The sequence below is a fragment of the Cynara cardunculus genome, assembly GCF_001531365.2.
Source record: "Cynara cardunculus var. scolymus isolate 2C chromosome LG 14, CcrdV1, whole genome shotgun sequence".
Lineage (NCBI taxonomy): Eukaryota > Viridiplantae > Streptophyta > Magnoliopsida > Asterales > Asteraceae > Cynara > Cynara cardunculus.
The window spans coordinates 3,089,749-3,152,686 of record NC_037541.1 but is presented as its reverse complement, the minus strand read 5'-3'; the positions used below and the strand labels follow the sequence as shown (position 1 = coordinate 3,152,686).

Here is a 62,938-nt window from a genome sequence, read left to right as displayed (position 1 = left end):
CACATATATGATGCATTGTGATACCATTGTAGTATCACCGGAGGACGGTGGCCGGCGGACGGCGGACGGTGGCCGGAGAGAGAAGAGATGAGGGAGGAAAGTTTTAAAATACCAAAAATATCCTTGCATTAATATTTTAATTCAAAATTGCCAAAATTATAAATTTCCTAATTTATCTATTGATTTGTGGTTAATATTGGTTCTCACAGTTACCACAAACTAATTAGTTCTCATTTGATTAGGCCCCTATATATATATATATATATATATATATATATATATAATTTTCAATATTAAAATTGAGTTAAGTTTGGTAACATTGAAAAAGTTGAATGACTTTTGCAAAAGCCATAAAATTAAATATTTCACACGACATTATCTTTCCGTTCATATGTTTGTGGGGTCCTAAAATCGAATCTTCACCATGCACAAGTTATTCATTTGATTGGACTTTTTTCACATTTTCACCCCTATATTTGTATGAATTGATCAAAAAAGCCCTTCAAAGTTTATTACCCCAAAACAAATACAATAAAGTTACAATGTAGTTTCCTTAGTTTTCCATTTTGTCCTTAAATTCTAAAAACATTGCTAAAACAGTGCAACTTTCTACTGTTTATGACCGTTAAGAAAACTATTCAACCTTCTAAAATCCACATTATATGATGTTTGGACAAAAAATTGATTACCGACAATCCCAACCAGTCCCACACAAAACCCGCCTTCAATGACACCAATATAAAAGGACATGTTTTGGTTCACTCAACGGCTAAGGCTAGCGGGGGCATGAGATCGAACCTATGACCGATCTTGTAATTTGGAAAAAATCACCATACCCCTTTGCCAACTGAGTTATACATGCCAGATGCCTCATGATATGATATCATATTAATTTGTTTTGTTTTGCTATAAGAATAGATGATATTATAATTCGTTGATTGAAATTGGGACCGAGTAAATCTATTATGGATTAAATTATGTTTATAGATTAAGTTAAACTGTTGCTCATTTGATGTGTTAAATAAACCGTCTGAATGATATAAATAGTCATTTTATAGTTCTACCTTTTATTTTTTTCATTAACCTCATGTGTTTTTGTGTTATGTGATTCAACAACAAAGGGAGAACTACAACAATTCAATTTTGCCCGTTCATAAATACGCATTTGACTTGGGATCAATGTCTTCAAACCTCTTATGATTTGTACCAGTTTTAATATCTTCAAAGTAGGTCAAGGGTCTCAATGAAATAGCATCACGTGTTTTAATATCTTTAAACTTGTTTGATTTGTATCGATACAAACCAAAGCAGTCCCCTTCTTATTAACATAATTATCAACACCAGAACAATTAACAGTACTCAATTGACACTATTAGAAAACAAGGTATCAGTAACGAAAGAAATCCTCGTTGATCAAGGCTAAAAACCAGTTCCCTCGCTGAAAGTTTCTTCGCTAATCCGTCATTGAATTGTTCCCTCGCTGATTCGTCGCTGAATTTGTTTCCTTGCTGATCTTATCACTGAAAGGTTCTCTCGCAAATCCGTTGCTGAATTCTGTCGTTGATCCGTCGCTGATAGCATTACCTACGAGCTTTTGACCGACGGAGTATCAACGATGGATCACCGATGGAAGACCCCTTTAGCGACGGATCAAGAAGGAAAATTTCCCTCGCTGATATTCTTCATTTTTTGTAGTGTGAATATCATCCTTGTTCATCATTCCTTCCCTTTTATTCCTCATGCCCAACTCATTACAAAAAAAAATTTAGTTTCTTGTCACACTTCGAACCTTTAGTAACGTTCAAAACATCTTCTCCAGTCTTATGGAATCTTTTTTTTTTGAATTCGATTTTGCCTGAACCTATATGACGATAAAATCCTCACTGAAATAGGTATAATAAACATATGAGATAAAATTGATAAATTACGAAAATGCTCATGCAAAATTAAAACGTATAATCTTCCACAATTTTTTCAGCCATCCACCTCTCTCGCCAATACTGTTTTATCCAATCCAGTTCAAGTCTATCCACATAAGGGGAAAAGACCTTGCTATATGTCAAACAATTTTATTAAATAAAATATATAAGCCTCTGGTATGTGTAGTTTAGTTAGCAAATGAGTGGAGTGACAGTGACTTTGCCTATATATAAGACAACTCATGAGTTCGATCCCATGTCACTCGCTAGCCTCAGCCCCTGAGTGAGTCAAAAAATACTCCATCATATTGGTGTTCTTGAAAACGGGTTCTGTATAGGGTCGATTGTGTTGACAATAATCAAGTTTTTTCAAAATTGGTATCCGGATTAAACGAAATATATAAAAATTCAACAATATTTTTTTTATCTTTTATTATTGAAAGAGTAAATTACGAATTTGGTCCATATGGTTATATGACAATTTCGGATTGGTCTCCCAAACAAATTAATTATAGTCATAATCGTCGTGGTTTCACTTTTGTTGCGGATCAAGTCCCTCCATCTAACTCCATTTAACTATGGGCCGCTAAACCCCCTCACGTGCCCCCCACTTGAGGGGCAATTCTGTCATTTCTAAAAATCACATTAAATTAATAAAATTTTAATTTGTTTATTCGTTCTCTCTTATTTGATATTGAAGCGTACAAATCAAGAACTCCTTCCATTCTTCTATTACATCCAAGAGACCAAGACAAATCCTTCCATTTTAATCATCTTCTTCGTCCTCCTCTCCCCGAGGTATTTTCAATCGACCAAATCTCCTTCCATTTTTCTTCATCTTCTTCCCCCTAAAGCCGACGATGGTTTAACGTAAGTGTGGTTCATCTATTTTAATTCGCACATCATCGACAACAACAAATCTAGACAAGAACTTGAAGTACTGATCAAAGCTATGAATAAAGAAGTTCTAACATGCCAGATTATTATGTGGTTCATCTGTTTTAATTCGCGTCCCAAAGATTTTCAGCCAGATGGGTTTAATAGGTTATTTTGGGTTTTAAGTTTAATTTAGTTTTTGTTTAATGAAAATCTTTGGGATGCGCATCGACCCATGCAGTGATGTAGCTAACGCGTTAAGTATCCCGTCTGATATGTAATGCTTCTATTTCTTCAATGAAAATTCTCATTTTGAAAGTTGTTATCTCCAGAAACGATCCTATCTTTTCAATGTGGAGTTATGGAATCTTTTGGAATTATGGTTTATACACAGTTTCTTCAATGTGGAGTTATGGAATATTTTGGGATAAACTAAAAGGGAACACCACATGGACATGATGTAAACCACTAATGGTTTGTACACAGTTTTTCAACCAATTGTAAAAACCCTAATGACTAAACTTAGTAACCAAAAAATTCGAACAACACCAAAGAATTCGAACAAAACCAGACTCACGATATACTTCAAGAACATATTGCTCTGCTAAGTTGCTTCGAATAAGCCATGATGTGCCCACCATTTTTGTTGGGTTCTAGATGAACATAGAAGGATTGATAGAGATGATGAATATCATCGTAGGTTGAAGAAGAAGACGACAAAGTTTTTTATGATATGAAGAACGTGATCAGGAAGCATACAAAATGGATTTTTGATTTGGGTTCTTTGATATCAATATTAAATGTTTTTAAAATGACAAATATACCCCTCACACGGGGAGCACGTGAGGAGTCTAATGGCTCCAAACTAATAAAGTTTAGAAGGAGGGATCCAATTTGCAACTAAATCAATACCATAGTGACTAAATCTGCAATTAGTTTGTTTGAGGTACCTAATCTAAAATTCTGATACTATCATAGGGACCAAATCTGTAATTTACTCTTAGAGGTTGTTTCGCACTTGCTAAATGGTTTGATGTAATGATTAAGTGGTCAGAATGATTAAGAGGTTTTCATGATATAATGCAAAATGAAATATAATTGTTTAGTAACTGTTTACAATAAAATTAGGAGGTTTAATGGTTAAGGGAGATTCATGATACAAAATCATTCAGAAGTTTTTAGAACCATTAAAAAAAGACTTTTTTTTACCAAACAAAATTCACTTTTTAACGATTTAAATGTTACCTAGTAAACAAACAACGTTTTGTTAAAATAAAAAATGGAGAGAATATGCTTCATGACGATGGCATGTTACACAAGTAAAACACGCGAATATGAAAAGATAACGTTAGGTTCGTTATAATCGTTTCTTCCCCGATTATCCAAACCCTAACCCTAGATGATTCTTCCAATTCCTCTTCAATGGAACAGCAATCTTCTAATTTGATCTCCCAAGATGATACTAGCAAGGCAATTGGAGGCCACGAAGCGGAATTCCACGACCCCCTTGAAGAATTCCCTTTTGTCGATGCTTCAAATTCCTTCGAATCCGAACAACAATCGCTTTCTAGTTCCGAGCTTGATACCAATAAACACGAGGACTCTACGGTTTCGGTCTTATCCGAGCACACGACAGACTCCCCGTCGTCTCCTTCCTCTGCCGGCCTCCGACATCGCCGACTTGTTTCTCAACGCAGTGACAAAGGGTTCTCCCAGTCTCAGTTCTTCAAAAATAATCCTGATGGGTTGATAGATTTTGATCCTCACGGTGCTATTGTTTCTCCTCGTAAGAAGCACGAACGATCCTGGAGTTTGAAGGACGACGAGAAATTAAATGGAAAATTGGACTCCGGTACGGTTCATTTGAGTTCAGGCGGTGATGGTGGACAGTTAAAGGACGAGACAGATGAGAGTTCCGTGATTACTAGTGTCAATAGCGGTGAAAGAGTCAACGATGAGTATATTACATCATCTGATCCGCCAGTTTCTATTGCATATCTTCTTTATACCTTAGCTGAATTGGTGATTAAAGCTGTTGGGTTTCAATCAAACTTCTTAGCAACCTCTGTCACATTTCCGATGTGGTCAATGCAATCTTTATACATGTTTGCGACCGATCCCTTTGGGATAATGATGTATGGGAGAAATTGTATACTGGCGATTGTTTCATGGATTATAAACCTATGGACTGAAAAGAGTGATTCCAGATGGAAGCTGTGTTTTCGTGTGGGATGGGGCTTATTGTGGTTGGCTTATTGTGGCTTCATTTTGATCTGTTTATTAGTTCCGGCTTTTCTTCTTGGTGGCATAATGATGAAATGGATAGTGCAGGAGCCGTTACGGATAACAGAGCAGTTAACTTTTGATTATTCAAGAGATGCTCCCGAGGCGGTTGTGCCTATAATTTCTTGTCCAGATTCCTCCTTTCTGGAGCTCAGCGAAAAGAGCAAGATTGGGAAGACGGATGAATCACGGGTTATACCTTTTGGTCATGAACTACAGGCGACGGTCTCCTTAACTTTACCAGAATCGGACTACAACAGAAATCTTGGGATTTTCCAGGTATGTGATTTGCAGTAGCTCATAATTCATAGTTTGATCATACATTAAGCCTTGATCTGATAGCTATAAATCTAAATATAGGAATATTATATAGATGTATATTAATCTTGTCCCTGTAATCAAAGAAAGATGGTGAAATTTCTTCTTATCTTGTGACTTAGGATAAAGAGCTAAATGCATTAAAATGCAACAAAGTTTGGTTTAGTTTCTATTTTAGTGTCATGAATAATTTTTTTGCACAATCGAGGTAACAAAGTTTCAAAATTTCCTATTTAGCACCCATTTTTAAGCTGCTAATTTTATAACATTTGTGGATACCCATTTACGATAGGTTCAAGAAAGGGTTACGGCAAAGGGGGCGATAAATTTGACATCCATGTCATCGAATATTACGAGATCAGGGTAAAAAAATAGGAAAATTTTGAACTTTGTTGCATGAAATAGGAAATTTTGAAACTTTTTACATTAAATGGGAAAATTTGAAACTTTATTACATTGGTTCAGAGAAAAATTATTTGTTATACTAATTAGGAACCAAGACAAACTTCGTTACGTTGTGATGTACTTTGCGCTGGTTCTCTGTGGAGTAATGAAATTACATTTTATTTCCTATAGAACATCTAGGAACAAGATGATTGAATTAGAAAATGGTGGTCAAGCTCTTAAACAATTGTTAATTGATTTTTCATTGAAGGTGAGGGTAGACTTTCTTTCTGGTGATGGTAAACGCCTTGCAAGTATAAGGCAGCCCTCTATGTTGCAATTTAAAAGTGAGCCTATCCGCCTTGTATCGACTGTCTTGAATTTGGCTCCTCTTCTCACTGGCTATTCATCAGAAACACAAACTCTGAACATAAAATTCAAAGGGTATACCGAAAAAGATATCCCTACGTCCTGCTCGAGGGTTGTTCTTGAAAAACGAGCCGAATTTGAAAGAGGAGGTGGTATACCTGAATTGTATGCTGCATCTGTAAAGTTAGAGTCTCAACTTCCTTTTCTGAAGAGGATGTTGTGGCATTGGAGGATTATGATATACCTGTGGATTAGCATGATGATGTTTACGGTGGAGTTGCTATTCACGCTGCTATTTTGTACACCGATTGTTTTCCCATGGCTACGTTCTTCGAATAATAATGCATATCACAACACCCCTCCTGGTCGAAGTTAGCTGCCGTGCTCATCTCTGTTCCTGGTATGCAACCTACTCTTTCTCTACCACTTATATTGATGATTAAAAGAATGCAATATGCAAATGGGTGTCCAAGTTGATTTGTATGTAGTTCTTATAGATCAAGATTTTATAAATTTATCATGTATATATATGCGATAATTTTTTATTTCCTTTTCTTTTTAATTTATAGTTGATGTCAAGCGGATTTGTATATTGTTCAATTGGGTATTAGGATTTATGATGGTTTACGTACGAGTCAAGATGAGTTCTTTTTATAGAAATCTTGTACGGTAAGGTCTTGTCGACATGGGCGGATTTAAGAAGACCGAATATTGCACCAACTTTATCATGATGACTTGTCGACATGCCCCTTCGTTTATGTTTACTTCGGGGGTTCTCCTCCATCGGTCAATGTATTCTTACTTACCGAAAAGAAAGACTAGTTAGGTACCGTAGGTAGAGCGTATTCCAACACTTTGGATAACCACTTGACATTGGCACCTTGGCCAGGTAGATCCGTCCCACTCTCCGGACCCCACCTCTGCTTTTTTGGAGTACGGGATGACTCGGTTTGGAAATCTTTTGGGGGTCTTAAAAGGTGAACGGGTTTTTGAATTGATATGTGAACGAGTATCTATTATAAATCCCATCAAATCCTATAAAACAAATGATGAAATTAGAATGTTGAATTTTTTTAACCTAATTTCGTTATGTTGTTTGGTTCATTCTTTTTTAAGAAAGGGGTTTTCAAAATCCACCAAATTTTAGAAACAAAGGATTTCAACATTCCTCCACAAAAAGTTGGGATTTTGATGGAATGAAATGTTGTATTTTCATAATCCCAGACATACTGCTTAATCCAAATATAACCTAAAACATTTTTTGAACCAAACAAACAGATTTCAATTTTTCAATAGATTCTATTTCAATGTATGTCAATCGAACATGTGGTCAAACCTGACAACATTTCATTTCAATTCTTTTGACAGATTCCATTATATCCAAAAACATTCTATGAACCAAACGTGATCTTAATGTTTTAGGCTTGAGGTCATGTTCCTACACTTGAGACTATTTGACTTTTTCGTTTTGTCTTGTTTTGGAAAACAACATGCATCATGCATGGACGTCGGTTGCTTGTCGTGGCTTACTTTCGGGTTGGTGCCATATGCATGCCACCAAAATGATATTTCTCTTGGTTCGTAGGTGAAACCCTAGCCCATCATCAGTAAGGGTGCGACTTAGATTAATTAACGCAAAGAAGATGCATTTTTCTAACGATTGGCGTTGGTTTCCAAAATCCATAAAGGAAGGTGCGTCGTTGTTTAGTTCTCATTCGGTTCGTTTGAACTTATTGATCTATAAGATCTTCCCCAAAGCTAATTAATGATTACTAAATTTTGAGGAGGATGAATCGCTTCATGTGGACTTGTTATATCCATATATATCAAATTTAGATTCAAACGGTTTGTGTATATAACAATATAGTAACGTTTAAACCACAAGGGTGGTGCCTGATTGGTTTGAGCGTGGCTCCAAAGGTCAAAAGTACCAGGAAGTCCCAGGTTCAAATTCAAGGAGGAATAAAAATTCCCTTGTGGCCACAGAGGTTCAAATGCGGTGACTCGAGGCTATTTGCAAAGCAGGTGGTCGTCCGTTTTTCTCCTTATAAAACGGGATGAGATGATGTAAAACTCCATGTCTACTTCTTCACCTACCCCTGCTTAATGAATAAGTTAAACGGTATTGAACTACAGTAAATCAAGACGTTTAAAAGAAAGTACAATCATACATGAATAATCTACGAATACAAAAATCACATGGGGTTGGTACGTTGAAGGAAAGATGCACCCTTGACGATCTCATGTAACGGCTTAGTAGTGAACCTTATGATGTTGTACGCCCATGCCCCAGCTACAGCTCCCGCAACTGGTCCCAATATGTAAACCCATAAGCCTTTGTATTGGCTCGACACAACAGCCGGGCCTAGGGTCCTAGCCGGGTTCATTGAAGCCCCTGATATTGGCCTTCCCACCCCAACCAACAAAAAAACATTTTTTAGCAATTGAAATTATAAAAAAAATTAAGCTAAAAACAGATCAAACGTGTAGAAAATACTTTTTAAATAGTATTAATCAGAAAATCAGACAATTAATTTAATAAATAGTTTTTATAATAATAAATATGTTATCAATACTATATTATAAAACATTTGATAAAAACTCTTAAAAACAATTTTTTATGCATTAAGTACTGTATATTGATGCAKATTACTTAAAATTCAACATTACAAGTAATTATGCATAAATACAACTTATTAAAGCTCCATGTTTGAATTTGTGTAACTAATTGTGGATAAATATAATCAAATTAAGAATAAACATCTCATTTTAAAATATAAAAAATCTAAAATACAATTAGGATAATTATCGAGTTTTAACAAAATAATTAATTATTATATTTATGAAAAATTATATTATTAAACGAAAGATAAATTATTTCGTTATTGAACCTAAATTAAAATTATAATAAAAAATTCGAATTAAAAATTACACAAAAAATAGGAATTTTAAATAGTTAATTTGATATTAATATTGGTATATTTTTGTCAAATTTTTATGATATCTTCAAATTTATATTTTATTCAAAAATAAAAAAATTATCGCTTTTTCAAAATCACATAAGACTATATTATAACATCGACTGAGATAAAAAATAAAATAAAATGTTAAAATCATGATGTATCTTGCTGCATCACGCAAGTACCGTTCTAGTATTATTTAACACGTATGAAAATATGTCATACCCGGCAAAAATGGCGTTAAGTAGAATGGTTGATCCAATAGCAAGTCCTGCTAGTTCACCTATCTGTATCAACATTATTACAAATATAATAATTAAATAAAAAAATACAAATGATTTTAATATATATATATATACACCAATACAATCCAATCTCAACCGTTCATTTAATTTGATGAATATGTGATTTTATAAAAGTTTTGATTATTTCCTAATATAAAATATTAATCATAATTAATGAACTCTATTTATATTCCATAAATATTCAAATCATAATAAATGAACTCCAATCATTTCTATAAATATTTTAATTAATTGGGTTGCAAGGGTTGTACAAATACACATGATTGTAAAAGAAATATACCCTATATATATTTTGATTTTATTTATTATAAAAAAGTCAACCCAAATTAAATAAATGATATATTAATTCATAAAAAGTCAACTCCAATGATATAGGTATTCATTAACTTGATGTTTTAAAAATTATATAAAAGATTTTGTAAATTATGATTCTACGAGCCAACGCACATCGCCCATATTAAGAGTATCATGTGAAAAGCAAATCAGATATACAACGATTTTTTAGGTGGATAACTTATATCCATAAAAAGCCTGAACCCCAAAGGAATGTAACTTTGTCAAACTCGAACTTTCGTCTGTTTATACAAGTATACCTCCTCGGAAACTAACTATTTTATATATTTTAAAAGCTGATACGTTTATAAATTCATAAGAGAAAAATGAAATGTGATACTAACAGCTCGGTTATCAGTTGCAACGCCAGCGATAACGAACATGAGATAGAATGTTATGATGAATTCCAACACCAAAGATTGGACGTCGGATCCAGAGGGAACCGTCGCTCCTAAATTATTGTGTTTCCAGTTGAATATTAATCGTAGGGATACGCTTGCTAGGGTCGATCCCATGATTTGAGCACATACGTATGCAGGTACCTGAAATAATATATACAATAAAGTTATGATGGACAAAAACGTAACACTTTGATTACATTTAATGATTGTTAAAGTCGTAATCACGTTTTTTAATGGGAATCTTTTGCAAGAAGCAAAAGCAATGGTGACGGCAGGGTTGAAATGGGCACCGGAGATGTGGCCGACAGAATAAATCATCACCATCACTACCAACCCCCATACGATGGATATTCCAGTCTGACCAATCATGTTGTCCTTCTCGACATCCACAACCACCACGCCACAACCTGCAAATACCATGAAGTATGTTCCCAGAACCTCCGCTATCAACTGTCCAAAATTACAATCCGTAAGTAATAAAGCTAGGGTAAGATCAAACGAGAAGATGTTCAATTTTACGAGAAGTTTCAAGATCACATGTAATTACAGAGTAAAATCATAATTCAACATGTCCAAAATGATGCACGCAGGTTAGTCAATACGATCAACGGTCAGGGTAAAGGTCGCCTACTATATGATGGTCAATGCTATATATATATATATATATATATATATATATATATATATGTTGGTTATTATACAACCTTTTACATTTGTACAATCAATACAACTCAATCTCAATTGTCCATTTAATTTGATAAGTATGTGATTTCATAGAAATTTTGATTATTTCATAATATAAAATATTGATCATAATTAATGAACTCTATTCATCTTCCATAAATATTCAAATCATAATAAATAAACTCTCACCATTTCTATAAATATCTCAATTAATTGTGTTGCATCGGTTGTACAAATGGACATGGTTGATAGTGAGACCAAAATTTTTTCGTGAGACCCGTAAGACCAATTCTCAACCCTTAAATTAGATATACAATCTGAACATTTATAATCATAAAATTGCCACGAAACTTCTTAATAATCACAAAATTGCCACCGTGCAACTTTAGATCATTAACTTATAAAGTTGATCAATGAACATAAATTGGTCTTACGGGTCTCACAAAAAACCATTGGTCTCACGTGAACCCAACCCTATATATATATATATATATATACACACACACATACGCTTTGATGATGAATTAAAGAAGAAGTTAATTAAGTAATCACCTTTTGGAGAAAAGGAAGAGTGAAAATGGAGGTTTGATGATGTGAAGAAAAGGTTTCATCTTTAATATCAAGTGTTTGCCCATGGTGTCCATTAATGGCTGCCCCTCCTCCGCCTGTCTCCGCCATACACACAACCACCGTATGTTTTTCTGAGTTAATTTCAGAGAGAGAGAGAAAACTCAGCTACGGAGCCATATTAAGGATGAAAATGGACATGGGTTTCTCAAGAGGATGATACCTATATATTTATCCTATTAGAAGCTGTAATGCATGTTATATATATATATATATATGTCAAACCTATTTAAAAAACCTTAATGAATTTTGAGTGCCCTAAAAGGTTGGGATCCAATTAATACTTTTATAAGCTATCATACTTATGAAAGTCGAAAATTTCAAACAAGTGATAAAATAACGTACAGATTTAACATCATACACAAAATAACTGATATCTTATATCGGTTATAATTCTCTCGTCAACGAAAGACTATAGGGGCCGGTGTTATTTTAATTTCTGTAAGTCATATATATATGTTTAAATATTCGGGATTGGGAATAATTAAGAACCAACATCATCACTTACGTATATATACACATACTTACATGATTATATTAGACCACTTAAATCTTATAATTTAATTATTCAAAATAATAAGTAGAATGCAACAACTTCTGACATTTGTATCATATCGACTGGTAATTTGAAATTTGAATGAAGCAAACCGGCTATTATGATTTCAAAGTTACTGGTATAGTTTACTATTTTAAACACGTGTTTATTTGTACAAGTATACACTCATTCATGCCAGGGACAGACCCAAAACTTTTTCCAAACGGTGTAAGAAACAGATATGAAGAAAAAATTTCAAAATGTGGCAGTATTTGATTAATAAAATGACACTAACAGGATTCGAACTCCGGTATGAGGTGGAATAAAAGCCTTGCAAACCAACTCTACCAAAAAAAACTTGTTCACATTGTAGTTTCATAATACATACGGTGGCACACAACAAATTAATACGGTTGCACCTTTTACGAATTTATTTATTTTTACTCTTCGACGGAGAAATAATACGGTGGCACGTGCCACCATTGGCACCACTATAGGTTCGCCCATGATTCATACTATCGTCAACAAAAAAACAGTAAATGGTAAAGATCAAGTATCTTTATTTCACAGAGAAAAGCTGTGTTTAATACATGTGGATGATGAGTCTTAATTTAACGCTCGACACTAATGATATATTACGAAAACATATTTAGGATAGTTTCCTCAACTGAAAAACAAAGTAGGATAGATCCAACGCGTTAGAACATTGACAAGCGCTCTATATATAGGATCGTACAATACTTATGTTGCTATGTCGATTTCACGAAATGATGCAACAATTTTTATGCATCAAAATGTCGCAGCGTTGAGGCAACTGCAATTACGACAAAAAATCTATTGGAAACTCTTTCGAGTTATAGAAACACCCGACCATTAAACAACACATATTTAAAGAAGTGTCGATTAAGTGGTTAATTAATGTGTAGTGGTTAATTAGCATATATTACTTTAAAGTTTAAACGAACAAAAAATGGCATTAGAATTAAATTCCACCGCCGATTCGATGAATTGTTACGATATATGATATCGAAGTCCAAATATGCGCTTACATGACTATTTATAATCAATATTGTGATAGTTATTCATGGTGAAAGTTATTTGTAAAGAAGATACATGATATTCATGTATAATGAAAATATCTGATACTTGTTTTTGTGAAAATTCACTCCTTTGATGAACGAGGATTTTCCTTTGACAAGGATATTTCGCTCAACCTCGACAGGTACCGCTAGGATTTGTACGACCGATGATCATGATATACAAGATCGTGGTTATCTTCAACTACAAGATCTTCGACCCTTGGTCGAGAATTATTTTTCTTCAATCCCTGATACAATCGAAATTTCCTTCAACGCATGATAACGACTTACTTATTACATTGACCGTTAATTATGATTTTTATTGTAGGAATAAAAGACGCATACGCTCATTAACTCACAAGATCATAATGTCAAAGCTAAGATTCAAGACCATTCAATACTAACGATTTTCTTTTTCATTCAATGGCAATCGTAGTTGACTGTTGTCAACGGTTGACTCAGTCTCATGAATCACCTATAAAAGACTAGAAGATCACAAAAATCAACCCCCAGATCATTAGAATCTCTACGTATATGAAGTTCACTAGCAAAATCAATCATTGTTCTTTATTATTTTCCACGACCGACGTCCAAATACTACTTTACATCATTGTAATTGTTCAAAAGGATGACATCCTTGTTTGGCATCCATAGTGCATCGACGATCTTCAGTATCGTCCATGGTTTTCCCTCGTTTAAGGGTTTCTCCCGTATCACCAATTCTCCTGTGTTGATTAATCTTTTCTTTTATCGGTTGTCAGTGTTAATTTCAAAGTTGATCGATCTTTAATTGTTAAAGTTCCACAAACAAATCTTAAATTATACTTGGTGTAATTTTTGGCATAAACAATTCTCAGGATTATTTACGGTTATTCATCATAAATAATACATAAAATAGTTGGTTTCCAATTTTTTATAATATTTATGGTTCTCATTTGAAATTTCAAAACAAATATAGCAAAAACGGATCTAAGTAGGTGTGGTTGCTCCCCTCTCCCTACAATCTTTACACATTTTTGTAAACCACCAGAAAAAGGGTTGAGAATCATGTATTCGCTCATTTGTACGGTGTAGTGAATCCAGGGTCGATCCTAAGATTTTTGATGCCCTGTGCAAAAATAATTACAAATGCTCCTAAGATTATTTTTTTAAGCCAATGAAATATGCAATTTTTTAAAGATTTTAGAACCTATTTAAGTTAAGTGTCTTATCCCCATGCTGATTTTTATTAATTATAATAAAAAATATTGGGGTGGGGGGGACATAAAAACCAAAACCCCGAATACAAAATATAGAATAATAAAATGATAAATCATAGATTAAGATCGTGCTTCATTCTTTTCCAGTTTTCCCTTTTCCAAATTGAAATTAACAAAATATCAACTTTATTTCAATATATGGGACTTGAAAGACAAGGAAAATTATAATTAGTTTTTAACTACAATAGTAAATTACATCCAAATTACTCTCATAGTAAGCAAAAAGTAAAACTCAAAAGTTACAGGTCTAACGACTAAAGGCTAAAGGCCTATGTATTAGCAACTTAATAAGCTTAATGGAACTAACAACTTATTCGCTCAACTATGTATGACTGTTTCATAGTGACTTAATGATATAGAAAAAGACTTATCCAGTAAGCTTTTAGGGAGAGCTTTATATAGAAAAACCAAGTTTTCTTTTTCCAAATATGTCCCTTCCAACTAGAAAAACTCTCCTTACATCTGCAAAAAAAAACTATCTCAAACAAAAACTTTTCCAACTTATACAAACAGATTAATTCATACAGACAACTTTATTCATATAAAACTTAATAAAAAAAAACCAATCATACAGCCTCTAAATTTAATGCGGTAATGCTAAACCTTAAAGTAAATAAAAGTCAAAAGAACAATAATAAATTGTAAAATTCATAATTTATGTTACTGCTGCATTGCAAAGAACAAGTGTCCAATAATTAACATAATATCACAATATGTTATTAATGTTGTGCAGTGTACTCTAGCTATGTTAATACAGTGATGCGCTCATGTGCATTGAAATTTTCAATTCTCAGGTATTTCAATATGCAAGAGGAAGACTCATTATTAAAATGACAAAAGCCCCTTAGCCTTAGCCTAGTAGGTCAGTAACTCACACGACCACATAACCCAAATTTATAATAACCAGTTAGAAATTTAGATTTTTTTTTGCAAAAAGTTTAAAGATTCATATATCATAATATGACTCACACGACAACTTGATAAGTTGAATCAACAGTAGAAATCAGTCATTCGAGATTTCCATCTTTGATTTCTTGAATCTAATTTCATGTCTGTCAATCGGCTGGAAAATAGAACTCCATGCCTTGAAAATCAAAATAGTCGAACTTTGAAGAACAATAGAAATTAGATTGAGTTATTGAAATTATGGCGTTAAGTTAACAGGTTCACGATGTGCATTTAGTATTCATTACTACTAGGCTTTCGGCTTGTTTTTATAGTCAAAGCTCAATTCTCCAATTCCCAAATTATTAAACCCAAAACTAGTAATAGATGACAACTTGATGCTCCTTTAGGCTTTGATGCCTTGTGCGGCCGCACGGGCTGCACGTGGCCATGGCCGTCCCTGAGTGAATCTACGTATTACAAGAGGTTAGGGTGCGATCATACGAAATCCCTTTTTATAGAAATTACGATAAAGAAGCTGAGAATATATATATATATATCATCTTTATTTTTTGTACATGTACTCTCTTGCAAAAAGACCGTGGATTCAAACAAGCATCAAGGAATCATCGTTGAGTTGGTTTCCGACGCAGGAAAGATGCACCCTTGGTTATCTCAGACAACGGCTTATCTGTAAACCGTATGGTGTTGTATGCCCATGCACCACCTATGGCTCCAACCATCGGTCCCACCACGTAAACCCATAACCCTTTGTATTGGTTCCACACGAGTGCTGGCCCTATGCTTCTTGCAGGGTTCATTGATGCCCCTGATATTGGCCTGTAGATTTATAAAATGCATGTTTTAAAACATAATTTTAATAATTATCTACTTATTAAAAAAATTATATTATATTATAAAATATTTGACAAAAATTCTTAAAAACTATTTTTTATGCATGAAATACCGTATATTGATGCATATTAATTAACATGCAAGATTACAAATAAATTATGAAGTACAACTTATTAAATCTTCATGTTTGAATTCGTGTAACTAACTGCGGATAAACATAATCAAATAGAAGATAAACATCTCATTTTAAAATATAAAAAATCTAAAATATAATTAGGATAATCATCGAGTTCCAACAAAATAATTGATTATTACATTTATAAGAAAATTATATTATTAAACCAAATATAAATTATTTTGCTATTAAACCTGAATTAAATAATAATAAAAAAATTGAATTAAAAATTAAATAAAAAATGGGGAATTTTAAATAATTAATTTGATACTAATATCAATATATTTTTGTCAAATTTTTATGATATCTTCAAATTTATATTTTATTAAAAATTAAAAACATCATCGTTTTTTCAAAATCTCATAAGACCATATTATAACATCGTCTGAAATAAAGAATAAAATAAAATATTAAAATCAAGATGTATCTCGCTGCATTATGCGAGTACCCTTCTAGTATATAATAATATGTTTAAAGTACAACAAAATGGGCCTTTTTAGGTTGTACCAAAGTCATTGGATGTTTTAATCGGATATAAGTTTATAGGAACAACGTTTTAATCGGATATAAATTTATAGAAACAACACTCGTGCGTCGTATTCACTGTATTACACTAAGTTCTTGATCAGACGAGGCCAGACGACCCAATAAGTTGTATAAAAAAAGTTGGGTAACGTAATAGGACTCAAAAAAAGGGATCATTTTATTAGTCTTTTTATCTTAGAGTGTTTAAAAGTGTCATGCCAGTCTTTTTTATTCATTTATCAAACATGTTATAAAAAGACAGTTTTGAAGAGTGTATATAAAATGACAAATATGAGTATTTAATTTTTACGTCATATTAGGTTATCAATAAAACTTATTATAGCCATCATGTAGAATGCACGACTATTGCTCTTGTTAACTTAAAGTCCCAATTAGGACGCCCAATAACGGTAGTTGTAATGACATGCACTGATAAGTCTCAAAAGTATATGTAGGTTGTACCCTGCAAACATGGCATTGAGTAGAATAGTTCCTCCGATGGCAACACCTGCTAGTTCTCCGGTCTGTTTAGGTGAAAAAGGTATAATTATAGTTAAACGCTTGAAATACAATGTTATGATATAACAAATTTAAGAAAACAATGCTTACAGCTCGATTATCGGTGGCAACAGCAGTGATGACAAACATGAGGTAGAATGTGATGATGATTTCCATCACAAAGGATCGGATATCGGACCCGATTGGGACATTCCCCACAAAATGATCATGCGGTCCGCTGAATATTAATCGTAGGGTTCCGCTCGCTAGGATTGATGCCAGGATTTGAGCCACAATGTATCCGGGGACCTAAAAACATTTATAACACATTGATCGGCAAAATCAACAACATATTATAAGTTATCAATCCAATTAAACGTTGAAACTGAAATCAAAATCATACTTTGTCCACTTTAAAAAATAAGCATCTATTTTGCAATTCTACTCTTAATTATGAGACGTAGAAACCCGTTATTCACTTCATTATTAAGAGTAAAATTGTCATTTAACTAATTAAAAAGTGTAATAAATATTTGTTTTTTATAATTATGTGCCTTTTCTGGTCGGATATTTATTTGAAATAAAGAGAATATCAAAATCATTACCTCTTTCCAGGGGAACCTCCTGCAAGAGGCAAGACCAATGGTGACTGCAGGGTTGATATGAGCACCGGAGATGTGGCCGACAGAGAAAACCATCACCATCACTGCCGCCCCCCATACGATGGCTATTCCCGGTTGGCCCACGACATTGTTCTTGTCGATATTCACCGTAATCACACCACAACCTGCAAATACCAAGAAGTACGTCGCAAGCAACTCTGCTATCAACTGTCCACAAATTCAAACAAGTCAGATATATGTCCGTCTTACATTAAAATGTAATGAAATTTGTCTTAAGAGGTGCTTGATTCAGACTATTAAGGGGTCGAGAATGAAAATAATAATGAAAAATCTTGTTTGGTAGTATTTTATAATACAATAGGTCAATTGCCCAAAACTCCATCTATCCTCTTTCATGTAAAGATTGATAAGAATAAACCACAAGGGTGGTGCTTGATTGGTTTGAGCTTGAATTCAAAGGTCAAAAGTATCAGGAGATCTCATGTTCAAATCAAGGAGGAATAAAAATCCCCTTGTGGCCACGGAGGTTCAAATGCGGTGACTCCGGACTATCTGACAAAGCAGGTGGTCGCCCCGGGATTAGTCGGCTCGCATAACGGGTTGGATATCCAGGTTAATAAAAAAAAGGATTGAGAAGAATAGTCAATACATCAAAGTCAATGCAAGTATGGAAGAAAATTTCCTAATAGTCAAAAGTTTACGCAAAATCCTTACGTATAATAAAAAGATTTTAAAAGCAAACCTTACGCATAAAACATTTTACGCATAAACTTTTATGTAAACTTCAAAAAAAAAAGAATTTAAAAACAACCTTTACACCGAAAGTGAGAAGTTTACATAAAAAGTTTATGCATAAAGTGTTCTCTACATAAGGTTTGCTTTTAATTATTTTTTGGGCAAAACCAATCCTTACGCATGATGCGTAATAAGTCTGCGTATACTTTAGCTATTTGGGGAAGTGGGTTCCTAACTAGAGATGGAAATTTTACCGGTTGGGGCAGGTACCCGACCCTGACAGGTCGGGATTCTCTGGTTTGACGGATAACAGAGCGGGGACGGAGATCTGTTTTCATACCCGAAGTGGGATTGTGGTAGGGTCAAGGATGGCATGACTCGCCCCTAATCCGACCTTGATTAATTTTTAATTATATTTAATAAATGCATATAGTGTGCATATATATGGACTAAAACTGATTGATGGGTGTATGTATGTGTTTGTGTATATATGTAAATATATAGATAAATGATCAAATAGGAAATTGGTTAAAATAAGTGAACACGAAAATGTCCAAATCGAATCACATGAGATTACGGAACATGGTTAATGCAATGGGTGTGTGGGCAGGATGCCAGCGACCTAGGTGGCGGGCGGGCGGTCAGGATCATGCATAATTACATGTGATTTTACACGTAATTTTGTGTAAAATTAATTACACATAATTTGGCCGTTCTTGTATTCTTTTATTTGCTCACTGTTCTCATTTGAACCCAATTTTATATATATACACACACATATATATATATATATATATATTGATGAGATGGACAATTAAACTGAAAGCGTAAGAAGAGTTCTTTATCATTGAATGCACATTAGGATGAGATTCCAAGCGCGATTCATGAGTGAGTTTGAAATTAAATATGATCAAGGGTATAGATCATTTCTTACGCTTATCACTTTAACTCTCTTCTTACGCTATACTTTGCCTATATGCTGTATGTATGTATATATATATATATATATATATATGTATATATATATAAGTATATGAAGGTATATATATTTGGAGAAAAGGAAAAAGAAGAAACCTTTTGGGAGAACTGAAGAGTAAAAGTGGCGGGAGAAGGTGGGGTCTCGTCTTTTGGTATGGTCAAGGTCACCCCATGCTGCACGTTGGTATCTCCACCACCAACCTCCACCATCGCCATCGACCACCACCACCACCTGGAGGTTTTAGAGAGAGAGAATGAGTTTTAGAGAGAGAGAGATAGAGACAGTAAGAAATAAGCAGAAAGAGAGAGTGTGTGTGTTTGTATATATATAGATAGATACAGACGTATAGTATGTATAGAAGATTCAGGAAGATGAAAACCTTGGAATCCAAGTGGAAGCATAGTAGAAGTTATTTGTTTGAAATGAAGAGGGACAAAGCCGATCGAAGATCGATCGATGTAATGGAGGAATATTATCGATCATAAATATGATTCCAAAATTCATAATATTTCTAACAAATTTAACTTTTAATACAAAATCTATTAAAATATAATGAAATTTATATTTTCAAACCATATCCAATCTTATTTCTTACAATTAAATTAACAAAACGCATATAAATACATTCTTATTTTAATCATGTTTTATATATTAACAAATATAATTTATTTTAATAAATTTTTTTTGAATAAAACAAAATAAATTAATGACATAATTATATATATATATATATATATATACACTGTATTATAAAACATGTGACAAGAACACTTAAAAACCATTTTTATGCACGAAGTACTGTATATTGATGTATATTACTTAAAATTCAAGATTACAAGTAAATTATGCATAAATACAACTTATTAAAGCTTCAATTTGAATTCATGTTGTAGATAAACATAATTAAATAGAGGATTAACATCTTATTTTTAAAAAAAAAATCTAAAATATAATTAGGATAATTATCGAGTTCTAATAAAATAATTAATTATTATTATTATTATAAGAAAATTCCAAATATAAGTTACTTCGTTATTGAATCTAAATTAGATTATAATAAAAAAATTGAATTAAAAGATTACACAAATTAAAAATAAGAATTTTAAATGGTTAATTTGATACTAATATCGATATATTTTTGTCAAATTTTTATAATATCTTCAAATTTATATTTTATTCAAAAATAAAAACATCATCGTTTTTTCAGAATCACATAAGATCATACTATAACATCGACTGAGATAAAGAATAAAATGAAATATTAAAATCAATATGTATCTCGCTGCATTGCATGAGTATCCTTCTAGTATATAATAATATAAATTATTTCCTTGCATAAGTTTTAAGGTTATGTGATAGTGGTTGATATCGGTATTACATTGTTTAACATAACCAACAATTATAGTATAACTAATAATTGGATATCAACATCATCAGAAGTTGTAAAAATTATTGTTTTAAGTAAGAAATAAAAAGAATTAAACGTTTATTACACTAGATGAGAAAAAAAATTCATGGTCTCACAAAATAGGAATTAAGATAACTTTTGTTGAATTTTGGCTTAAATTTTAATCAAATATAAACGGTAGTTGACAAATGTAAAATGATAAAAAAAAAAAAAAAGCTCATTACGGTACACCATTTTCATGTGACACTATATAACTGATAGTTCATATATGAACCATTGGTTGCACCTCTCGATAAAGAGGTTTCATATATGAAACATTTAATTGCACTTCTAAATAGACAGTTTCATAGATGCAAATGGAGACGAGATGCAACAGATGGAGGCATGATGCAAAGGGGTGTTCAATCCGATTGAGAGTGGTGTATTTTCATACATAAAACAGTTTTTTTTAAATATATAATATTTATATATGGCAAATAAAACAAATAAACTCACACACTCTCCTCACTTATGGTGAGGTTTGAACCCTTGACCTTTTAGAAGGCCAATGACTCACATACCGCTAGGCCAAAGGCCCTTTGGTATATATAAAACAGTTGGTTACAGCTTTGAATAAAAAAGTTTCATGTACGAGACATTTGGTTGCACCTATGAATAGACGACTTCATATATGCATATGGAGACGAGATGCAAAAAAGGTGTTGGGCTCTGATTACCTTCGGCGTTCGTTAAGGGAGTAATTAGGAGTGGTAAATTTTCAAAATAGTTAACGGCGTTACTCAGTTTTTGAACAGTAGCGTTGCTCGTGGTTCGATGACAGGATGAAGAGGAGGGAGCGAGAGATATGTAGTTACGAAATTGGTAATGATGTAATTATCTAATAATGATTGAAATTCAAATTCAAAATGCACAAATTTCTTTACTTTCTGTAATAAAATACACACGGGTTTTCATGAAGTATGTAGTGTCTGTAGAGAGTTATTTCACATATGAAACGTTTAAGATTGTTCTGCATATGGAAAATAAACATGAAAATATGTTTATACATGAAACACACACATACACACAAAAACATAACATATGAAACAATATAAATTATATATTAATAGATAATTATAAGAAATAACATATACCTGACATATTTTATAAAAAAATAATGAAAGATAACTGATTTTTCTTAAACTTAGATAAAATAATAAGATAAGTAGTCAGATAAATAAAAAAGGTATAATTGAAATAAAATGAAAAAAGAACTCTTGAAACTTATGGTAATTTCAAACGGAATTTTTCGATAAATTTAAAAATAAGATATTTTATGATTGTTAAATATGGTTTTAATCAGATAAGAATTATCATATAATGCTTATGGTAATTTATAATTTAAAATAAAAAAGAAGGATTTTTTTTTCTATTTTATTTATGACAGAAATAAATGAGAAGTTAACTAGGACGTTACTGATTCAGTTACAATATGGCAAATGCAAATAGATTTTAATACTGAGATGAGTCACTTAGCACTTAGAAAGATCTACGTCTAGTTTCTCCAAATTCTGAGATTTCCGTAATTCTTATTTATTTACTTTTTAAAGTTAATATAATTTCCTTTTTAATATTTTATTTAGTTATTTGGAAGTATCAATATTTTTGTCATACCTAAGTATAAATGACCATTTTATAAGTCTAGAGTATTTTTATGGGTTAATTTATATAATTAAATGTAATTTTGTTTAATTTATATATTATGTAACATAAGCCTGACAGTTATATACTCGTGAATTGTGTATCATTTTTTATTATGAACATTTATTTTAAAACATATCGAATATTATTTCATCCCAAAAAAACATGTGTTTCATTTTTTCCCCTGTTAGAACGTATTTCCATCATTCGTCACGTTATGTGGTGTAACGGACATATTTTAGACGATATTATCATGTATTTTTATTATATCCTTTTTATAATATCACTTTTTTTGAAGATCTCCATAAGAATTCCACAAATTTTAACATATTAAAATATTATATATATATATATATATATATATATATATGCCTAATCAAATGAGAACTAATTAGTTTGTGGTAACCGTGAGATCATCTCAACCATAAATCAATAGATAAATTAAGAATTTTATAATTTTGGTAATTTTTAATTAAAATTTTAATGCAAGGACATTTTAGGTATTTTCTCTCCTCTCTCCTCTCTTCTCTCTCCGGGCCTCCGTCCCCCGGCCTCCGTCCTCCCATGATACCACAGTGGTATCACAATGCATCTTATATGTGATTATGTATCATACTGTGGTCGTTTGTACGGTCGATCGGATATGTAACACAGTGGTATCACAATGCATCTTATATGTGCTTGAGTATCACACTGTGGTATCACCGGAGGACCGGTTGCCGGAAGACGGGGACAGAGAGAGAAGAGAGGAGAGTGGAGAGAAAATACCTAAAATGTCAGTGCATTAAAATTTTGATTAAAAATTACCAAAATTAAAAATTTCCTAATTTATCTATTGATTTGGGGTTGAGATTGGATCTCACGGTTATCACAAACTAGTCAGTTCTCCCTTGAATGAGCCCCTATATATATATATATATATATATATATATATATATGGACAAGATCAAATGTTAACCAAAGTTTTTGTATTAACTTTGCAAACCATGTCAACCAATCACAATCCATTCTTCTATTAGGTTTCTATCATGTTCACAATTTAATGCCAARGGTAATTGAGTAATTTCATTTCCTATGTAACTCTCATACCATTAAAGGGGAGTTACAAAATCATAAAATCCCTAAAAATATACATTTATAATATTGATATTTTTATTTATTTTTTTAATCTTGATCTTCCATTTTTATTGTTTAATGAGTTTTTGATTCGTGGAGGAAACACGGTAGTAAAATCTTCGGTATCGTTCAAGCTATTATGGATAAACGAATTAGAAAAAAAATCGAAAACATTGAGAAGATTAAAATGGTTTATGGTGACAATCGGATTTCGAGTTCGGGAAGTGAAGAAATTAACCAAAGTGAATGTCTTGGTAATGAATTAATATTTTATTAGACTCGTTTTAATCGAAATTATGTTTATTATGATGTGTTGTGTTTTTTGTAGTTCATATTGCATTGATAACTTTTTTTAAACTATTAATACCTACCTAATTCACATGTTCAAATGGAAGTACATGCACGACTCATTTTCATATTGGTCATATTACCGACTTTTATGAATCATGAACCATTGTGTTCATGTTACTTATATCATATGAACACAAGTGTTATTTTTTAAGCTTGATACCAAATCTTTATATTTGTGTAAGTGTTTGCACCTAATGTTCATAGCGTCGGGGTTATGTGTTCATATATTTTATACGATATGAATAAGGGGTAAACACGATATGAACAAGGGTTGAACAACCACATAAGACCAGAAACATATATGAATAAGGGGTGGACCTTAAACGGTGTGGATGCAATGCATGTATAAAACTCCAATTGACAAAGGATCGCTCCTGAATGCGTTTATAACTAATGAACTATTGTTCATATTATGTTCTTTTTTTTTTAATTTTCTTTCGTATAACAGTTATTTTTATTATGTTCATATTGTGTTAATAAATGTTATGCAGTCCAAGTTCATATATTTGTCAATTTTTTTTCGTATTTGATACAATGGTTCATATATATATATAGTTGTGTTTATATGTTTCTTACGTTAACAAAAATAAATTAACAAAAATCATAATTTTTTTGATTTTGTAACTCCCAATTAATGATATGGGAGTTACATATTTTTTTTTTACCTAAATACCCTTTTCAACTTTGTTCACTTATGTTTATGAAATTTTAAATTTAAAAAAAATAAGTATTTATAATTATTAATCACAACCGTTTATTGAAAGATTGAATTGCCAAGATCGGTTAACAAAGTTAACACAAAAATTTGTGCAACCACTACAACTCAATCTCAACCGTCCATTTAATTTGATTAATATGTGATTTCATAAAAGTTTTGATTGTTTTCTAATATAAAATATTGATCATAATTAATGAATCCTAGTCATCTTCCATAAATATTCAAATCATAATAAATGAACTCTCATCATTTCCATAAATATCTCAATTGATTGAGTTGCATTGTTATACAAATGTGATGAGTTACATATGAAACGTTCTCTTTCTCTCTCTCTCTCTATATATAGATATATATATATATATAGAGAGAGAGAGAGATGAATTATTATACAACCCTTTACGTTTGTATAACTCAATCTTAATCGTCCATTCAATTTGATGAATATGTGATTTCATAAAAAATTTGATTGTTTAATAATATAAAGTATTGATCATAATTAATGAACTATAAATATCCTTCATAAATATTCAAATAATAATAAATGAACTCTCATCATTTCCATAAATATCTCAATTGATTGAGTTGCATTGGTTGTACAAATGAACATGATTGCATTTAATCATCAGAAAACCCAAAACTAATCATATGTTTATCAAATTGACATTTAACAAACCGTTTTTTCCTTGTACACATTCTAATAAAAGTATTGCCTTATACATCGATTATTATTGTTTGGAAAAAGAACGGCTTGCAAACAACCTTTGACGATTTCCCGTGTCATTTTCTTTGAATATCAACGTTATATAAAAAATGAGTAATACATAACAACAATCGTTATCTTAACGTGAAAATACCTCAAATTTTAAAATTTCCATTTTTGTTTTTTAGCTCAAAAGAACTTCTTTTTAGTAACAATACACCAATATTATTTTTTGATTTTTTATTTTGTGAAAAGTATGTCAAAATTAGAAATAAAAAATACTAAATTTAAAAAAAGGGATATTTGGACGGTTGGAATATTCATAAATTAGATTATTTACTTATTTATTATTAATTGAAAACGACTTTACGGCAAAAACTATAATTATAAAAAACAAGATTAAAACGAATCATAATCCAAAATATTTTCACAAAACTACAAATTGTCTTAAAGCAGATGTATAAAACAAAAATATTCTTATTTTTGGAGATTTATGGAAAAATTTAAAAATTTTGCATAAAAAGTTGATTACAGGCAATCCCAACCGGTCCCACAAGATAAGGACACCAATGTAAGGATGTGTTTTGTGGCTCAGGAGCTGTTTGGAAAATACTTAATGATTTAGTGCGGAATGATTAGTATCAGATAAAAGATGATTGTTTGAAAACTGTTATGAATCAGCAGTCTGAATAACATAAAATTACAATTTTACCCCTCAATCTTGTGTTTGGTGAAAATTAACATTTGATAGAAGTTCTGAAAAAAATTCTTACAGGAAAATTGGAAAATAATTTATAGTTAAAGCCAATACATGATATTATATCTGTCCACCGGGTGGTTGCCTAAAAGAACCCTAAGACTAATATGTGTAACACAGAAAAGAAAATGTTTCTTTTTATTTGTTTAACTAATAGTCAAATTTAAAAGAATGAATCATCAAACTGAATTCGCGTAACACCCTATTTATATGGACTGGTACCATAGTCAACCCATAACTCAAATCAGGTTTGATGTTTATCTGTAAATAATTATATAATTATCTAAAGGATTAATAATTATGCTTATTTACAGATGATACCCTGTAATATCATAATTACGTTTTAACACATATTTTATAATTATTCTTCAAGAATAATTATTTAACTGTCAAACATGACTTTTTGGGTTACATTCAAATGGAAGCAAACCTATTCTTTGTGTGCGATTAAATACTTCTTAGCAATATCCTAGTGCGACACATGTCATGGACATATAATAACACTTGCACAAGACACACAATAACACAAACGATGGTAAGCGTATAACAACAAGTCACCACCCCATGGCTGTGTAAATGTGTTTTTCATTCGAGCAATCTTGATTGATTCAATCAATCATATGGTAGCATCATTCCTTATCCTTTTGCTTCACGATATTATGTTTTGAACTTCAGACATAGATCTATCTCATTCTTTAGAGTCTAAAAACTATGTTTCTCGATCCCAACATATTTGATTCAGACATGTGCTATTAGTTCAACTAATCCACTTGTCTATGGCCATGTGAATCAAACTGTGTCATCGAGGGGCCCAGAAATAGCTTTCTCATCTTAGGAGGAGCGAAGCTCATATTGCATGTATATGACTTATACACAATTCGTGTCATACCCAATATAACCCTTATTATTACCCGGTTAAACATAGCATTATACTATTTCAAAATATAACACTCCTTCTACATTAAGTACCAATGCACATCTCAGGTATGAGGATAGGAGTGTCCACCATTTCAGAATTCACCTTATAACGCCAACCTATGAGGTGATCCTGACTATGAGTCTTATCCAACACCTGTCCCTCGGACAAGTGCATATAACTCTGGTTGCACCTGGTGCATTTCCAACTTGGACTATTTACCAGACTTCACATTGATCTTTATTATTACTAGTCCCCTGGTAAATAATCGATCAACGACAGTTTTAAATAATATGATCATTATTTTATTTAAGGATACTTAAACATGTTAATAATTAACACATAAATACTCATATCCAATTTGCCAAAACAGATAAAAACATAACTATTTTATGTTCAAATAATTTAAAGTTTACTAAAATAACAGATTAGATCAATGTTTTACAAAAACCTTAAGCCTATTGTTCCTGAGTGAGCAACATGCTTACCTTGACTCATAGATTTGAAGAGATGATCTACCAATTTTGTAATCGATTATGCTATCGTGTATGTAACTTTTGTAGCTTACAGTTAGGCATGGCAACGGGACGGGGATGGGGCGGGTTTTGTAATCCTCATCCCCGGTTTTTAGTAACAGCCTCCGGCCCTGGTCTTTAGTAACAGCCCCCGGCCCCAGTTCCCTACGGGTACAGAGATTAACATCTCGTCCCCAGCCAAACCCCTGTCAAATCTCAGTCAAACCCCATGAAGAATATCTATTAATTTGAGTCTACCGGGATCCTTGGCCCCGGACCCAACCCCGGTTTGCGCAACAAATACTTTGTTCTTGCTGGGTTTGTAGAAATAATATCAAATTGTCCCTTTTGGATAGTTCACAAAGATGCACTTTTCAGACCTTGAATCTAGCTTCCCATAAGCTTCTTGCTTAACATAAGCGCCGCAACCCCATATAAGATAACTTTGGGATCTTCCTAGTCCATAATTCATATTGGGTTTTATTCGTCTTTTGATTGGTGCATTTAGTTAGTATTCAGGTAATTGTTTCTAGGTCATAACCCTGGAAACATTTAGGCAGAGTGTTACGACTCATCATAGAGTAAACCATGTCCAACAAGGTTCTATTTCTTCTTTCAGACACACCATTATGGTGTTCTTGGAGGAGTTAGTTGGGATGCTATCTCATAGTCTCTAAGAGGATCAATGAAATCTTTGGCTTGCAACCTCGATCCGGTCGAAGCGTTTTTGCCAAGTTGATTTCATTTTGAAACTCTTTGAATATCTAAAAACTTTCAGACTTATTTCTCATTAGGTAAATATACCAATATCTACTGAAGTCATCAATAAAGATTGTGAAGTAACAAGTGGATGTGATCTTTTGGGTAGGGGTGTTCGCGGTCCGGTTTGGACGGTTTAACCCCTCAAACCACAAACCAAACCGTAATGGCGGTTTATAAAATTTTCAAACCGAGCGGTTTGACATCAAGTGTCCAGACCGGTCAAACCAAACCACGAAAAGGCGGTTTGGTCTGACCGGTTTAGGCGGTTTGGGCCTTTAATGGACTTTAAATATTAAACTTAAAAAACATATATAATTTAGAATTTTAGATTAAATATTCATTTTAATAAAACAAAACATCTAAACAAATAAATGTAATAATTAAGCAGCTCTTGAGTACAAAATCGAAGCAATCCAAAGTACAAACAAATAAATAACATATTAGAAAACAAACAAATTAACAAAGTTACAACTCTACTGTGAATATTGAGTAACAAAATCCACGACTTCATAACATTCAATGGTTCAATTCTTGAGTCTTGAGTTCTTGACCAAACAAAGTAGAAGCCAAATCTAAGTTGGTTGAATCACTTGGTTGATGTCTTGATGATGTGCTTCGAAATCAAACCATAGATTAGAAAGATCAATAAATTGATGGAGTTCTTGAGGGATTTCAAAATTTGGAGACCGTCAATATCAAATGTGTCGATATGTTCAATGGTTTAATGGTTTTAGTCGTCGATTTTGATTATGTTATATGTTAGGCTTAGGGATATATTTGGGTCATAGCCAATAAGCTAAAAAAGTTCGGTTTGCTAATATTAATATATATATATATATATATATACATACATACATATATGTATATGTATGTATGTATGTATTTGGCGGTCGGTTTGGTCCAAATCGCCCAAAAAAATGTTACAAATCGCAGACCGGACCGGACCGCCCTGTTTTGCTATTTTTCAAACTAGACTGGACCACCAGACCGCTCAAACAGCAAAAAAAAATGGTCTGGTTTGACTTGGTTCGGCCGGTTTGAGCGGTCCAACGGTTTTTTTGAACACCCATACTTTTGGGCAATACTCACCGATACATGAGAATCGAAAGATCATGTGTAGGTCTATTGTGCTTATATGCCCATCGACATTGAACATACAAAAATTGATGCCATCTAGCGGATCGACAATCAGTGTGCTCAAAAATTCGAGCGTGAGAGGGCGATAGGTGTCAACGTGAAGACTAAAGAACCTATGCCACTCGAGCTTTAGAAATGTACTTTATTCTCAAGGATTGTAAACTTAGTTGGTGATATGACTCACCCATGTAAGTGTTGGAAGCGCGCTATTTGCTCATTTTATGAGAACTTGATCCTGTAGGTGTCGAGTTCTGCTGGAGCCACAATATTTAATGAGGGGATTACACTTGGTTCATCAATCGCAGTCCTCCCTCGCGGACTGTGGCCTTGAAGCTTTGGCCGACTAGTTGGTGCCATGTACGCAAAGAAATTAGGTGTAAAGTGATCAAATGTGCAAACACAGGCTTGTCCACTCAGTGTGGCAGCCCAATCTAATAAAGCACAAAAAATTAACCAAATAATAGTAAAGTACAAAAAAACACTTTTCGACAAGCAAAAGGGACAATGCTCCTGGTTGCTTATAGGTGAAGGATTAGATACCCTGGTGGTCGATGTTGTAAACAATGAGTCCTCTTCGCTTGTGGAAGGGTGTTTTTTTTCTTTTTTTGTTGCATATAGTTTTATATTGTTTTGCGTTTTAAGAAAATCCAAAAAGTTTTCTTTTGTTACTCTTCTTTGTGTTAAGACTCGCAGTACACCATATCACTTTTTGCATTCTTGAGTTGTTTGATCTACTAATTACACATCAACACTTTGGCATGAGGTAAATGATTTTTAGGAATATTGTTACCTTAGTTGTCACTTGCACACGCCATTAAGCATGTTGTTTCACTTTGCTTTTTACGATCAGTTTGTGTACCATAGTCCCCCAACATTACAACCGTGAATAATATGCAGTGAATTACCTAGTGAGCTTTTGGGCCTAAAAGGGTTGACACATATGTAATCTATCCCATTTTCCTGTGTGTTACCTCTGGTTGAGGTGTAGTCTAGACGTTTGAGTGGTTTTTTGTCCAAGTTTTCATGAATATACAAAGGCCTTCATTTCATAAAATAAAAAAAATCCTGAAAAATAATTCAAAAAATATAATCCCTTTGTAACCCAACTCGAGCTTAAATGCTAGACCTTCTTTTGTGAACCCATAAACCAAAAGAAAAAGAAGCAGAAAAAAATGCATATTAAGGTTGAATTCTTCGAAATGAAAGTTGAATTTGGCGTTTAGTTTAAAAGTAAACACAAGCATAGCTTGTGGGTAGTTGGTTGAACCCCCAAAACAAGCACAGCTTGCGGGTTAACGAAATCTTATGAAAGAAATAGAAATACAAAAAGAACCCTTATGTGCATCCAAAAGGAATATGATAAACCGAAATGAAATTCCTTACACCGATAAGCGAGCCTACTACGTTAACCCTTAACCATACCTCAAAACCCTCGTTACTTGTATTTTATGTGATAAACTTTTGGACTTGAGAATGTATTCAGTTGTGTCAAGACTACACTCATTTGTCTTGATCGGGAGGGATTTGAACGTATACACGTCCCTATACATAATTCAGAGCATAACACGTGACACCGTGAGCTTCCATCCATATAGATCACTATCCTCTACCTTAGACCATCTTTATTCACGGTCTCAACCAATCTGACTGTGAGTAAGACTAAAAAAAATTAAAAAAAAAAGCAAAAAGAAATGTGTAATCTCATCCGAACTTGATCACCACAAGAACTGATATTGTAATTTTCCATCCTATTTTATATGTTACGTGCCACATTACTATTGGTCATGTTATATTTTTATTTTATAAAACTTATCTGATAAAAAATGACTTTAATAAGAAAATTAAAAAATAATAAATATACCAAAATTCATGGTTTTTAATTCTCTACAAAAAAAAGCCCAATATTGACATATTTTCATCACACCAATCTTTCTTTTCATTTCAATCCTCTCATTATCTTGCAAATTCCAAAAAAAAAACTTTCAGTTTTCTGCTATGGATCCAAACTTTCCCAAAAAAATTCAAATTTTCAACATACTGATAACTCTCAGAATCACCTAAACACACAGTATGGAAACTCTGAGTTTTTCATCTATGATAATCAAGTTCCTACCCCTGAAAATATCCAAACGCCGTAAAAGAGTTCAAGAGACGATAAATGTATTTCAGATATGTCATTTCGTATTTATTTTTGTAACTTGTTTTATTTAATTTCAATTGTACGGTAAGTTTTTTATAATTATAATTATGTTTTAAAATATGTAATAGTCTATTTATTCTATTCTTATACTTAAAATTAAAAATTAAAAATTATATATATATATATATAAATTAAATATATGATTTTTACAAAATAATATTTTAGATTAGATTGGATTAAAAGGGATTGTGGTTAAATAATAAAAGAAGTAATTAAGATTAGATTGAAATCGAAGATTATACCGGTGGATGAGAGAGAAAATAATATTTTAAATGAGATTGGGTTGTAAAGAATTGTGAGTAAAGATGGTCTTAGCAGCTATGCTATGGTACGTTTGCAAAATCTTTTTAGGTTATGATTTTGTTAGCAGTATGCTTGATTACTGTGTGTCGATTAGACGCTTCGGTAGTCATACATTCCTACTTACTTTGCTTTAATCCAACTCATGGCATGTAGTTGTGTATGTAATCTAATGCTCGATTATGCTTTGTGAGATTGTGGGATAACTTGTCTTGACATCTTCGTAGCTCTTCGTTTGTTTTCCTTATTTCGTTTTCACCCAAATGAATGCTATTTTCTTTCATGGGGACAAGAAATGAAGAAAGTTCGGCTTGTGGGTGGTTTGTTAAATGCATTTTATGCACCTAATTTTGTGTATGTTAGTTGCGTCTTTTATGCAATTTAGTTCTAAATTTAGTCCTTTCATGCATTTTTGTTGTTCTTTTCCGTTTCTTTTTCTAATAATGGTCGAGTTTTTAAGCTTTTGATACGTTTCTGTTGTTTTCACGTCCGTGAAAGGGTTTCTTTACCGTTGTGAAAGGCGTCTGGTAACCGATTTTCTAAGGGTTTTTTGGTACTTTTGGCTTGCCTTCATATTTCTTTTTAGGGTTTTTCCTCTCACATTAAGCCGTTATTTTGGAGAGAGTACGACATACACTCAATTATGGGTTCCTTCAGTCGCATTTTTTAATTCTCAGGGAGGAAGACCCTTGTGCTAGGAGCTTATGCTTTGGAATTCGATTTACAATCGGTTTTCATATGTTATTAAGTATCTTTTTCCCTATCTCTGTTCATTGTTCACCCTCGTTCTCCGTTGATGTTAATCGTTAATAAGAATTTAATATAGGGATCTAAATAAATAATTTGTTGTTTGGTTTCAATTCTACGATCTGTCTTATTAGGGTCAAGGTTTTGGTATTGACCAACTGTTTGTAAAAACGGACCTTGGGTTTTAATCCATTTCAATCTAACAAAAGTTGGTCATGAGTCAATTGGTTTTTTTTTAAAAGCGTTTAGTTAACTCGATTAGTTTTTTTTAATGATTAACCTGGATATCCAACCCGCTATGCGGGCTGACTAATCTCATGACGACCACCTACTTTGCAGATAGGTCGGGGTCACCGCATTTGAACTTCCGCGGCCACAAGGGGATTTTTATTCCTTCTTGGATTTGAACCTGGGACCTCCTGGTACTTTTGACCTTTGGAGCCAAGCTCAAACCAATCAGGCACCACCCTTGTGGTTCGATTAGTTTATGATATGAACAAAAGTTTGGACTTTTACTTAAATTAAATTGATCAACGACAACGGTCCTAACATAAAAATCATCAGGAATGTTGATTGGGAGATGTATTCATTTTAAATCTTAATGAGTCTTCCAAACTACACATACTGCGAATGTAAATATGAGTCTTGGTTAGAAAAGTTTTTTGACTTCGAAAGAGGGTTGAAGTAGATTTGCATAACGAATTCTCACCGTTTACCGAATTTCAAGGTTGACATTACTCGATGTCCTTTACACGACTCGTACAAGACCATTGTTTTACAAGGTGTAAGATATCTGCGTTAAATAAAGTCAAAAGTCAACTATGTGTTTCTGTTCGGATTTCATGTCGAAATCAAGATTTGAATTTCAGAACTTTTTCAACCGTTATTCTAAAATGGTGAAAATTAAGATTTTTAAGATTTTTTTTTATTTTAACGGGTTCTTTAAAACTTTTTTTAAAACAGAGTGGGGAAATTTTCAATTTTGAAAAACTCCGGAAAAATAATTACTATGATAGAGAAGTATTTTTTTAATTAAGAAATCTTGAAATTAAATATTTAGAAAGAAAAAAAAAGAAATATTATTTTATTAAATATAAAGAATTTTAAAATAATATAAATAATGTTGTAATCTTCAAAATAGAAAATATATTGGAGATGAATATAATTCTTGTTAGAGATTCGTTCACAAGTTATGGAAACTGGTTTCGGGTTTGCAAATGCAAATACTTGTCAAACATCTTTTTGTTTGCCTTCACTTTAAATCGTAAACAAAAGCCAAAGTTTAACAAACGAGCATGTGGCGAGAATTATCGATAAAATAAATGACGTAATATAAAAGATGACAGTGAACTTTCCGTTTGTCAATAGTTTGGATACTTTTTTGGTGAGAGTTTTGCTCCTATTCGTTTATTTGGACAAAAAGTTAATTACCGGCTATCCTAACAGCCTCACACGAACCCTCCAAGAAGAACACCAATGTGAAGGCGTTTTTGGCTCAAGCGGTGGTTGAGGCTAACGAGGGTCTAGGATCAAACTCCGAACCTGTCTTGTATTTGGACAAAGTCATCATGCTCCTTTAACAACTGAACTACACACCACAAGACCTATTCGTTTATTTAAGCTTGGAATCTTTGTGGTTTGGGTTAATTAATAAGACCCGTTAAAAAAATAAAAGTAAAATTGACAAAAATAAATCTATAAAATTTTTCGAAGGGCATGGAGGTTGTATTAAGAAAATATAAATCACATTGTGAGCCATGTAGAATTCGAAGATGTTTAAGGTTAATGTTTGGATTTTGAAGTTGTCCATGAATCAAATTGCTGGTAGTATTCAGTTGACAAAAAAACAGTTTATAATACTCAGACAGTTTGTATAACATAAAAGCTCAATCCAATTCCAACCGCACAAACCCCACCGCTGGATCACCACTCTTCTTCTAGTCCATCGCCATTTTCACCGACCACCAAGCCATATCACTAGTTCTTCTACACCTAAATCAACTGCAATATCTTCGACAATCTCATGCGTTTTTGGCTATAGCTTCAGGCCGCCATCTCAAGCCACATATGTTGAGCTCGTGCATGTCAGTGTGTCACCATGTCTATCTTATTGGGCCATGCAGAATGTCGTGTATCTTTGTAGATCGGCTGAATTCTACGCACTTTCTGATGATGGATTTGAAGCGTAACGAACTCCAAAGGAATTAATTCGATTAATGCTAGAAAATAAGCATTCTGTGAGATTATAAAGGTTTTTTAGAAATAAAATACAGACAGGTACAAATTACTTTGCTGATGGTGATCTTCAAAACCTTTGTTAGTTTAAAAGGGGATATTTAAACAATATAGACAAAAGGCCTATTAGCTCAGCTGGTTAGAGCGTCGTGCTAATAACGCAAAGGTCGCAGGCAGGTTCGAGACCTGCATGGGCCAATTTTTAATATAATATCTTTTTGATTTTTTATTTTCGACCCTTTTGTTTTGTATTAAATCATTTTTTGTCCCTTATATTATACGAAGATAAAACAAAACCCCCTTGACCTTTTCGTGAAACCTGACTAGGTCCCCCTGAATGACTGGATTGCCCTTTTCTTGTACTTTTTGATTATATATTCGTTTTCTCTCGTTGATTTTTCTTAATCTTTTAATATCTTAAGTTTTAGTTTTTTACTAGAAGTGTATTCGTGCAATGCAACGAGAGATATCTCGATTTTAATGTTTCATTTTATTCTGTCCCCTGTTGATGTAATAATACGATTTTATGTGGTTATGAGAAAAAACAATAATGTTTTTATTTTTTAATAAAATATAAAAACGGAGATATCTTAAAATTTTCAAAACAATATATCAATATTAGTATCAAATTAACTATTTAAAAGTTCTTGTTTTGTTGTATAATTTCTTTAATTCAATTTCTTTATTATTATAATTTAATTTAAGTTTAACAAAGTAATTTATTTTTTATTTAATAATATTTTTTGTTATAAAGATAATAATTAAGTATTCTGTTATAATAGAGTGATTATTCTAATTATATTTTAGATTTTTTATTTTTAAAATAAAATGTTTATCCAGTATTTGATCATGTTTATCTGCAGTTAGTTATACGAATTCAAGTATGAAGCTCTAATGATTAGTATTCTGTTAGAACTTAATGATTATCCTAATTATATTTTAGATTTTTTTATATTTAAAATGAGATGTTTATCATATATTTGATTAAATTTATCTATAGTTAGTTACACGAATTCAGATATGGAGCTTTAATAAGTTGTATTTATGCATAATCTACTTGCAATCTTGAGTTTTAAGTAATATGCATTAATAAACAGTATTTTACGCTTAAAAAGTAGTTTTTAAGAGTTTTTGTCAAATGCTTTATAAAATAATATAGATATGTAGTCTAATTTATTTGTTTAATACCATTAACTCAATTGAGCAATACTAGAAGGGTATTCATGTAATACAACGAGATATATCTCGATTTATTCAGTTTTTGTAGATGTTTTTATGTGGTTTTGATAAAGGAATAATGTTATTATTTTTTAATAAAATATAAATTTGAAGATATTATAAAATTTCGAAAAAAAAATAATTCAATTTTTTAATTATAATTTAATTTAGATTTGATAACGAATTAATTTATTTTTGATTTAATAATATAATTTTTATAAGAATAATAATTAAGTATTCTGTTAGAACTTGATTATTATCTTAATTATATTTTAGATTTTTTATATTTAAAATTAAATGTTTATCTTATATTTGACAATGTTTATCTGCAGTTAGTTACACGAATTCATACATGAAGCTCTAATAACTTGTATTTACGTACAGTTTATTTGTAATCTTGCATTTTAAGTAATATGCATCAATAAATGGTATTTCATGCATAAAAAATGGTTTTTAAGAGTTTTTGTCAAATGCTTTATAATATAGTATAAATATCGATTTGTCACCATAAATCCTATTTTAGAACATCTTCAACAGCTTTTTTATAATAGAAAAAATTAATTTTTTTGTTATTTATAATATTCCAATAGTTTCTTTATTTAATTCTCTAAAATAGAAAATTATAGAGAAAACTCTTAATACGAAGAATTCTCTAGAACTTTAAAGAAATGAGTTTTTTTTATTTATTCCACAAACAAGGGTTAAATTAATATGATTTTATATATGTAAAAAAATTGAAAGTGTATTGAGATCAAACAATTATAGAATATTTAAATAATATAATTAAAGGAAAATTATTAAAATAACCATTTTATATAACCCACTATAACAAAATAACCATTTTTCAGAGGTTTTGTCAAACTAACCACCCAAATCGCCCCCCAAGGGCGATCCACCCCCAGGTGTGAGCCACGTCATCCTATCTCCCCCCGGGGGCGATCTGGCCCTAAGTATTTTTTTTCTTTTTTTTAATACCAATTTCACTATAAATACATTACTTCACAATTTTTCACATTTTCTCTTTCATTTCTCTTCTCATATATTATATTCTCACAACCCCTAACCCTTCAACACAATAAATCATCACAATCTTTAACCCATTAAACACAATCAACCATCACAAAACATGAAATCACGTCAAAGTGATGATGTTTGTGTGTATCTTCGAAGTGGCGGTTTATTCTAAAATATAAATGGTGTTGTAGAGTACCTTCCGATAACCTTCCTCACATATTCATCAAATTAAATGGACGGTTGAGATTGAGTTATATTGATTGTACAAATCGACGTCATAGAGGTGTCATAACATGAAAAAAAAAAAAAAGGTGAAACGCGGTCAAGCTACGTAAATCAGATATAATGTCTGATTTTTTCTCCAAAAATCAACTAAAAGTAATTTTTTCGTAACCACAATTATCATTGTCTTATTTTATAACGAAAAACCATGAAATTTTAAATTAAATACGTTAAAAAACACAGTTTATGTATTGTTTCATTTTTATTAAAAACATCCCTTAATTGTCAAATCAAAAACACAAAATGACGAAATAGAGGTCAAATTTCGTAAATCAGATATTATATCTGATTTACGAAATCCAAATCAGATAAAAATAATTTTTATGTTTCCATAATTATCATGGTTTATTTTTAAACCTTTACCCATGAAATTTGGTTAAAAAAAGTTAAAAAAATACAATTTAAATGACGTACCAGTTTATTAAAAATACCGCAAAAAAATTTGAAAAACGAACCAATTCTAGGCTGGATCTCCCCCAAGGGGAGGGATGCTGACGTGGCTCGCCCTTGGGGGCGATCGGGATGACATGGCTCGCCCTTGGGGGATCAGGGTGAGGTGGCTTAAAGTGGGATCTACCAACATTTTTTTTTCCCTGGGGCGATCCATGTAGTTATTTTCCCAATGTCTATAGAAAGTGGTTATTTTGTTATAATGGGTTGTATAAAATGGTTATTTTGATGATTTTTCCTATAATTAATGATGAAATCTTTAAAATTAAAAATCCATTGAAGTTGATTGTAATTTATTTTAAAGATATTAATTTTTGTTTCTGTATTTTAAAAAAATTATAAAGAATGTATTGGGCCTCGACATCATAAGACTTGATATCTACCCCACTGCTGGGTTACATCTCAAAAAATATGATTTGAAATTTCAATGAGATTCAATCCCCATCAACATAATTTAATGCTGAAATCAACGATGCCGTTATTTTCACATAAAACGGTCAGAAGTGGTAACGAATTAAATTGAAAATAAGACGCAACATATAAAAAGTGGAAGTTATTGTCAAACTCATAACGTTGGAAATAAATGATTCCATCCACAATTTTGGAAAATTGAGATATGAAAATGAAAATGAAATTTGGTATTTAATTCAGTGTCAATGGGAACAAAAATACGTAGAAAAAAAATATTCTTGAATAAGAAGCCATCATACATCAACTATCACTATAACTTAAATTTAATTTACTTACTTTACTTACTATGCATTTCTCTCCTTTTTTTCTGGAAAATAAAATAGAAAAAAAAAACAAATGAACTTTTTAAGAAACAAAATCAACTCATCATCATCATATCTAATTTAACCAAACAGTAATAAATACCTTTTTCGTGTTACAAACCCATTGCATTCATTTCATTCTGCACTGCTCTTATCTGCAATACAATTAACCAAAATATGTTTACACATTATATTTCCTTTACAAATTTGGCAGTTGTTGAGTGGTTTGTTGCAAAATGATCAAGTGGCTTTCATGATATAGTAGAAAATGAAATATAATTGTTTACAATGAAATCAAGGCGCTTAATGGTTAAGAGAGGCTCAGGATACAAAATCATTCAGAGGGTTTTAGAACCATTAAAAGACAAACTTTTTTTTTTGCAATACAAGATTCACCTTTTAATGATTCAGATGTTGCCACTTAATGGAACTATTAAGACGTAAACAAACAACCCCTTAGTTTATTTGTTTCTAGAAGTTATATACTTTAGTTATTCAGCAACTTAATAATTTAAAATGGAAAAGTTCAATGGCTTATTTATTTGAAAATGGTACCAAAAATTTAAACATCTAAAATGAGAAAATTTATTGTATTTTTCCCGATAAAAAAAAAGTATATAACCCTGCAAATTTTGATAATTGTCCAAAAATAAGAGACAAAAATGGTTTTTTTATTGGCCAAACCTATAAAATTAAATGTATTTGTCATTTCATGTATAACTTATTGGGATATTAAACCTATAGAATATTTTGATAATATGCAAGATGGAGAAACTTTGGAGCCGAATGAAAATTTTCGAAGAAATTATAGAGAAGATGTTGTTAGTTACCTCGTGCTAGGGTTGCCGAGGGTGAGCTCAAGATCGTCAGAAACGCATTCTTCATGTATCCTCTCACCTTCCCACGGTTTCACCAGACCTTTCATGTGACTCCCAAAAGCAAACTCCGATGAAATTGCATCAGACATAGGGACGTCAGCCGTTTGGTCGAAGCTAGCAGTGATAGCTGGAGAGCAAGTCCCACTTTGCCCCGGAGTCCACATTCTCGAGCCGGTACCTGAAACTGCAAATGGGTTTGATGCAACGAGACTAAATGTGGGTGATGACGGCCCTTCTATGGGCGTTTGAACCCCCGAAACCCACCCTGAATCTGTTGGTGTTTGATGGCTGGGACTTTGAGGGGTCGAAGAAAGTAAGAAAGGGTAGTGCTGGCCAGCCCAGGCTGGGACTGTGGTTTGATGATCATCAATGTCGGTCATTCTAGGTGTTCGGCAAGTAGGTGAGCTTAATGGAGGAGTGACAGGAGCACTTATGGAGCCACCGGGTATGTAGAGATGGTGAGGGAAGTTGGATGAAGGTGAAGAACCAGATGAAAGATTCTTTAGCCATGGTATAAGAGAATTAGGATCGGGATTTCCATTAGCCGCATAAAGGGATGAGATGGAGCTGGGAAAAGAGGATGAACTAGGGTTCAGACTGTAGGAACCGTTTGGACTCGGTTGGTATGATGAGCATGGACTAGCCGAAGCTGATCCACCCGTAGCCTCCACACGAGCAGTGGGTTTACAACCCTACACAAGTACAAAGACAAGCAGAGCAAATTAGCAACTTTCTCAAATCTCAATGATCATCTAACCTTGCTTCCACTTTGTTCACACTTTTTAATAGATTTTTCTTTTTTGCCAAAAAAAAAGCACCAAGTTGGTCGGATAACCTCAAAAAAAACATTCTAAAACCGTAGTGGAAGTTATTTGTAGCCCATAACTTTGAACTTGTAAGGAGCTCACAAATCTAATTATTAGGAATACAAATACAAATTGATTAGTCGTATTCTCTAACCCCCTTCGAATCTAATTCCCAAAACCTCTCTGGAGAAAACAAGAGCACGCGTAATACTCCTACTCAATCCATCATCAGTAAGGGGCATACAAGAGCATTTAAGTTATCATCAACATCTTCTTTAATGGCTTCCTCAATACCAACGATTTCGAATCTACCAACAAGTTCTATTACGGTTTATAAAAAATAAGGAAATCATGGGAGGAAATCATTCATGTCTTGTGACCTTAGGGTTCACTTCTTGCTTCTGGGTTGCACCATTCTAATAATTTCTTTTGGTTTCAGTTTTAGCCTACACCAACTAGCTTGGGATAAACCACTTGGGTTGTGTTGTACTAATTAAGGTTTCAGGAGGATATAGTGGAAATCTCATCTTCCCCAGGTTCTTTGACTGAAGATAGTAATCTCATTCAATGTAGCATCAACCAAATCTGCTCTTGATCACCATGAAATCAAAGAAGGATGTTTGAACTACCATCAATAATCAACAAATTTGAGTTTCTTTTATATACAGGCTTATTTGAAGCCAATCATCACTCGAAGTAAAATAGCTACTCCAGTCTCTAGGGCTGTACAAAAACCGCCAACCCACCCTGCCCAAGCCGCAAACAATCCAATTAAACTCGGACCGTTAAACCATCAATTAATAGGATGAAATTGGGTTAGGCCCAACCCAACCCAACCCAACGCTAATATATAATTTTGATAAAATTTTATTTATATTTATATACAATAGAAAATTTTATTTTTATTTACCTAGTTTAAACCTCATTATTGTAAATGGTCATTTTTGAACACCATTTTCTCCATTTCTTTGCCTAATTCTCGTTATCCATTTACATGTTGTCATCTCCCATAAATTTAACAGCAACAAAAGAACTGGATTAAGTTGTGTACACAAACGTGTGAAACTAAGCAATATATAATTATATAGAGAGAGAGGAGACGTTTACTTTGCAAACCACGTTATTTATACAAATCGTGCAAACCTCATTCAACCAATCATAAGTTTTATTTTATTCATTTTTTTGTAATTGATTAATCATTTTTATTGTGAAAGGGGTTAATCATGGATATTATCATCTTCATTATATTAATTTTAGAGAAATACACGAAACAGTTTCATTAAAATTTAATACGTATTATATGAATCAACTTTATAACCATATATGAACAACTTCATCAAAAAAAGTATTATATAAAACAATTTCATAAAAAAAATTCATAAGATTAAATAATGAAATTGACGGATGAAGATGGTTTACATTTTATCGCTTCTCTACATATATATATATATATATATATATTAAACAATGAAATCAACGGATGAGAGTGGTTCGCGCGGTTTGTACAAATAAAGGTGGTTTGCATTTGATCGCTCTTCTCTCTCTCTCTCTCTCTCTCTCTCTATATATATATATATATATATATATATATCTTGGTTGGGTGAAGGCAACAAACATGAGGGTTGAAATGTAAACGGATTTTCATTTATTGAAAACACAATTTGTTCGTTTGTTGTATCATTGTATGTACTTATGCATCAATAATTTGATATTACCTATTTGTTATATATGTATATGATAAAACTGAGCAATTAATATTACTCCTAGGTCACGAACAATCAAAGACACATAGTTATTCAAAAGAATGATGCCAATCCAAACCAAACCAAACCAACCCAACCCAACCCAACCCAACCCAACCCAACCCAACCCAACCCAATTACCTATCTTATATGCAAGGGATGGCCAATGGGTAGGGTTACACTTTATAACGGGTTGGGTTGGGAATTTTGCAAACTGCCATAATTAGATTGGATTGTTGAAATGCACAACATAACCCATGTACACCCCCTAACAATCTCTAAAAAACAAAAGGAAGCTAGAATATGTGCAGATCCATTATTCAAGAAAATGGAATTTAGGAAAGGATCAGTACTGGTATTAAAGTGACAGAACTGTTCCCAAGCCAATTTGTTCAAGAAAATGGAATTTAGGAGAAACGTAAGGGTCACTTTTATGTCCAGGGGAGAAAAACTAAAGGAAACTTTCGTGTTGCGTGCGCTTCCACATGAATCCCGGAAGAAAGTTGTCTATCGTACGCTTAGGAAGGACAGGGTTAAATATTCTACGAAAAAGAAAGAAAGCTGATCTCTATCGTTGACGATCTTAGTGAGAGAGAGAGAGAGAGAGAGAGAGCACCCTGAAAGAGATGTAAGAACAGGTCAATTGAGTGGTACACCGTCGTGATAGCATGCGCCATCTGCTCAGCAAGCATGTTACCTTGTCTCCAATAACGACAAGTCTCCAGATCCATAAGCGAACTTGTGACCTAAAACTAGTCAAAATTCATCATCTCCGTTGATTTTTGTCTCCTTTCTTCCAATATCATACCCCCCATGCGCACAATTCTCAGCTTGATTGATTCCGAACTTGAACATAATTCAACACCATAAGCACCAATCCGAATTCGGATTTCTTATTTCGTACTAGATCGATAATCAGATTGACTAAAAAGCTAAAACTCATAATCCAAAGGTTAGATCTAAAAAACCATCGGCATCGCAAATCAATCAGCGTAGAAATCTCAAGATCTTATTACGATAGAAAGTAAAACTAGGCTAAGCAGATTATTCGGTTCCAAACACTAATTCCATGATTAAACTCGCAAGCTAACAATACACAAACAATCATGTTATTAACATCAGCAAAAGAGCTCGAAAAATAACAACAGGTGTATTTGAAATTACCTTACGGTAAGTGGTTCCATCTTCTTCAACGATCCAACCAGCTTCATTACAAAGGGCTTTTAAAACCTCGTTGTTGTCGCAGTGCTTAGGCAGCTTGTAGTTTCCATAAACTCTAAGACCTGCAAATATCTTAGCGGCGATGGCACGCCGCCGCCTCTCTCTACGCTTATTGTTCTCTCTCTCCTTCCAAGTCGGCAGCCTTGTCCCCGACGTCATAAATATAACAACAATAATCCTTCCTCAACTAATCTGAACACAGAAAGATTCAGGCGGAGGAGTAGTCGATGATCGGGAAATGATAAGTCGCCGGCAGACGGCGGAGGGGGAGTGGTTGAGGGGAATAACAGAAGGAAGAGGTTGTGTTTGTGTGAGGGAGAAGGAAAAAAGCATAGACTGCCTAAATGGATTTTAGATGAAACTGATTGCCCATGGACTTCATTGGAATTACGGAAAATGCCACTGATGGTTTAAATAGGAGTTCCATAAAATGCGGATGGCGCACGTGTTTAGCGGGGAAGGGTTTTTCCTAATTACGTTTTTAGTCCTTAGACTTTATTTATTATAGAATTCTATTTGTAACTTATCTTTCTCTGCATTTATATTTTGTACGTCTAATAAATGTATTGAAAAACTTGTAATTTCTCCATTGAATTAATATAAGTATTTCATCTACATCACTAAAAAATATTCTTGAAAAAAGTAATAGAGACACATATTTATGAGTTCGAGTGTTCTCTTAAGAAGTAAACTACAAGTTTGGTCCCTATGGTTTGTTGGAAATAATATTTTTTTTCGTCTCTGCAATTTTTAAATTACAAGATAACAATTTTAATTTACAAAAACGTCTGGATTTAATTCCTTCCTCTAAAAGTCGTTTACACATTTCGTTAAATGATAGACATTTTCGTCTTTTTATCGATCAAAATGAATTTCGTAATTTTGGTTCCTATGGTTTTTTGATCGGATAAATAACAAAAATAAAAATAAAAAGGTGAAAATATCCTCTATTTAATGAATTTTTTTAATGGAAGTTAGAGGATAGACTAAATCCGGACGTCATAGTTTATAAACTAATCATCTTGTAATTTCAAATTTGTAAGGATGAAAAATATTATTTTTGAAAAATTAAAAAAAAACATAGGGACCATTATAATTTAATTTCTAAATGTTTGATTATTTTGCCTAAATGTTTGATTTTTAAATCTACTAGAAGGGTACTCGTGCAATACATCGAGATACATTTTCATTTCAACCTATAATTTTTTATTTTTGAATAAAATATAAATTTGAAAATATTATATAAAATTTGCCAAAAATATATTAACATTAGTATCAAATTAACTATTTAAATTTTTTTATTTGTGTATTTTTTTTAATTCAAATTTTTTATTATAATTTGATTTATAACTTAATTTAGGTTTAATAATATTTTTTATCAATATAATAATTAAATATTCTGTTACAACTCAATAATTATCTTAATTATATTTTAAAACGAGATGTTTATCTTATATTTGATTATGTTTATCCACAATTAGTTACACGAATTCAAATATAGATCTTTAATAAGTTGTACTTATGAATAAAATATAAATTTAAAAATATCATATAAAATGTGCCAAAAATATATTAACATTAGTATCAAATTAACTATTTAAATTTATTTGTGTATTTTTTTTTAATTCAAAATTTTTATTATAAATTAATTTATAACTTAATTTAGGTTTAATAATATATTTTTTTATCAAGATAATAATTAAATATTCTGTTAGAACTCAATAATTATCCTAATTATATTTTAGACTTTTTATACTTTAAAATGAGATGCTTATCGTATATTTGATTATGTTTATTCATAGTTAGTTACACGAATTCAAATATAAAGCTTTAATAAGTTGTACTTATGCACAATTTACTTGTAATCTTGAATTTTAAGTAATACGCATCAATAAACAGTACTTCATGTATAAAAAATGGTTTTTAAAAGTTTTTGTCAAATGCTTTATAATATAGTATTGATTAAGTTATCTTTAAGTATTATTTTTTTTTTGGATAAATCAAAATAACTTGGTGTTTAATTTTTATCCTTGATAAATAATCTGAACAACAAAAATTTATATTTTAATTGTATTTCTACATCAGTGTTAAATAAAATAAATTGTTTAATAAATATTTAAAATGACAAAAAAAAATGAGTTATTTAACATACTATGAATTCAACAAGTTCATAAAACGATACGTAATAATTTAAAATATTTAAAATTATAAAAAAATTAAAATAATATAAATACTATCATAAAACAATACTTAATAACTCAAAATATATTTTAAATAATAAGGTATTATTTTTTATCACTATTTTTAATTCAGACATATCGACAAACTATTTATTTTTTGATGAAAAACGTGTGACTAAAAATTGTAGTTGTGAGTAAATACAACTTATTAAAGCTACATGTTTGAATTCGTGTAACTAACTGCGGATAAACATAATCAAATACAGGATAAACATTTCATCTTAAATATAAAAAATCTAAAATATAATTAGGATAATCATTGAATTCTAACTGAATACTTAATTATTATCCTTATAAAAAATATATTATTAAATCAAAATAATTACTTCGTTATTAAATATAAATTAAATTATAATAAAAAATTGAATTAAAGGAATTACACAAAAAACAATAACTTTTAAATAGTTAATTTGATACTAATATTGATATATTTATTTTCAAAATTTTATGATGTCTTCAAATTTATAATTTATTTAAAAATAAAAATATTATCCATTTCTCAAAACAACATAAACACCATATTAAAACATCTATGTAGACGTAATAAAACGAAACATTAAAATCAAGATATATCTCGCTATATTACGCGAGTACTCTTCTAGTAAATACATAAGACATTTAGGGGCTGTTTACTAAACGCTTACCCGGTAGGTGCTTACCAGACAATTTTTCTCACTGGACGAACATGGCAACGCCCAAGAATCTTACCTGGTAAAAGCGATGATAAGGATAAAGAATTTTACCCGGTAAGAACGATGATACGGATAAAGAGTTTTACCCGGTAAGTGAGGCTGACATACGATACCATTTTAATATACGACAATCTTACCAAAAAAAAAATTATAAAGTTGACTCCTAACAACAAGTACTTACCGGGTAAGTATTTAGGTAAACAACCCTTTATAAAAACTTCGATTAAATGAAATTTAAATCTAAAATATAAATTTGACCGTAAAGATCGACTATTTTGATCGGTTTTTCTTATAATATTTTCTTTAATATAAAAGGGTATAATTGTAATTAGGCATTATATCATATTCACTAGTGTGGGGACAGGAAAAGATGATCATCACCCACGGGATGACACAAAAGTCTGCACGTGCATTGCAACAGTGTAACGCGTTTATTATTTTGTTTTCATACTATCCATTTATTGAAAAATATAAATATAAATATAAATAAAAAAATTCTATAAATTCCACTATACATTAATTAATTTAATTTTGTATTAAAGATGCATAAGGATCGGTCATGGGTTCGATGTTTACGAACCCGATCTCAATGATGCCAAAAATAATGTTAGGTTATCTGAAGACATATCTGATATATGGGAAAAAACTAGTACTGGTCTTAGACCCAATGATAGTTATGGACCAGATTTAATTTTGTTTTCGTTTTTAAAGTTGACTGTTGCTTTTGTGAAAGTAAAACGGGAAACCATCAAAAATAGGTTTTTCATCATGCTTTGACCGTAATGACTTTTATTGGAACATCTGGTTTTAATTTGGTTAATCGTGTGTGTTTAAACCAGCTTGCACAAACCTTAAATGATCTTAGTGGCATTGGGAGAATATATGCACGAGAGGACTGATTAAAACCTGATTGGTCTTAATTCCTTTTTTGTCCAATTCGCAATGTAAATTCGACTTTTGGTTATTTCATGTCTATTTTGAAATAAATGATTTAGACATTTGATCACATTTAATCTCAAACTCACTCATGAATCGCGCATGATATGGAGATTGATCTCGCGCATCTCATCCTAATATGCATTCAAAGATGGAGATATTTTCTTACGCTTCTCAATTAACTCTCTTTTTCACCGAACTCAACCCAATATATATGTATGTGCGTGTGCATGTGTCTATATATATATGCACGTATGTATGTATATATATATACACACACATATACACAAAGAGTAACAATCAAATACCAAGCATACATACATATGACTAGGGGTGCTCACGGTCCAGGTTGATTGGTTTGGAGCCATTTTAACAACTCAACCTAATGTTGGCGGTTTGAAAATTTTCAACCCAACCCAACTCGTTCGGATTGATCGGGTTGTGTTTAAACAATGTAAAATCACATAAAAATAAAGAAAACTTTCCTTTGAAATACGACCGATCATTCAAGATAATATGCAAGTTCATCAAATATTTAGATATTACAATTAAAATGTTTAAACCAAATGATAATACATCAATCAACAACAATAGTTTTAGACGTTTCCAACCGCGATATTTTCGCTTTCTTGACGTTGAGGTTGGTCATGTCATGATTGTCATCTACAATTCAAAGCTAAAGTTAATGTCGAGTTCATCGGGTTGGTCGGATTTTTTTGGGCATGACCCGATTCCAACCCAATAAGGTCGGGTTGGCTAATTTTTTTATCGATCATGCATCGGGTTACCTCGGGTTGGTTTTCTTTTTTTTAAATTCAGGTTGAGTTGGTCGGGTTCAACGGGTTCATCGGGTTTTTGAGCACCCCTACATATGACATGAGAAATAACACAAAAATGGAGAAGTTGGGTGGGATGTGGTATCACCCATTTGGCAAATTCTGAAGACACCAAATAATATTGGACCGCTCATGTGCCATGTTATAATTATTTTATTAGGTTTTACTTGATCTTTAATTTTATTATTATTTCTTATATATAAGATCAGGTTTAAGAAAAATCCGTAAAAAAAAAAAAAAATACTCTAATAACTCGTTCATCTGAATGGTGTATACATGTGCATAAAAGAAATTTATAAGTAATTTATCTAGTACGTACATATGCAAAACATGCACATGTGAATAAAACAAGAAACAACTTATGTTACTCATATGCATTTGTTCATTCATACAAATAAACGGTTACCAAAGTGTTCCTTAATTATATTTTTCCCGGAAGTTTCCCAAAACATACCTCTCTCTTTCCCTTTCTAATAGAGAGTCTTTATCTATACTATATTAATAAGCATTTAGACCAAAAGTCTTAATTGCAACCTATAAAGCTCAAATTACTACCCTTTTGATGCATAATTTTCAAAATTTTATTAATTACAACTTCACATTCATAAGGTACAATTGTTGATGCACACCACCAACAACATCCAAGTTGAAACTTACAACTTTGCTTTATTTTTTTTTTCAATTTTCTTTCTTTCTTTTTTTGGTATCTTCACACCCTTTTTTATTCATTCAAACTTTTATTTTAGCTAATTTTAGCTCTCCTCTGCAAAAAAAAAAAAAAAGTGGATATTGGTTTCTATTTCGGTTTGTATAAGATAATTAATTTATTTTTTAAACGTATTCGCTAGATATCTATTTCTTCCTTCATTATAATTATTTGGACAACAAAATTGATTTTCATGTCTGTGTACAATAAAATTCACCTTGATTCCTTATTTGTTACATTGTACTTGATCACATCCTGTTGCATTGCACGGATACTCAACTATAAAGAATCGAGGTTTAAATATTTCTAAGGGTTCCCCTGAAAGATCGAATGTTTAAATATAAATTTTGTATTTTTTAATGAATAGTTGCACTCATTTTTAGTTGTTGGCTTATTTAAAAACTTGACATCCCGACGTATCATACGGGTACACAACTAATATATGTATACACACAGACCTCTAAAGATTTAAAGGAATTGAATTTTAAGATTTTTTTTATTAAACTTAAAATTTTATGATTAATACAATTATTTAAAAAATCAGCATCATTTCTTGAACATGAATTATAAAAGGAACTATTAGAACATATTTGACAACTCATAACCGACTTATGATATGTCACTTATTTTAGTGTATGTTATGTCATACGTTATATACTTTTATATTTTCCAGTCAATGCCATTTCTAATTGAGCTTTAACAGAAGAAATACTGATGCATTATTACATGATGGTTCAAAAGCGTTTGTTAGCATAAAAATAAGTAACGGGATTTTGTAATATCATCTTTAACAGATAATAAAGTTGTAAAAATCAAGTATTGTAATTCACGATGATTGGATATTCAATCTTAAAGCATTAAATAAAGAAATACTGATTTCAGATAATGGATCAGTGAAAATTAAGAACTTGTCAACTAAGGGGTTGTTTGGCAGCTTCGAGATTATTTAGTGTAGAATGATTAAGTAACCGGAATGATAAAGAGCCGATGTATGATTTAGTGCTGGATAGGAAATGATTTTTTGGAAACTGTTCTAAATCAACCGTCTGAATGACGTAAAATTACCATTTTACCCTCAATCTTGTGTCAAATGAAAATTAATGTTTGACAAAAATTTGAATGAAATTTCCGAATGAAAATGGAAAATAATTATTGGTCCAAAACGATATATGATATTATATCAATCCAAGCAAACAGAACAACAGTTGCTTAAGTTTTTGCCTAACAAAACCTTACATGAAGTACAAGTTCAAACACAAGGCGTTGTTGCATCCATCTCTTCTTTCCCGCCTCCCTCGATTTGTCCTTGTCTTTACACAAAAAAATTCCTTCCAAAATCACAATAGGCCTATGCTAGTTGAAGTTCTGATAAATTTACCATTTTGAGATATAAGCATTAGGCATTAAGACATCAAAAATTCCTTCCAGAATCACCAATTTGAACAAAACCAACAACTTTGAGAAACAAATAATTGAGATATAGGCATTAGGTATAAAGTTTCAAGAAAAGTCATCAGGTTAACTTCCAACCAGAGCAACCAAGAGAGACTCCAACACAGATTTAACAAATGAGATTTAAGGAGTTTATCAAAACAAAAAATTCCCACAAATACTAAACCCTGATAGGATCCCCCTTTTTACGTCCCCATGCCCTCTGTGTGGTGACATGGGGGAGAAAAAAAAAGAGGGATGGGGTTTCTCTCGCTTTTGGCATAGTGGGCCCCCAGTAGGGGGCTCGCACGACGGGCTATTAGCTCAGTGGGTAGAGCGCGCCCCTGATAATTGCGTCGTTGTGCCTGGGCTGTGAGGGCTCTTAGCCACATGGATAGTTCAATGTGCTCATCAGCGCCTGACCCTGAGATGTGGACACATCCAAACCATCCTCCATTCGTAATCAAGAGGACCCAATAGTTTGCAAATGGCCCACTGAGTTGGAAACAGCAGCAAGGAAGACAATGAAAAACCATAGAAGCAACAACAATTCGAAGGAGAACCTCCAAGGAAAAGAATATGGAACTATGAAAGTCCAATAAAAGAGTGCGAAATAGTTTCGTAGAAACAGTATTTTCTCTACTTGGATCTTCAGTAGGAATTACTATATAATACCATTAATTTGAAATCGCTACAAAATTTCAGCCTATATGATACATATCCAAATGTAAGCTTTCTTGCTTCTGCAAATGAACATGAATTGAGCAACAGACTAGGTAGGACTAAAAGTAGTAGACTTGGTAGGATAAAAACATGTCAAAATCCCCATTTCTTATCATGTCCATAGTGTGTTGTATCTGTAACATGGTTTGGCTTTTTTAATCATCTTGGTAACTATATGATTACAACACCTGTAATAGACATAAGTCATGCTTAATAGTCCCTCGAACACATGTACAAAGCACACCATATATGACCAAGCCAAGGAAATAACCAACATGGCAACATCAATTTCTCTTAATCATTTCATCGAACACTTAGTAGACGGACCTTGAAATAAATTCAAAGCACGTAAACTCATCTTTAAAAAACCCATTCTTAATCGATCAAAGTAGCACAAAAATAAAAAAGAGAAAAACAAAACATATTGCACTCAAACCCAAATCATCAGGGACAATCAAACCCAAAATATAAAGACAAAGAAATATCAAACCTAATCAACATTAAACATATAACGTTTTAAGAAAAAGAGGTCTTACCAAAATTGAGAGTGATGAGAGGATCAAGAGCCTGATAATGTGGTCAAATTTAGAACCGAGAGTGCGCCCCAACCAGGATTGAGAATAAGGAGAGATTGATTGCTGGTGGAATTTGGGAGAAATCGAGAATGAAGAGGATTGATTGCAGAGACGTAGAACAAAAATAGACAAAACCTAAAACGATTAACAATGTAAAATTAAACCTGAACCATTGATAATTTGAACCTAAAATCAAACAATTAATGGTTTGGACCTAAATAATCGATAAAAAGACGTTAAACAAATGTAAACTTAGGCTCTAACTTTCGGTGGTCCTGTTCAAAATCTCATATTTAACATGTTAAAGGACGGTTCTGATTTATTGTTGCTGGTGCGATTTGAGTGAATGAAGAAGCGAGAAATGGACAACGTGGAAGAAAAAGGATCTAAATGGTTTGGGGGATGGACCATTGAGCAAATCAAACATGCTTAACCATTCAGACTTGTTAATTTTTTTTTTTTTTTTTTGCCAAACAAGATAATGTCTGATTGAATCAGACATTTTCCTTTTAATGGATCATTCAGAGATAAACAAACACACCCACCAAATAAAAACGTTTACAAAATTATAAAATAAAATATAGAGTAAACTAAAAATTTGGTCCATGTGGTTTGTCAAAAATAGAACTTTTCGTCCATGCATTTTCAAAATTACAAGATAATAATCCTGATTTGTAAAAACGTTCGGATTTGGTCTCTTTCTTTAACGGCCGTTAAAAAATTCCCTTACAATAAGAGTATTTTATCAAAAAAAATTTGTCTTTTACTCATCCAAAAATAATAATCATAGAATCAATTTTAATTTGGTAAAAGACAAAATAAATAAAAAGACAAAAATACCCCTCATGTAACGAAATTCTTTAACGGCCTTTGAAGGAAGAGACGAAATCCGAATAATTTCTACAAATCATGATAGTCATCTTGTAATTTCAAAACTATATAAACGAACAATGTTACTTTGACTAACCACAGGGACCAAATTGTAGTTTACTCTAAAAAATGCTAACACAACAATATTCCTATGCAACTCATATTCAATGTCCCCAGTGGGCCTTATTTAACCAAAGTTGTCAAGAAAACTTATATAGGCCTGATAGAGCCCAAGCCCAAACATACATATGTGTCACATATATATGGCCCAATTTTGGCTAACAACAATTTAAGGTACAAAATTATGGAATTTATGGACGATTTAAAATGTATGTCTTCAAATAGAATTCGAAATAAGGGTATAAATGTACATAATTATTTATACTATATTATAAAGTATTTGACAAAAATATTTTAAAAACCACTTTTTATGCATTAAGTACTGTTTATTAATGCATATTACTTAAAACTCAAGATTACAAGTGGATTATGCGTAAGTACAATTTATTAAAGCTCCATATTTGAATTCGTGTAACTAATTGCAGATACACATAATCGAATACAAGATAAATATCTCATTTTAAATATAAAAAAATCTAAATATAATTAAGATAATCATTGAGTTCTAACAGAATACWTAATTATTATCTTTATAAAATGTTATRTTATTAAACCAAAAATAAATTATTTCATTATTAAACTTAAATTAAATTATAATAAAAATAAATTAAAGAAATCACATAAAAAATGAGAGTTTTTAGATAGTTGATTTGATACTAACATTGATATAAATTTTTTCAAATTTTTATGATATCTTTAAATTTATATTTTATTCAAAAATAAAATCATTATTGCTTTCCTAAAACATATAAAATCGTATTATAATCTCGACAAAGACAAAGAATAAAATAAAACATTAAAATCGAGATGTATGTCGCTGCATTGCACGAGTACCTTTCTAGTTGTATGTAATGTGTGTAAGTGTGTATGCATGTATGTATGTATATTGTAACATCCTAAGTTCAAAGCAACAAGTTGACTCAATAACTTTTAATACAACTTAAAACTATGGTGTAAGTTATTAGCAACTCACAACTTCAGGCTTGTAAGAAGCATATAAATCTCGTTTTCTATCCATGTGAGACAAGTTGTTACATATATATGTATTTAGGGGCATAACCAAACGAGAATAATAAAAAGATTGAGAATCATAAGAACCACTGGTTATGCATTGTTTCACACTGTAAAACAATGAATGTGAATGCACAGCGCTATTTCACAATATGAAACAAAAAAATAGTAAAAAATAGACATTAAAAAATAATCACATCGTGAAACAAAACTGCATTTCCATATGCAGTATTTCACAATATGAAACGATATATGAAAATTGGTTCTCACGGTTCTCAGTTTTTTTTATAGTTTTAATTTGATTAGTCATCTATGTCTAGTTTCAATAAAATTTTGCCGTCCCTCTTAACTATTATACTGATGTCTTGTAACCAACGTCATTATCAGTATCTTTATTTTTATATACAAATATTCTCAGATAATGAAAAATGTCATTTAATTTCAATAAAAAAACAAAAAGGAAGATTTGATACCGAATGGCATTGAATTCAACAACTATTCATAATTGAGGTGGTTTTACAACATTCATTGTATTGTTCCCAATTCCATTTTATTTCTTTGTAGATAATCAAAAGTTTAATTAGCAATAACAATATTAAAAATGATATTATATTAACAGTATTATATGTGATATTATACATAGCAAAAACACAGTGATTATGAGCAATATCACATGTAACAGTATATGTTAAACATAATAATCATTTGTAATATCTGCTGAGATACTATACAAGAGGTTGGGTTGTGGTGAGAACGATAGTTAAGATGAGACGCGTAAAAAATAATCATATCCCTTGGATGAACATTAAGATGAGATACACCGGATCAATTCCCATATGAAGCGTGATTCATGGGATGAATTTGAGATGAAAAGTGATCAAGAGTTCAAATCTTTTCTTATGCTTCTCATCTTAACTCCTCTTCTCACACAATCATTCACCTACTATACAAAATGAATCATTAACAATATTATTACCCTTAAAATTTGTCTCTCCAAAAGATGCCCTAACAGATTCTCCAAAATAAAGAAGATTAAGATTTTGAGGATTTTGGAAAAGTATTTTGCTCGAACATATTCTTTAAAACGGATAAATAAGATAAAAAGTGTGAAATACTCCAAATTTGAAAAACTGCCCAAAACTGATAACGATGAGAAATAAATATTTTTTTTAAATATATTTCCACCAATAAATAACTTTGAAAATAAAATTTTAGAAATTTTTTTTTATTATTTATACGAGATATTTTAATAATATAATTAATGTCCTAAAATGTTAATACCTTCCGATTTTACCCTTAAATCTTATTACCTATCTAATAAAATGGTAATGACTTCTACTTATTAACAAATTTGCCGCATTTTCATTGATTTAGCGAGGTGTGTGTTTAGATTGATTCCTATGTTTTTTCTTTAATCGATCGTCTTTTCGATGATCATCAATCTCTATCTCTCTCTCTCTCTCTCTCTCTCTCTCTATATATATATATATATATATATATATATATATATTAGTTTTGTACTCGCTGCAATACAGTTAAATATAAAACTTTTTGTAAATAAAAAATTAATTAATTATTTATAAGATGTTATGCCCTTTAAATTATGACGGTGTTTGCAAGTACAATGATATTTTGATAACTAAATGAGAAATACGAAGGCTGAAGCCTATAAAAATCATCCATCAAATAGAGTTTTTTTTTGAAGAAATAGTTCATCTTTAAATCTTAAAAAAATTTGAGTACTTTGTTTTGACAACTTCAGTCTTCATCCATTTTTGAAAGATCAACGATATTTATAAGCATTAAAAATATCATAGTATTATATTTTTCAAACAAGAAAAAACTATAAGGCGGACTTATCGAAATAGAACTATGTAAAAGGATATGACGTATTAAATATCGAAATTATTCTGAGTTTAAGCAATTTATTGTATCTACAAAATGCTGGATTAACCTCTTTAATATATACCATCTTGAAAACATAAATAAGTTGATGAATGAATATTAAGTGTAGATAGTGCGACTTTATAATGTCATATTGGCGAACATGCATGATGTTGAACTTATTGAAATCATTTCTCTGTCCTCTCACCCGCTTATTCTAGATAATCTGCAGATAATCAAAATTCAACCTCCAAGAGTTTTCCTGTTTGGGACTTCATTTGTGTTAGTTTTGATGTCTGCAAAGTTTATTGGTTTCTCACCATGTCATCAAAATCAACAAAGAACATGCCTGAAATAATATTGTTTCTGAAATATGTTGCAGTTAAATGAAAATTTGTGTTGTAACTGAAAATAAAAGATTAATACAACTAGTAAATAAAGATATGTTTTACTTGGATGTTAATCGGTAAAAAGATTTTAAAGGAAAAACTTGCAAGATTATCAAAGAAAAAAATATGTGCATCAAAATTATCTCGATAACTACATTTGATTTGATATTGATAATTTAAGTATACAGACATACTACAAATGATAATTATTTATTAATTATAAAAATTAATTATATATTTTAATAATTGTGTTTTAATAACAAAAAAGAATATCATAATAAAAAATATATTATTTTATTATTACTAATATTATAATAATATTAAAGGTGTTGATGAGAGGATTATAATTATATAATTTAAAAAAATGTATTTCATAATAATCTTAGTTGATATACAATTATTTATTTAATATGATAAAAATGAAAAGTAAAAAATAAAAAAATAAGTGATAAAAAACAAATTATATAACTAATTACAAGAGTATGAATAATTACAAGAGTATGAAATGTAATTTAAAAATAAAAAATATATCTGATCTTTAATATTATGTTGGGATGTGGATATTTAAAGTTATGAGTTCTACAACTTTAAATTTGTAAATTAAAGGTGTAAAATACAAATGAAAAAAATAAAGAATATAAAACAAATTAGATACGATAACTATAAGATATAAAATGAAAGTTTTAATAATAATTCACTACGTATTTATGTTATTTAATAAAATGAGATTAAATCGAAAAATATTCAATATTTGGCTCATTCAAAAGGCATTGATAAACGATTATAATGATATAATTTGTAAAAAATGAAACGTATTTTTTTTAAATATATTTTAGTTAATATACGATTATGTATGATAATATGATAATGATGTAAAATGAAAAAGGAAAAAAAATGATATAAAATAAATTAAATAACTAACTATAAGAGTGTAAAGTGTAACTTAAAAATTAAAAATGATTTGAAAAATGATAAGACGAAATACCATGAGAATGTAAGATTAAAAGAAAAGTAATTATGTGAATCTATTGAAAAAATTGATTTGAAGATACATATGTGAACCAACGTTACAAATTATTCATATAGATTTACATATGTATCTTCAAATAGATTTTTTTTGATGATTCATATATGAATATTTCATTATTACTTTTTGACGATATTTAACTTTCTTATTTGAACATTCTAATACACAAACACACACACACACACACACACATATATATATATATATATATGTGTGTATATATATATATAGAGAGAGAGAGTACAAAAGTTCAGTTACAAACTAGTTTTTGGTTGTAAACTGGATGACAAAGAAGAGCGTACCATGTGTCTCCGACCTCTTGATGTCTACACTCATCATGAATAATGAAGATGAATATTCATGAAGTATTCATGATGAATAATACCATTCATGAACCATGATAAATTGATACATCATTCATAATGAATAGCCCGTGAATATATGAGACACGTGGTGCACCGTCATTCATCCCCTAGTTCACAACCAAAAACGGATTACAACCGAATCTGTCCTTTTATATATATATATATATATATATATATATATATATATATGGAGAGAGAGAGAGAGAGGGGGGAGGGAGGTTCAAACGAGAACGATAACAAAATAAGAGAACATGAAAATAGTCAAATCACATGCAAAATCACGGGTACTTTTTACTGACGGTGGACAGAAAAGTATTCCAACGATCTAGCCTCCAACATCAGGGAATAAAGTCGCATGAATCACACATGAACGCCAAACCCTAACCTAGTTTCAATGGATGCATGGCAATCAACAATTGTCTTCTTGGTGTACCATGTACCCTATTCAAACTTTGTGAGACCATGGTTACTAGTCCTTTAATTGTTTTGATTAAGGTTAGAAATAGAATCATCAAGAAACTTGGAAGAAGCTGGTGAAATGTAGACCATGCAACAAGTCATAAATGTCGCCATTAATTATGTATTTTTTTTCTCTTTGAGGTTTTAAATGATGCCACGTGTGATAGATGGAGTCAAATCTAGTCTTTACTAGAAGCCGTCACATATTTATAGCGTTTTCTAATAAGAGACTTGACACGAAAAGTTACCGTCTCATGTTTTCGTACAAGACATGATAAAATTTACTTTCTCATGTTTGACGTAACATAGGACAAGACAAAAACTCATTGTTCCACGTTTAATATGACATGAGATAGAGACAAGAACTACGACAAAATGAGATAAAAAAAGGCTTTTTCTTTTGATAACTTTAAATCTTAATCTTGATTTATGTTTCATTTTATTTTGTCTTTTTGTTTTTTTTATTTTATTATATGGTTTTGAGAGAGCGAGAAATTTTTCAGTTGATTAATAGTTTTATTCAGTATTCAGCCGTATTAATAAGATTCGACGTTTATCATGATATGAACATGTTTGTGATAATGTTTAAGGGGTTTGTTTACCTTTTAATAATTTCATTAAGATGCATCCTCTAAATCATTAAGAGGTGAATCTTGTTTGGCAGTTGCTGAATGGTTTGATGCAGAATGATTAAGTGGTCAGAATGATTAAGAGGCTCTCATGATATAGTGCAAAATGAAATATACTTGTTTGGTAATTATTTACAATGAAATTGAGGCTCTTAATGGTTAAGGGAGGTCCATGATACAAAATCATTCAGATGGTTTTAGAACCATTAAGAGGCGGACTTTTTTTTACCAAACAAGATTTATCTCTTAACGATTCAGATGTTGCCTCTTAATGGAACTATTAAGAGGTAAAAAAACAACCACTTAATGGTTCTATAACCATCTGAATGATTTTGTATCATGAGCCTCCCTTAACTATTCAGCGCCCTAATTTCATCGTGAACAATTATCACTAATTATATTTCATTTTGCACCATATCATGAACGACTCTTAATCATTTTGACCACTTAATCCTTCTGCACCAAACCATTCAGTAGCTGCCAAACAGCCCCTAAGATTTCAAATATAGAGGTTTAAGAAGTTGTATATATGCATCATTAAGCTGTAAAACTTGATTTTTTTTATATGGGTAACTGTTTTTATATTATAGTAAAACTATTAATACGAATGTATTCGCATTTTATGGTATTCGTGATCGAAATTTTAAAACCCAATTGAAAAGAAATGAAAGAGAATATATTGACGTGGGTATCAAATTAAATAGTATCAAACTCGTATTTATTAATATAATTAGTTTCGTTAAATATATTTAAGACGATTTAGATTTTTTTAAGAAAATGAGGTAAATCGATCGAGTACAGCAGTAATTATCAATTAGTTTTATGGATTTTAATTTGTACGTAATAACGTGTAACCTTCAATTTCAAAATATTTGCATTACGAGTAAACTTCAGTTTTCGTCTCAATGGTTTGTAAAATATTATGATTTTTGTCCATGTGATCTAAAATTTATAGCGTTTTCGTTACTAAGTTTAACTGTATCAAAAATGCTCCAATTAACTTAAGGGTATTTTAGTTTTTTTTTAATTTTTTTCTTTTTTGATTTATTATATATATATATATATATATATATATATATATATAGGTGGAGGTTCAAACGAGAACCCATGTGATTTACGAGAACGCGAAAACAACCTAATAACCTCAAACTTTTTTAATTAATAAATTAACTTTTATTATATATAAATAATTTAATAAGGACAATAATGTAATTAAGTAATTTTTAGAATTTTTATTTTATTTTAATTAACCATAATTATCTTTTCACGTTCCACGTTTTTCTCTTGGTAGTTATCTTCTTCTCCTTCGTTCATGATAATCTCCATGGCTTAACATCTTTTCTTCATATCACACCTCTATCACATAAGTATCACACTCATATCATATGATTATCACACTCATATTTTATGATTACACGAAAATTTTAACTTATCAATCAAAACGATAACCCAAGTGATGTATAACAGTGATTATCACACCCTTATCACATGATTATCACACCCAAATCACATGATGACACCAAAATTTTAACTTATCAACCAAAACGATAACTCAAATGATGTATAATGGTGATTATCACACCCCTATCACATGATTATCACACCCATATCACATGATTATCACACCCATATCACATGATTATCACACCTAGTACAATCCTAACCTATTTCGTAACCGTTTAAAAGATTTGATAAGACTAATGATAATAATGATCGTGTTTAAAAGATTTGATGTTCCATTATTACCCTTTTAATTTTAATTTTTTTAAATCTTTTTAAATTTTAATTTTAATTTTAATTTAAAAAATCTTTTAATTTTATTTTTTATCACAATATGAGGTTATTGGGTTGTTCTTGCGTTCTCGTAAATTACAGGGGTTCTCGTTTGAACCCTTCCCTGTATATATATATATATATATGTGTGTGTGTGTGTGTGTGTGTGTTTTGGTATTTAAAAACCAAAAAAGAATTTTTATTAACCAAAAAGGATATTTTTTAAAAATACTAAAATGCTCCAAAGTTAGTTACATGATTTCTAATAGATTTAGGGGTCGTTTACTCAAATTCTTGCTTACCAATAAGATTCAACACTATCACTTACTTCTCTTGTAAAAAATTTACTCCATCAGAACGACATCGTACGCAATAATTTACCCGATAAACACTAAGGATGCGTTTGGTACATGGGATGAGACAGGAAAGGATAAGACAAAACTCACTGTCTCACGTTTGCCGCAACATGAGACAGAACAAGAACTCACCGTCTCACGTTTGGTGCAACATGAGACAGAGACAAGAATTGAGACAAGGTGGGACAACATGTGACAAAAGATATTTTTTTTCTTGTTCCACGAAAATAGGTGGAACAAGATGGGACAAGAATGAAACAAAAACTAAAATATTATTAATCTAACCTTGTTTGATATATATAACCTTAATATGATATTTGTTTTAATGGTCATCACCACTAATTTAGGCCATCGCCACCACCGGCAACACCTCCTCTTCCACTACAACAATATCTTTCACCGCCTCCACAACCACCGTCCACCAAGTCCATCGCCACCTCTACCATAGCCGACAACCGACCCCCACCGTCCATTGCCACCACCACTATCGTCGTTCGCCACCTCCAGCTCCTCCTCTACTACAACCACCTCTTTCACTACCATCCATTGCCACCTTTACAACCATCATCAGCCACCGACCACCTACCACCGTTGCTGGCCACCTCCAAGTCCTCCTATACCGCAACAACCTCCTCTATGATCTCCACAACCATCGTCGATCACCGATCACCACTGTCCATTGCCACCTCTACAACCACCATCGGCCACCGAACACCACCGTTTATTGCCACCACCACTTCCACCGTCAGTCCTAGTTGTACCAAACACCAGACATACTCTTGTTTTGTCCAGTCTTATCTCGTCCAGTCCTACCCTCCTGTCCTATCCAATCAAATATGCGTACCAAACTCTACCAAACTGGTAAGAGTCGTCACATTCACTTACCGATTAAGACTCTTGGTTCTTGTCATCGCTCTTACCGGGTAAAATTCTCGATTCTTGTTATGTTCATCCAAGAAGGTAATGTGACTTAGTAAGCGCTTACCGGGTAAGCGTTTGATAAACAACCTCTTAATCTTAGGAACGGAAAAAAAACAATAAATAACAGAAGTTAGTGACAAAAATTGCAATTTCAAAATCATAGGGATGAAATATGAAATCTTTCCCAAACTAAAGGACGAAAATAGTTCCATTGTTAATGTGTATGTGTGTGCTATTAAATGATTTTGGTAAATTTATGGGCCGTTTACCAAACGCTTATCCGGGTAAGTGCTTATCAAGTAATGTTATTTTATCGGACGAATATGGTAAGAACCACGAGTCTTACCCGGTAAGAGCGAAACAATAACCAAGAGTCTTACCCGGTAAGTGAGGGCGAAGACTCTTACCACGGTAAGCACTTACCGGGTAAATTGTTGCATGCGATGTTGTTTTGATGAACTAAATCCTTACCCAATAAGTAAATAAGAGTGTTAAATTTTACCGGTAAGCACTTACTGGGTAAGTGTTTGATAAACGGTCCATTAGATCAATATAAATAGAAGAAAAATCATATATTGCTATGCAAAGCTTATAAAAGACATAAAACTTCTAGTGAATAAAAAGTAAAAAAATCGAAAAAACCGCGTTGGAAACGTCATGCCATCTTGCCATGCCAAGTCGGCAGCTCGACAACACACCTGAACCATTTCGGATTGAATGGAATATGTGGGATGTGTTTGGTCGTCATGACACACGTCTCTAAAATAGAAATAGTACATGTGAAGTAATATTAAATATCCAATTCCAAAACAATTATTCCTAATGGACAACGATACAAACCGAGTTCAAAACTGTTTCATGAAAAAGAAGAAAAGCAGTACATTTTTTTAGAAACTCCAGATCGAAGACAAAATATAGATATGTAAAATGGACGATGGACGATGGATTGGAGAATGACTTGTTGATAACGTGTCAAAGATACAACGAATTAGAGAGAATGAAGATGTAATTTCTCATTAATCATAAATTATTTAAATAAAGATGCTGACATATAATATCTTTTAACAAAATCATATTTATATTATGAAAAAACATGGTTGCATTTTAGTTAATTTGACTGCATTTATTATGATACTATTAATTGGACCGTCCATTTCAGTATAAAACAAAAACTTCTGATAGTGATAGTTTTTTTTTTTTTTCTAAAAAAAGAGCTAAAAACTAGAGATATGGATTATAGCATTTGGAATGCAAATTGAATTCTAGAAGATGATATCATAACGTGGGGCCAAAACGGATTTTCTCGTTTGAAAAGTACAATCTCTAATATATCTGGACTTTAATAGTATTTCAATTTATCCGTTTGAAAATGTAAGGTTTTAGAATTGCTAATAATTATCGAATGTTACTACTAATAATTGGTCCACCACTAGTAACCACCGTATTAGTCACCATTCCCTCT

At 31.6% G+C, this 62,938-nt stretch overlaps 4 protein-coding genes and 1 non-coding gene across 6 annotated transcripts; 2 read left to right on the top strand and 3 right to left on the bottom strand.

Moving 5' to 3' along the window:
- Positions 1-4,123: 4,123 nt before the first annotated feature.
- Positions 4,124-6,788, top strand: LOC112526981 (seipin-2-like). Its single transcript, XM_025137444.1, has 2 exons — positions 4,124-5,357; positions 6,052-6,788. Exons 1-2 carry the CDS (start codon positions 4,218-4,220, stop codon positions 6,523-6,525), a joined length of 1,614 nt encoding a protein of 537 aa, XP_024993212.1. The 5' UTR covers positions 4,124-4,217; the 3' UTR covers positions 6,526-6,788.
- Positions 6,789-8,187: 1,399 nt separating this feature from the next.
- LOC112526698 (aquaporin NIP1-1-like) lies at positions 8,188-11,588 on the bottom strand. The gene is made up of 5 exons (XM_025137087.1): positions 11,385-11,588; positions 10,374-10,598; positions 10,092-10,289; positions 9,335-9,396; positions 8,188-8,555 (listed from the first exon to the last, which is right to left on the bottom strand). Exons 1-5 carry the CDS (start codon positions 11,508-11,510, stop codon positions 8,345-8,347), a joined length of 822 nt encoding a protein of 273 aa, XP_024992855.1. The 5' UTR covers positions 11,511-11,588; the 3' UTR covers positions 8,188-8,344.
- A 1,568-nt stretch (positions 11,589-13,156) lies between these two features.
- On the bottom strand, positions 13,157-19,822 carry LOC112526863 (aquaporin NIP1-1-like). Its single transcript, XM_025137287.1, has 6 exons — positions 19,703-19,822; positions 17,876-18,100; positions 17,382-17,579; positions 17,235-17,296; positions 15,861-16,057; positions 13,157-13,215 (listed from the first exon to the last, which is right to left on the bottom strand). The coding sequence occupies exons 1-6, from the start codon at positions 19,820-19,822 to the stop codon at positions 13,157-13,159; spliced, it is 861 nt and encodes a 286-aa protein (XP_024993055.1).
- A 15,447-nt stretch (positions 19,823-35,269) lies between these two features.
- TRNAI-AAU lies at positions 35,270-35,347 on the top strand. Its single transcript has one exon. It is a non-coding gene; the product is annotated as a tRNA-Ile (tRNA).
- A 3,642-nt stretch (positions 35,348-38,989) lies between these two features.
- LOC112526637 (BES1/BZR1 homolog protein 4-like) lies at positions 38,990-43,916 on the bottom strand. 2 transcript variants are annotated; one of them, XM_025137007.1, is made up of 3 exons: positions 43,477-43,916; positions 39,717-40,456; positions 38,990-39,041 (listed from the first exon to the last, which is right to left on the bottom strand). In XM_025137007.1, the coding sequence occupies exons 1-3, from the start codon at positions 43,690-43,692 to the stop codon at positions 39,038-39,040; spliced, it is 960 nt and encodes a 319-aa protein (XP_024992775.1). In that variant the 5' UTR covers positions 43,693-43,916; the 3' UTR covers positions 38,990-39,037. The 2 variants fall into 2 exon arrangements, with proteins under 2 accessions (XP_024992775.1, XP_024992776.1); XM_025137008.1 differs by lacking the exon at positions 38,990-39,041 and having other exon boundaries at positions 39,713-40,456.
- Between the last annotated feature and the right edge of the window lie 19,022 nt (positions 43,917-62,938).

Bases quoted from the DNA above. Each gene is read 5' to 3' on its own strand.
- LOC112526637 (XM_025137007.1), bottom strand. From the start codon at position 43,692: ATGACGTCGGGGACAAGGCTGCCGACTTGGAAGGAGAGAGAGAACAAT. The intron at 40,457-43,476 runs GTAATTTCAAAT...GTACTTGTGTAG, and splicing joins ATGGAACCACTTACCGTAAG to GGTTGTAAACCCACTGCTCG.
- LOC112526981 (XM_025137444.1), top strand. From the start codon at position 4,218: ATGGAACAGCAATCTTCTAATTTGATCTCCCAAGATGATACTAGCAAG. The intron at 5,358-6,051 runs GTATGTGATTTG...TTTTCATTGAAG, and splicing joins GAAATCTTGGGATTTTCCAG to GTGAGGGTAGACTTTCTTTC.
- LOC112526863 (XM_025137287.1), bottom strand. From the start codon at position 19,822: ATGGCGATGGTGGAGGTTGGTGGTGGAGATACCAACGTGCAGCATGGG. The intron at 16,058-17,234 runs GTACAACCTACA...ATAAATCTACAG, and splicing joins CTCAATGCCATGTTTGCAGG to GCCAATATCAGGGGCATCAA. The intron at 13,216-15,860 runs AACCAACTCAAC...CCTAGCGGTACC, and splicing joins TGCATCTTTCCTGCGTCGGA to TGTCGAGGTTGAGCGAAATA.
- LOC112526698 (XM_025137087.1), bottom strand. From the start codon at position 11,510: ATGGCGGAGACAGGCGGAGGAGGGGCAGCCATTAATGGACACCATGGG. The intron at 10,599-11,384 runs GTGATTACTTAA...AATTTTGGACAG, and splicing joins CTCTTCCTTTTCTCCAAAAG to TTGATAGCGGAGGTTCTGGG. The intron at 10,290-10,373 runs GTGATTACGACT...ATATTATTTCAG, and splicing joins AAAGATTCCCATTAAAAAAC to GTACCTGCATACGTATGTGC.